This window comes from Diadema setosum, chromosome 3 (genome assembly GCF_964275005.1).
Source record: "Diadema setosum chromosome 3, eeDiaSeto1, whole genome shotgun sequence".
In the NCBI taxonomy this organism is placed as follows: domain Eukaryota; kingdom Metazoa; phylum Echinodermata; class Echinoidea; order Diadematoida; family Diadematidae; genus Diadema; species Diadema setosum.
The window spans coordinates 617672-689760 of record NC_092687.1 but is presented as its reverse complement, the minus strand read 5'-3'; the positions used below and the strand labels follow the sequence as shown (position 1 = coordinate 689760).

General features: G+C 38.5%; 1 pseudogene; it reads left to right on the top strand.

Moving 5' to 3' along the window:
• The first annotated feature begins 37347 nt into the window (after positions 1–37347).
• On the top strand, positions 37348–39916 carry LOC140226642 (uncharacterized; annotated as a pseudogene).
• The last annotated feature ends 32173 nt before the right edge of the window (positions 39917–72089 follow it).

Here is a 72089-nt window from a genome sequence, read left to right as displayed (position 1 = left end):
GGGGAGGGGGGCAGAATGAATTTTTGAACACTGTGTAGGTGATTAATTCCTCGTGGAGTCAACATCTTGGTTTCGAACCAATGTTGGCTCAACCTTTTACATGCACATATTTATGTCGTGCCACGCTGGACTAACCATTCATGTAAACGTCACATCAAGGGATCGATGTTGGCACAATGTTTCACTGAATACTGCCATTGCTTTTAACATCTTTAAACCGTAGATTTTTGATGTTATACAAATGCGATCCTATACACTAACCCTTCACAGACAGCTGTTAACGCCTTCCTAACAGTTGACTAGCAAATTACTATATCATACAGTATCTCAGCTGTTGTTAAACAAAAACAAAAGAACAATCGTATGGATATAATTTATACGGTTTTGTCAAAAATCATAGACTTACATTTTTGTACGTTCACACAAGTATACACATATACACGCACACACACGCACATAAATGGCCCTCGAGATTTTTATATACATGTACCATCACTTATCTAGACGTAAAGATGTATTAATTTATATTGTTTAAAAGTTTTATATAGTTATTATAAATCTGATACATGTTTACACACTTGTGTATGTTAATGCACACCACACCCAACACAACGTTGATTTATACAGATTAATATTTCTTTAATGTTATGTATTTCTGACAATGACATTGACATTGTATTGCTATATATCTCTTGCGTGTTTATCATGTCTATGTATCCATGTTAAACGTGTGCTCTGTATATTGTATATATCGATGTAACTTGTATGCATGCTAACAAAACACATTTCCAGAAACGGACAATAAAATCGAATTGAATTGAATTGAAATGAAATTTCTTTTACCTCACGGCCTATGTACACATCATTATATCAAGCAGCACTATTATCCTACCCCCCCCCCCACACACACAAAAAAAATCAATCGTGGCTTGTCAACGGACACCACCTGACGTTCACTCCACTTTTGAGGCTGCCTCATAAGGCAGCCCATAAATAATCTGAACACAAGTGATCGCTGTCAGTGAAAGTGACCAGTGATTTGTAACTTTGATTGAAAAGGGCACCCTCCCGTGTACCAGGGAGGTGAGAGAATTTTAGTCTCACCTCCCTGCTAATATACCAGCAAGGTGATGGGTCACCTCCCTGCTTTGTACACGATATACCGAGTGCTGAGTTTTGTAAAATGATATACTTGCTAAACGGCTTGCTCATGTGAAACGTCTTCGAATAACGCTCCAATTTACCATGTACGACTTGTGTCCTCACTTCTAATTTTCCTCTGGAACTTCGATTAATGGGAACGTATTACTGTTGGGTGTATACTTGCAGTGCGAACTGAATAATACACCAAAAAACTTGTTTTTAATGATATTCTTTATTAGAATTTTCATCGGTATCAGGCCCATGTTTACAATGAAATTAATTTGAACAAAAATAAGCAGCTGAATTCTTATCTCTTGTGCTTCTAAATCATATTTTTCTTACACACAGTACAAATATAGGCCTATATATACAAACCATGCGTAGCGTATTACTTGACATAGAATTCTGCATGAATATCTCAGAAAAGGCTTTCTGATTATACTTAGTAACTTCAAGCCAGTCCATATCTGCCTTACGCACACACTTGTGCTACTGAATCACCTTCTTTTTTAAACACACACACACACACACGCACACACACACATACGCACACACACACACACACACACACCTACACACAAACCCGTTGTTATGTTTGAAGGGCGTGCCATTCACATTCGAATCTGATTCTGTGTTAGCAGACGACCATGCCACTGGTATAAGTGTGCATACTGTGCGGTACAGTATAGCAGTACAGTATGCATAACGTGAAGTCCAAGCGCATGCGTACAAAACCAGCCAGTACACTGATAGTCTTTGCTCAAGTGACACAATTGGCAATTTCGACGCGTTAGGGTTACGGAAAAAAAAATCGCGGGCCGGAATGTTACTGCAGATCTAATAGGAATAGCGCCACCTTGTGGTCGGATCTTAAAAACGCATATCTCACTAGCTAGTGTAAGGCACTACGTAGAAACAGAAGACAAGACTTGGCTAACAGAACCGGGTGAGGGATGCTTAGATTGTGACCCGGGGGAGGCGCACTATCTTTCAACCTACTTCTTCTGCTTTTCCTACTTTTTGCCACCTTTCTATTTTTCCACCTTTCTACTATAGGCCTACTCTGGTTTGCCAGTAATTACAATCATGCAAAGACGTAGGACATGCAGACATATATATATTTTTTATCGTGTCGACCTTCATTGATGCTCGTGTCTAAATCAAGTGTCCAAGTCGAGTGTAACATTGTTAGAGAGGTAGAGGAGGTAAACGATGCATTAAAGAACACAAATGACAATGCCACGGTGCTTGGTTGTGTCGGATTCGCTGCAATTTTGTGAGTACCGTACCAGACAGAGCAGAACATGTATAGAGCATCTAAACTCCTCAAAAAGGGTTCTGCAAGTCCAATTTGACGTATCATATTTCTCTCAAATCTCTATCATTTCATTCAAATATGACATCATAAGAAAGCCTGATTACTTATCTTCCAAATGACACCTCACTTGATGTGATTGGGCTTTCTTGGAATGTGCAAAACAGCTGAGTATGGGGACAGATCAGAAGTGAAAAGTCGCAACAATTCTGCTATTGATAATGTACAGTTTTGATGAAAAAAGGCCACTGGAACAAGCCATGCTGAAACGACAGTACTTTCAAAAACTCCCAATCCCTAGACATTAGATGACTGTTTGGTCAACCTTTATGTTTAATTTTAATCTGCAGATACTACTGCAGTTTTTAATTCATACATGAAGCCTGAAATCTAATGATAATCTCACTGTGCATTCTTTCCAAGCACATTCCTTCCCCGAAACGACAAAACAAATGGGAATTACACTGTTTGACATAACAGGTTTGCTCTATTTTGCAACATTTCACATTTGGTCTTCCCTCATACTCAGTCATACTGCGCATTCTAGGAATACCCAATCGTAGCAAGTGAGATGTCATTTTAAAGATAAGTAATCAGGCTTCATTATGATGTCACATTTGACTGAAATGATATAGTTTTGAGAAAAATATTTTACGTCAAATTGGACTTGCAGAACTTTTTTGGGGGAGTTTATATGAAGAGTTCGGTTTCAAAAGGTACTCCATCATAATTTCAAGTTCTGAGAAAAGCGCGATTTTTTAAATCATCATATTTAGCAAGCTCAGACTGGAATGATATTTCCCCCTATTATACTGCTAGATGATAGAACACTAGAACCACTCTCTAAGAAAATCCAGGTGCAATCATTCATCTTTTTATGAATCAAACATTTTTATAGTTTTGTGGATGTAGTACCTTTTGCATCCGAAAGTGGATGTAGTACCTTTTCAAACCGAAATTTCACATGCCAGAGATATATTTAGTGTGATGTTAAGACATGTTTCGCGGATTTATTTTTTTTTCTTTCAGCAATGGTGTTGATGGGGATGGGATACGAGGTCAAGGGGGCCTAGGTAATTGACAATGTCCTGCCCTATTTAGCATCTAGAATAACAAACCAATGTGCATCGCTAATGCCCCACCTCTCCCTTGCTGACAAATATTTTGAATGAATGACTGTCATTGGTCATAAGCATGGGGGGGGGTCCATTATGCGTGAACGGTTATAGATGGGGAGGGGTCACAGTATCTCACCAGGTGATTTCTCTTTTCCGTTTTCTCCTTTGTGTATTTCTCTCACGAGCTTTATCTCAATATTTCTTATCTTTTTCCTCTTTGTATTGATTTTTTGGCTATTTTTCTCCCTGTGAATTTTCCCTTCAGGTGTCTCAAGAATACTGTATTCACTATCTTTTCTTCATTTTTTTTTTCAATGTAACTTCTAAGGGAAAAGGTGGAAAAGCAGCATCTCAATGTGCTGTATTTTTTCAACGGTGTAATTGAATTCATTATTACATGAATTTCATTCTTGTATATTCTTTATCAGATAAGATAAATCTTATTATCTAATGGCTGATAGAAATCAAGACCATTGATAAGTAGTATGACCACCTATACTAAACGCACATTTGGTATTACCTTTGTGACATTGTATAAGTACAAGAACGACGAGAGATTGTAATTTGTCATCACTGACAAATTAAGGTGATCCGATTTTTTTTTTAATCACTGATTCGAGTCCTGATCACAATAGGCATAACCATGCAGGTTTCATCTCTGTTCAGAGACATTGGCCGTTTGATGTTTGGATTTTCATTGAGAAAATCGAGTCATATCTGCCATCTTTGGTACCAAATTCTGTATAATATATGTGACCCTGCACCTCAAAACAAACAAAAAGTCGCCAGACATGAATTCCTAGTTAAGAGCATATTCTGAAAGAGCAGACTTTAAGCTTTAAAATGATGTATACCTCTAATCAAATGGACTCTCGTAACCTATCTAAATATTGGAAAGAAAGCACAAACTCAGGAAAAGTGTGAACTGAGAAAAGAGGCTCTGAAGTACAGTGTCTATTCAAGCGCTTAATCGTTACGAAACCGTGCTGGCTGTGCGATGAATGGGACAAAAAACAGAAGTAAACCACCAGAGTAACAACAATGAAGGGATTATCAGATTAAACTGAAATCAAACATGCCTCATTAACACATTCTGTTCATGATTCATGCCAACTTTCAAAGCAGTAGCACTATCCTTTCAAAAGTTATTAGAGTTGAAAGTGAAGAGTGTGGACATGGTTTTTCAGAAATGAAAAAGGGATTCTGAAGACACACCTAATCACACTATTCTACCAAAAATGTTTGAGATAAACTGCTAAAAACTTACACTTTCCTGCCCGTTTTATGGTACCAAATTTTAGCATAATGTAAAAGAAGACTCGCTCTTTCAGAAAATATAGAAAAGTCAAATTCGGCTGGGTTGACCCATTTCACTTATTTTCAGTCCTCACGCAAAATCAGTGTGTGCGACTTTATGTTCGTTCTGAGGTGCACGGTCACATATACACTATAACGAAGATACAGCAACAGGTCCATATGACCTTTCACCTAACTTTACACTCCCAAGATGGCATCTGAGCAAAAAGTAGTTATTTTGTGAAATGATTCTTGCGGCATCGTCTATACGTGTGCAAAATATGGGAAAGATAGGACATGTATTCACCAAGAAACAGGATGAAACATTTACGACCTTTGACCCTACTTTACATACCCAAGATGGTGTCTGATCAAGTAGTTGTTATTTTATGAAATAATGTACGTGACATGAACTAAACATGTGCAAAATATGGGGGTGATAGAGTATTTTTTTTTTTTAGTTATTGGAAAGAAAGTTGCAGAAAGAAAGAAATATCTCAATACATCGAAGATAAACTTTAATTTCAACCACTTTTTTTGACATGATCCCGACAACGTATGAAAAAAGGGGGGCACCCTTGCGATAGCGCAGTCTCAGCTACAACATATTAAAATCTGGGAGAAATTCACCAAAGGGTAAGTGAGCTAGTGCTCGATAAAGACAATCATGTCAATTTTCACATCTAGAAAAATTCCCTCCCATAGAGATAATACGTCATAACAAAGATAAAGAAAGAAGTACATATGACCTCTGACCCCACTTTGCACAGACAAGATGGCATCTGAACAAAAAGTGGTTATTTTGTGAAATGATCCTTGTAACATTGTCTTTACGTGTGCAAAATATGGGAAAGATAGGACATGTATTCACTAAGAAACAGGAGGAAACATTTATGACCTTTGACCCTTATTTACATACCCAAGATGGTGTCTGATCAAGTAGTTGTTATTTTATAAAATAATGTTCGTGACATGAACTAAACATGTGCCAAATATGGGGGTGATAGAGGCTGTTTTTTCCTGGGTTATTGCAAAGAAAGTTGCAGAAAGAAAGAAATATGAAAATACATCGAAGATAAGCTTTCATTTCAACCAAGTTTTTTGACGTGATACTGACGTATGAAAAACTGGAGGGCACAATCACGATAGCCCAAAGTCTCAGCTACAATATATTAAAATCTGGGAGAAATTCAAGAGAAGTTTAGTGAGCTAGGGCTCAATAAAGACAATCACGTCAATTTTCACATCTAGAAAAATTCTCTCCCATAGAGATAACACGTCATAACGATGATACAGAAAGATGTACATATGACCTTTGACCCCAATTTGCACAGACAAGATGGCATCTGAGTAAAATGTGATTATTTTGTGAAATGATCCTTGTAACATGGTCTTTACGTGTGCAAAATATGGGAAAGATAAAACGTGTATTCACCAAGATACAGGATAAAATGTTCGTAACCTTTGACCCTAATTTATATACCCAAGATGGTGTCCGATCAAGTAGTTGTTATTTTATGAAATAATGCACGTGACATGAAATAAACATGTGCAGAATATGGAACTGATAGAGGCTGTTTTTCTTGAGTTATTGCAAAGAAAGTTGCAGAAAGAAAGAAATATCTCAAGACATCGAAGATAAACTTGAATTTCAACCAAGATTTGTGACATGATCGTGACATCGTACGAAAAAACAAAGGGCACATTTTCGGTAGCGTAAGGTCTCAGCTATAACATATTAAAATCTAGGAGAAATTTACCGAAGGGTAAGTGAGCTAGTGCTCGATAAAGATAGTCGTGTCAATTTTCATTTCCAGAAAAAAGTGCATTCCCATTGAGATAACACGTAAACTGGTCGAATTGGAAAAGATTGCATTCAATCCATTTTTACGAGGTGATACCGTTATCCAATCAAAATTTTGTAATATACCATTTGAGATAGAATTAAATAAGCTACAACATAATGAAATCTGGGTGAAAATCGACAAAGGATTAGTGAGATACGCTCGAATGGACTTGAAATGTGATGACGTCATTTTGAAAATTTACTTTTTGTACTTTATCAAGAAATTTGATATCATTCAATCATTTTGCAAGCATTGCCACCCCATGAAATGACATGTGCAACTCATCAGCATTCAAAATATGTAAAGAAAATGGGGGGTTACTGTCCATCCTGACGAGTAAAATCGGATTTAAAATTGGCGGTTTTTGGCATAGTTGCACTGTATATCGCCATTGACGCGGGCGCGGAATTTCAACTTTGACGGGCCCGTATGACGTCATCTTGAGTCGGATTCACTTGAAACTTGGTAGAAATATTCCTTGACATTTCATACATTTGATCCGTGTGAAAAAAATGGGAAATTTCTATTGTATATGAGCTGTGCGTGCGTATATGAGCGCGCACGTACGCGTCCGTCGATTTTTTTTTGAAATACTTTAAATGACCTGAAACGTGTGCAAAACAATTTTGAGCGTGATTGGAGCATGTGAAAATTTCAACGCGCGCGTACGCGCTCGTTTACTATGAACGTGAGTACATTTTACGAAATATATCGATAGAGCTTGACTTGAACTATATGATATATAAATTTCATTGACAAATTCCATTCCGTTAATGAGATATATATGTAAACGTGATTTCAGATAATGACATCATAATGACGTCACGTTTGACTGATCACATTGATGCACTAGATCTGTCGTCCTTATGACATGATACATACATGGTATAAGTTTCAATGTGATAGGCGAAGGACTTCTTGAGTTAACCTCTGCACAACATTTGAGGAGAAATAAAGAAAGAATCAGTACAGATACATAAGGTGATCCGAGAGGATACTCGGATCACCTAAGTATAAATCTAGTGTTCAAAGCTATATGTCACTATGTACTTTCAAGCACTGGGGCCTGGTGCTTGACATCACGCACGTATAGAATAGCACTGCTTGACAGGTAAAGCACTGTTGGTAGGGCTGTCAGAATTTCATGCCCCTGTATACATCTAATAAAGTAACTTTGCTTTCAGACTAGCTGTCAAACACTTATTAGCTGTTAAGCTACCTATGTAAGATATAGACCATACCTACAAAGTGTCTGTACTTTATTCTGGGGACAATTAATGGCTCAAACTCAACATCCTAGCAGTTACGCACGGTACCGGTAACTAACAGTAGATGCAGTATGTGGGACTACATGAGAGTCGCGTAATTTCTCCAGTTTCTCCTTTGCTCTTGTCGAATGCTTTTAATTCACGATCCTTCTCCTGGGATGGTTTGTTTTTTCAATGAGTTCTTCTTCATTTTCCTACATTACTTGATAGAAATGTGATGAGTTTTTCAAAATATTGGTCAGATTTGCGTGGTGATTTTATAACAAAATCTTCTTTTGTTTACGGATTAAGTCAGTAGACAATGGTAGAGGGTCAAGCCAATGCTGCTTTCTGATTGGTCAATTTACCGATGATGTCATTGGAGTGGATGTAGTACCTTTTGCAACCCAACTTAAATTGATGTAGTACCTTTTTCAACCAAACATATTGTTAAATGTAATTTTTCTAATACTTTCTGGTTGGAAATTCAGCTTTTCGTTGGTACAGGTGTACAAAAAGAGGTCCTAAAAACGAGTACATCAAGACCAAAACGTGGATTTTGATGGAAAATTGATGTAGTACCTTTTGCAACTGAGCTCTTCATCTGTGAATTGTGATGACCGATGTGATGACAGATGTGGGACGTGTGAATGGAGGTGGAAGTCGGGATACGGATCGGCGGAAGAGTGGCGTGATTAGAAAGAGCCAACCCAAGAAGCCCGGGTATCATATTGCAACATTATTATAACAGTCAGTAGCACTAACCAGCAGCTGCACACAGCTTTGTTAGATCTTTAAAAGACATATTAATTAACTAAGCGGTCACAACCTAAAAATGACGTCAAAATCACGTCCATTTTCTTTGTTTATTCATGTGAAAAAGCCGTCTTGAAGACGTCTTCCTTGTTTTCTTTACCAATATACGTTAAAAAGTCATGAATTGTCGTGTGAACGACGTGCTCATGACGTTATTCTGACGTTCATCTCGTCTTTGAAATTGTGATGACTCTATTATGATCACCGATGACATCTTTGGGACAACTTCCATTTGTGACCGTGCACCTCAAAACGAACATAAAGTCGCACACACTGATTTTGCGTGAGGACTTAAAATAAGTGAAATGGGTCAACCTAGCCGAACTTGACTTTTTCATATTTTCTGAAAGAGCGGGTCTTCGTTTACATTATGCTAAAATTTGGCATCATAAAACGGGCAGGAAAGTGTGTTTTTTAGCAGTATATCTCAAACATTCTTGGTAGAATAGTGTGATTATGTGTGTCTTTAGAATCCTTTCTTTCATATCTGAAAAACCTTGTCCACTCTCTTCACTTGCAACTCTAGTAACTTTTGAAAGGATAATGCTACTGCTTTGAAAGTTGGCAATAATTATGGACAAAATGTGTTAATGAGGCATGCTCAATTTCATTTTAATCTGATAATCATTTCATTGTTGTTACTCTGGTAGTTTACTTCCTGTTTTTTGTCCCATTCATCGCACAGCCAGCACGGTAAAGATTAAGCGCTTGAATAGACACTGTACTTCAGAGCCTCTTTTCTCAGTTCACACTTTTCCTGAGTTTGTGCTTTCTTTCTAATATTGAGATAGGTTGGGAGAGTCCATTTGATTTGAGTTATACATCATTTTAAAGCTTAAAGTCTGCTCTTTCAGAATAGGGTCTTAACTAAAAATTCATGTCTGGCGACTTTTTGTTTGTTTTGAGGTGCAGGGTCACATTTAAGCAAAAAATACGACATATTGACGTCAGTTTGAAACGTTTATTATGACTGTTATTTTCTTTTTTTAAAAGCTTTTTGACGTCACTTTTTGACGTCAGTCTCATCTTTATATTAGTAATATGCACGTCTTCATGACGTCGTTGTATAATTACCCAGACGTAAGAATGTCGTCACAAATATGACGTCTAGATGTATCTTCCATTTGAGCAGAAATACGACTTTCTGACGTCAGTTTACGTCAAACAGACGACAATACGCCTTTCTGAAGTCTAAATACATGACGTCTTCTTTTTGTCATCTATTTGGGCAAAAATTCGTCGTATATGACATTTTACAAAGTCTTTCTGACGACAGTACTGACGTGAAGTGTTCGTCATTCTGACGACATTATGTCACAAACTGACTTTAATGTTGCGTCTATAATACATAATTATATGCCGTCATAAGTACGTCGCAAAACTGAATACGTTGCTAATACAGCGTGTCCCAGAAAAAACGAAACCGGATTTCCATGCAACTTTTTCTATCAAAATCATACATTTTCTTTATGAGATATACATCAATTGAAACTTTTCTTCTTTCATTTGATGTACACTTAATGTTCATTGTTCATGCATGACTGAGTTAGAATAATGAAAAGTGGTGCTACCAAATTTTCATTTGCACGCGCAAATGATGATACTAAGTTAATTTTTCAGACTTTTAGCGTTACGTTTTCGAAAAACATAGTTCATAACCCAAATATTTATATTTTCTTCTTTCATATGAGACCTTTCACGTCAAATATAGATAACCCAAGCTTGAGAAAAAAAATGTGTTGAAAACATGCTTCATTTCTACCAATTCTACGGATAGTTGAAGAAAACAAGCATTCAGCTCTCGATCACGACTTAGCATTAGAAAATGGGATCATCTGCACCATTGAATTCACACAAAATAACCGCAGTGCTACAGTGTATGTTGTTCGGGGGGTGGGGGTATTTACAGAAAATGCTGTATGAGACGGACAGCCCTTTGTTGTCATTTATTTAGAATAAGCTATGAGACATAACCAATGATTGAAAACTAATATCGTGAATATTTTCATGCTCAGAATATTATCAATGGCTACGGGAAATCAACATTACAACAATGATACACATTTTGATGATTTTATACCTCAAACTTATTTCACTGTTTTTATTCCTCTCTACATTTCCCCCCACGCGTGGTTAGTCCTTCATCACTGACAGGATTTTGAAGTTTTTGAAGGGGGAGACGAAGAAGAAAGAGAGGGTACATCACTGTATTTATCACTGAACTTGCGCTTGTAACATTTCAAAGGTGCAAGTGCAGGGCAGAAAGTCGTCTTTTTTTTTGGGGGGGGAGCTCGGAAGGTTTTTTTCTGTCCGTTGCTCCCACCCCACCTTCCCAAACACTCCGCTGATGAGCACCCTTTGCTCTGTAGTTAGCTGCATGGACAGGCAAACTCATGATCACGTGCTAATTTACGATCCTATTCACAACCGAACCGCCTGTAACATTCCCTTTTACCCCCTCCCTTTATGTTTGTGTAAATTCATTGAAGCATGAAGGTCATTGTTATCTGCAATGTTGGGTAGGTGTCGGGAAAGTTAACTGTCCTTTTTTACTATCTATCTATCTTGGTAAAATGTAAGGATATTTTCAAATTAAGTTTTCTCGAGCAGGCGTTGATCATTTTTTTTTTACGCATAGAATATCATATGAAAGGAAAAAGATTTGATTTGATTTGATTTGATTTGATTTTGATTTTATTTTATTGGTTTCTGCATTATATCATTGCTCATGGAGATACATAAACAAATATCATATACATTAATGGTACCATACATATAAATGGATATACATGAAAATTAGTTGCTAACAAAATTAGTTTTTTTCATTACCTTTAGAATATACAGCAATACACTTCTTCATTGCCTGTACAATGTCCAACAGAACAGTGATGCAATGAATAACGCAGAAGGGCTACAGCTTAAGCATTGCTTGATTTGCATGCAGCCCTCGTACATAATACATAACATATAGGAACATGGGGGAGGGATGACTTGCATAGAGATAGGATAGGAGAAAGTAGAGAGGAGAGGTCTGTCTGCTTTCACTAATACACAAAGTTAGATCACCTGGATCACTGAATGGTAAAGCATGGAAAAGTATTTTCTCACCGAGGTACAGTTACAGGTCGGTTACATAACATTACGCAATAAATTCAGAACAACGATAATTCGACGAGAGAATTTCATATACAATATAATTGCAATGGCATCACATGTATAAGATCACTGATATCCATAGAGCAGCATTGTCTTTACAGCTTTCTTGAAAGAATACATAGACTATAAAGTTCGAATTTCTGAAGGAAGAGAGTTCCAAATACCAGGTCCAGTGTGTCTGATAGATTTCAGAGCCATCACCGTTTTATGATTTTGTAGATGAAATTTATCAGATTGCCTTGTGGGATAAGAATGTATATCCTTGTTTAAATGAAATAATGAGAAAAAAGAAGATGGCAACTGACCGTTATACAAACGAAACGTAAAAAGTGAATTTTGCAAAACAATTAATATCATTTACCTTTAGTGTTTTTAATTCTACGAACAAAGGATCTGAATGGTCCCGATAACCTGAATTAGTGCATATACGTATAGCTTTCTTTTGTAGAAGCAATATACTGTCAATGTGACTTTTTGCAGTTGCCCAAACAATGTTACAATATGAGATATTCGATAATATCAAGGAGATATAAAGTATAAATAAAATATTCTTTGGGACATAGTACCTAAGCTTACAGAGTATACCAACGTTACGAGACACTTTATCTGAGATATATTGCACATGAGCATTCCATTTCAAATTTTCATTGATATATATTCCAAGGAATTTGACACTTTCTTTTTGTTCCGATATTATGCCATCCACATGATATTCAGATGGTGCATTTCATTTTTATGCTTCTTATTGTGAATGTAAATGAAATTTGTCTTTTTTAAGTTGAGGGACAATCTATTGCTCTTAAACCATGTAGATAATTTCGGCAATTCAGTATTAAGAGTTCTTAAAAGCGACTGAAAATCAGAATTGAAACAAAATACATAGGTGTCATCGGCGAACAGAATATATTGTAGTAACTTAGAAGAATTTGTGATATCATTTATATACACTAGAAATAGTAGTGATCCCAATATGGATCCTTGTGGGACGCCACAATGTATAGGTAAAACTTCAGAATTTACCGATTCATAGTATACATATTGCTGTCTATTCGATAAATAATCATCAAACCATTCCAGTGGAATGCCACAAACTCCATAACAATGTAATTTGCGTAAAAGGATAGTGTGGTCAAGAGTGTCGAATGCCTTGCTTACGTCCATGAACACACCAATGACATGTTTTTGTTCAGCTAAGGCAGCCGACACTCTGTCATACAACTGGGCTAGTGCCATATAAGTAGAATGGAATTTCCTGAAGCCATATTGGTCTTGGTTCAGTATATCATTTTGTAACAAAAAATCATACAGTCTGTTATAAACGAGTCTTTCTATGACTTTAGAAAGACTAGGAAGAATAGAGATAGGTCGGTAATTCGAAACAAAAGAAGAGTCATCTTTTTTGTATATTGGAATGACTTTTGCAATTTTACATGCGTTCGGAAATACACCAGTTGACAACCACAAATTACAAATATATACTAAAGGTGTCAATATACTCCCAACAATTTATTTTAAAAAAGACGTGCTCCTTTCATAATGACCACGTGCATGACTTGATTTTAAAGAATGCACAATATCAAGGATCTCACTAAAATCTGTTGGTTTGAAAAATAATGAATTATCCTTTGACGTGCCAAAGTACTGCGAGAAATTTGTCTGTGTATGATCAATCTTAGAAGCTTGACTAGGACCTACATTAACAAAATACTCATTAAAACAACATGCTATATGTTTAGGATTACAAAACGTTTGTCCATTAGTCGTAATTTGAGATGTTGACACCTTCTTTTGATTACCAATGAGTCATTAATAACCTTCCATGTGGCTGACATATTTCCAGTAGCATTTTCAAAAGCTTCCGTATAATATATTCTGCGGGAGAGCCTGATAATCTGTGTAAGTTTATTTTTTTATGATTTATATTAATATTATCATTATCAGGATAACGTAAACTACTTTTATATAAAACATTTCTTTTCTTAATGGAACGTAAAATTCCCTTTGTTATCCACGGATTTTTGATGTTGTTATTGTTTTTCTTTTCGATTGTGGGGATATGTTTGTCAACATAAGAAAGGAATATACTCCAGAAGGTGTCATAAGCAATGTTTGGGTCTGCAGAAAGTAATACATCTTCCCACGTTTCCGTAATTAGATCATCGTTCAGTAATGATACATTTTCTAGTGTGAATTTCCGCTTTTTCTTACGTTGTTTTTGCTGAACATAAGAATTCTGTGTGTCGCCACAAATGAAAAATATAGGTAAATAGTCAGAAATATCACTATACAAAAGACCACATTTCGAATAATCTGAGTCAATATTCGTAAACATATTATCGATCAACGTTGATAAGTTGACCGTAATTCTCGAGGGCTTATCAATTGTAATATTGCAAAAAAAATGTATTTCTAAGAATGTGCCTTTCTCTCAAGAGATCAATGTTAAAATCACCCATAATACATACATCTTTGTTTTCTTGATTAATCAGCTATAATAAGACATCACAATTATCCAAAAATGAATTACTATCTGTATGAGGGGACCTGTATATTACACAAAGTATTATATTTTTTTCTATTATACATATTAATTTCAACACATGTGCAATCAAATTCATTTCCGTTGTACATCAAATCAGGCCTTTCTTTACACAATAACGTGTGTGACAGGAACAGGGCGACTCCGCCTCCTCACCCGCATTTTCTATCAGAACGGACAACAGAATATCTATCAATGTTATATAAAGGGGGAGATTTGTCGTTAAACCATGGTTTAGTCCAGTCAAAATACGACAAAAAGTGGGTTAACCCACAACTAATTGCAACAGAAACGATTCCACTTGCATTTGACCCGGAAGAGCTATTAAAATAACATATTAAAAGTTCCCTAAAATTCGAGTGGTGGATCAGTGTCTAATTTGCATAAATTTAAAATGGCCGCCATACAACCTATTTATGCCTATATCTCGGGATATATAACCCACAGAAAGTAAATTCCGGTGCATAAACCTAGGTTTTTTAGATCAAGGAATACAAATATGTTATCTTTAGTAACTTTCAAGCATCCCTTTATATAGTTTTTGCATATAATTACATGCAAAATGGCCGCCATATTGCCTGTACAAGCCCGTATCTTCATATATCAGTAATGTAGTACACTCAGGAATAAGTCGCTATATATCTGGACATAAAACCCGCAGAAAATAGATTCTGGTGTCTAAACCTTTGTTTTTTTTATAGGTCAAGGAATACAATATCACATAAGCAGTAACTTTCAAGCTTCCCTTTATACATTTTCTGCATATATTTACATTCAATTAAATGCAAAACGGCCGCCACAATGCCTCTCTAGGCTTATATCTCTATCTGTAAAAGGTACCCAGTGATGGTGTTTGTGGTCTTAATTTTACTGCTGAGAATCACTGATGTAGAATACGTTCCACTCAGGAATAGTTACCTATATTTCACTAAAAATTTGCATAATATGTTTATATATAAATCTATTCAAATTAAGAGTAGCTTATATCCATAAGCTACTCTACAAAAGTTTTATGAGTTTGGACATTAGATGACGATCCTGTCATATCAGGGTACCATGTCACTCACTCACTTTCTGAATAAAAAAAAAAAAAAAAGAAAACAGGGGTCAAGCCCTCATCCGAGTATCTCAAGTTCCCCTTCCTTGCATGTTTACAGACTATTACTTGGGAGAAAGGAAATTGGAAGACTTTGGGAACCTGTAAGGCCATATACCTGGAAGACTTTAGGGACCTCCAGGGCCCAGGGAGGCATGATGTCCATATGTGACCCTGCACCTCAAAACACACAAAAAGTCGCCAAACATGAATTTTTAGTTAAGACCATATTCTGAAAGAACAGACTTTAAGCTTTAAAATGATGTATAACTCAAATCAAATGGACTCTCCTAACCTATCTAAATATTGGAAAGAAAGCACATACTCAGGAAAAGTGTGAACTGAGAAAAGAGGCTCTGAAGTACAGTGTCTATTCAAGCGCTTAATCTTTACCAAACCGTGCTGGCTGTGTGATGAATGGGACAAGAAACAGGAAGTAAACCGCCAGAGTAACAACAATGAAGAGATTATCAGATTAAACTGAAATTAAGCATGCCTCGTTAACACATTCTGTCCATAATTAATGCCAACTTTCAAAGCAGTAGCATTATCCTTTCAAAAGTTATTGCAGTTAAAAGTGAAGAGTGTGGACAAGGTTTTTCAGAAATGAAAAGGGGATTCTAAAGACACACCTAATCACACTATTCTACCAAAAATGTTCGAGATAAACTGCTAAAAAGCACACTTTCCTGCCCGTTTTATGATACCAAATTTTAGCATAATGTAAAAGAAGACCCGCTCTTTCAGAAAATATGAAAAAGTGAAGTTCGGCAATGTTGACCCATTTCACTTATTTTCAGTCCTCACGCCAAATTAGTGTGTGCGACTTTATGTTCGATTTGAGGTGCACGGTCACATATATGCATGACACTAGCGATAAATGCACGTACAGTACTAACTTGCTGTTGTTTTTTTGTAAATTTAACCATCTGTTTTCAAAAGGAGGATCAAAAATCAAAAGTGGCCTCCAATAATTTGGTCCCAGCCTAAAGGCTGCCGCACCTAGATCAGATTTAAGGTGCCTTTGGGTATCCTGTGGCGGGGGGGGGGGGGGTCCCATTTTACCAGTATTCTACCAGCCAAATTTGATAACAAATTGAACAGTTTTTTTTTTTTTCTGAAGATGAAAGAGTGAAAATTGGTCCCTGTTTGGCACTAGCCCCAAGGAGGTCGCCCCTGCATCTGCCACAATAATCTTGAAAGTATGGTAATACACTCACTGATGTATTTACTCAATGCTCTTCTGGTTTTATAAAAGCAGCAACTCTAGATAGAGAGGGGGACATTAGTGCCCACACGTAAAAAAAAAAAAAAAAAAAAAATATATATATATATATATATATATATATATACATATATGTAATGAGGAAGTAGGCTGGTAATGCATTTCAGTCCAACAGTGCTATTTATTGAGACCAACTTTTCGACGAATACATAGTTTGTCTTCCTGAAGGTCGACAATGGCAATTCTGAAGAAAGACAAATGAATTCGTCGACAATTTGTGACCGGCGACAACGGTTTCAGGCAAAAGTCGGGAATTTTGAAAATTCATTTTTTAACCGAATCACATTGCCCATTTCCTAAGCTTTGCATTGATATAAAACACCTGTATTCTTCGGCACCATAAGTGGGCATAGAAAGAGAAATAAAATGCACTTTTTAAGTTGTTAGCCTTACAAAATTGCGAGAAAACAGGCTTTGAAGATTCACCTCTTTCTCAAAGACAATGTCCGAGCGGCGATGCGAGGGGAGAATCACCCATCCGTACGATGGTGCCAATTGATGTTAAGCTCCGCCTCTAGCAACCACATCGCCTTCTGATTGGCTCACTGAGAGAGTCAAATTTCCCGGGCACCTTCCTCGGAGCTCAGCGTATGAGCCAAAACACAATGCGTTTCGCTCGGGTTTGTTTACCAGTACGTCTTTCAAGATGGCGAATACAATAATTACACGTATGGTGTACATGTACACTGTGTATGGTGCACGCATTTCGCAATGGCATCCTGTTACGGGTCCGACCACTTCTCGAACACATTAGAACGAAACTTGTATATAAAATACAACCATCTCCAGATATGAACGCCACTTATTGTAGGAAAACGATCACCATCCCGTTGGTCACACGTCCGCATCCATCTTGCTTCAGAGTATGGAATGCCATATAACACCCACATAACACCTCCCTCCTAAAGAGAGAGAGATCCGTAACAATTATATTGTAGAGAAGGATCTCGTGTCTAAACTACATAACAACCTACACGAACTACAGTGTACATGTATAATAAAAAACATGACATCAAATCTTCTGGCACTTACATCTCCTTGTTACAGTCTGTTTATTTCTAGCTCTAGATTGTGTATATATGCAACTTGTAAGACATATGTGATGTAAACTTGACCGTGTACAGTATCATGCATATAGTTTGAACACATAAAATATATTGAACCTGCCTGTAATCAACTCCTTCTCAATCCTGTACATGCATACAGTCACAAAAATTCTGAAAGGATAAATGCTATGCAATTTACAACAGTGGCACAACAACACGTGTGCCTATAAAGAGGCACAAACAATCGAAAGCTTTTAGCAGCACTGCTGTCTAACAAATTATGTACATGCAGCATATTCTGTGTCTACAGTCTTGCATGTGACTTCACATGATCAGATAGTCTTCACACTGTACAGCGGTACTGATAGCTGGATAATATTCCCGAAATTGAAACCATAAATTTGAGTAAAAGTTTGAGTTGTCTTTTTAACCCTTGACAACAGTAACATTCTGGAGCTCGTCAAAGCAATCATATAATCTGCACTCAATAGAATACAATAGGTATACAATGTACATGCACTTGACATTTTTTTTTTTTGATAAAGCAGATTAACACAACCGTTTCAACTCTCATCTTTATCACTGTTTGTACAGAATGTACTCAACGTGCGTTTTGTGAAACTATCCATACATCATTCGTACACTGTATCTTTGTTTCTTTTCGTTTTGTTTTGTTTTTTCCAACAAAAAGAATGTTACACATAACCATGATGCAACCTGTGCTTTACGACAGGAGCTAGGTAGCTCAACAACCAAAATACTGTTTTGATTACATTTGTATTACCCGCTCACAAAATGCTTGCTTCACAATACACATACTAAAGCTGTAATCAAGAAGCTTAACCTCTCAAAAAATACTTTTGCAAAGTGCTTCACTATGTACATACATGTATGTATATAACATCGTGCTGGCTTGGTTCCGACCACCCTGGTTCTATTAACCAGTAAACAAATTAACACACAGAATACTCCAATCTTAACATGTGTGCATTTACACTGTAAGTCATATTAAAGCACAAACGTTTTCTATACGGCTAAACCTTATATTTTGTGAACCACTATCACAAAGTTATAGCATAAACATGCATATAGCATGCATGAAAGCTTGACCACAATCATTATTTTGAAAACTGTATAACCAAACACTTAGGAATGCGCTTCTTTCTTTTCTTTTCTGTTTTTTTTTTAAGATAAAGATCCCATTGCATTATCAAATGCTTTTGTCCTTTTTGTGTTTGTATAAATTATGCTTTATACAATGTGCCAAGGCTTTGAACAGAACAATTTTCCATAATGGTGGTACAGAACATGAATTTGATCACTCACATATGTCACGTGAAACAATAAAACAACAAAATAAATGTGTTAAATTCCACACAAGGTATCTACATGCGATTCAGTTAAAGAGCACATTTCAAAGTTCCTCATAGAGTTCAATCAGTTTTTCGTGCATTTACTGTTCTCATGAAAACTTGAATGGCTCCTTTAGAGTTCAAACTCGTTCATGAACTTCAAAGTTGTAATTTTAACGCGAAATTAGCATGTGTTCATGGTGTCACATTTCACACAAAGATTTTCCTTTGTCACCAAAGCGTTCATTTATTGATGTCGCTCCTCGGGTCATATTTCACACAAAGACATGCCTTTGCCAGCAAAGCGTTCTTTCATCGCTTTCAACATTCAAAATATAAGTCATCTACAAAGTTCACACGCGAGATAAGGCATCTGCAACAAGGTTGTCTTTTCCTGGCACATGACGAATGTCCAAATTGTACTCCTGGAGTAGCAAGCTCCAACGCGTCAGTCTCTGATTCTTATTTATCATCTTGTGCAGGAAAGTCAGAGGGTTATGGTCTGTGAACACAGTTATTTGGGCACCACTCACATACACATCAACATGTTGCAGTGCCAGGACCAACGCAAGTGTTTCTTTCTCGACAGTCGAGTAGTTGCGTTGCGTTCGCGAGAACTTCTTGGAGAAATAGGATACCGGTTTATTGAGTCCATCGGTATCCCGCTGAGTCAGCACAGCACCTGCACCAATGTCGCTGGCATCCACCATGAAGGTGAACGGCTGGTTGAAGTCTGGCGCCCTCAGTACCGGACTGGTAGACAGAAGAGCTTTCGCCTGGTTGAAAGCGTCCTCACAGTCGCTGGACCAGATGAACTTCACCTATTTGCGCAGTAGGTTCGTCAGGGGGGCGACAACATCAGAAAAATTCTGACAGAACCGCCGATAGTATCCAGCCATCCCTAGAAACTGCATCAGCTCCCTTCGGTTGGTCGGAGTAGGGAAGTTTACCACTGCTTCCACTTTCGCCGAAATTGGTCGAACTTGACCATGACCAACGACGTGACCAAGAAACTGCACTTCACCATACCCAAACTCACTTTTCACCAGATTAACTGTGAGACTTGCTGCTGACAACCGCTTGAACAATTCTCTCACCGTTTTCACATGGTCATCCCAAGAATCGCTGTAAATCACCACATCATCGAGGTACACCTCACAGCCATCGAATCCACGAATCAACTCATTCATCATTCGTTGGAATATAGCCGGGGCATTCTTCATGCCGAACGGCATCACGGCATACTGGAAAAGGCCCTGTGGATTTACAAATGCAGAATCTCCTTTGCTCTCTGTGTTAAAGGTATCTGCCAATAACCTTTCAGCAGGTCAAACTTGCTTACATACTTCGCTTTGCCTATTCTATCGATGCAGTCATCGATGCGTGGGATCGGATATGAGTCGGTTTTTGTGCAAGAGTTTATCTTTCTGTAATCTGTGCAGAAACGGTATGTTTGGTCTTGTTTTGGTACCAGAATACATGGGGACGACCATGCACTAGTACTTTGCTCTATGATGTCATTGCGCAGCATGTATTCTATCTCATTGTCCATGTGTTTCATTTTTGTGGGATTTGTTCGATATGGTGGTTGTTTGATTGGATCAGTGTCTCCAACATCAACATCATGTTTCACCACATCAGTTCGAGAGGGAACGTCAGAAAACAACTGAGGATATTCATCCAATACTCCTATCACATCATCCCTCTGAGTCTCACTCAAATGATTCAGTTTGTCATGTATGTGAACAAGAACATTTGAATTCTTCAACTTCACACATGGATCTTGTTTTTCGATTTCACAGATTTCTTCTGCCTCCTCACACTGCGAGTCACATGATTCCACAACACTCAACACGGATTGTGCTGCAACCCCATTCTCCCTCCGAACATATGCTTTCAGCATGTTCACATGGCAAGTGCGTTTCTTTTTGTGTCTATCTGGAGTTTGCACCACATAGTCTACCTCTCCTACTTTCTCAGCAATGGTATACGGCCCAGAGAATCTAGACTGCAGAGAATGACCAACGACTGGTAGCAAGACTAGCACTTCATCACCTGCCTTGAAATGTCTTTCTTTGGACTTTCTGTCATACCATGTCTTCATTCTATCCTGAGAATCCAACAAATTGTGTCTTGCAAAATTCCATGCCTTGTGTAGTCTTTCTCTGAAAGTGCACACATATTCCAACACATTTGTTTGTGTGTCATCAGACACCAGTCTCTCCTTCAACAACTTCAATGGTCCACGCACTGCATGACCATAGACTAGCTCAAATGAACTAAATCCAAGTGATTCATGTACTGAATCTCTCACAGCAAACAACAACATGGGAACTCCTTCATCCCACTGATTCTCTGTTTCCATGCAATATGTCTTCAACATATTCTTCAATGTTTGGTGGAATCTCTCTAGTGCTCCCTGGGACTCTGGATGGTATGCACTAGAAGTCACATGCTTTATACCTAGTTCTTGCAGTACCTGTTTGAACACCTTAGACATAAAGTTCGATCCCTGATTTGACTGTACTATTTTCGGCAGTCCTACAGTGGTGAAAAATTTCACCAATGCTTGTGTTACACTACGCGCAGTAATGTTTCTCAGTGGAATTGCTTCTACGTATCTTGTCGCAGCGCACATTATTGTCAACAAGTATTCATGCCCTGTTTTAGTCCGTGGCAAAGGACCTACACAATCCACTATGATCCTTGAAAAAGGTTCGTCGAAAGCTGGTATTGGCTTCAATGGAGCTGATGGGATTTTCTGGTTTGGTTTGCCTACAACCTGACATGCATGGCAGCTTCTACAAAATTTTGCAACGTCACTCTGCACTCCCGGCCAAAAGAAATGGGAAAGAATTTTCTCCTGAGTTTTGTGAACTCCCAAATGGCCTGAAAGTGGGGCTTCATGAGCAAGACTGATAATGTCCCGTCTATACACCGCAGGAACTACAATCTGATGGACTTCTTTCCATACTTCATCCGCCTGAACATCTGGTGGCCTCCACTTTCTCATCAGAACACCTGATTTCCTGTAGTAGCACACAGGCATAGTCAGTGCCTCCTCCTCAGATACAGCTCTCTCACTCAATGATATCAACTGAGGATCTTTCTGTTGTTCCTCCAACAACCTGGTCTTATTCAAAGTCACTGGTTCAGATTTAACATCCGCACTAAGATTATGCACAGCCTCATTCTTACTAGAAACAGGTTCATCATCAACCAAGCGACAAAAGAATGAGTCTCCTAGATCAATGTCCAACTCAGTAGTCTTCTCCTTAGACTCCGCATTCCTTGCCATAGAACGCGTTACAGCACATGCTGGGAACACATGAGGAAATTCCTCAACCAAGCGATTTGTTTCATCACTTGCACACGGACGTTCAGTCACGACTGGGGAAGACACAACTCTCTCCCCAGCAAGATCATTGCCCAAGATGACTGAAACATCTTTCACAGGAAGAGACGGTCGAACACCCACTTTCACTTTACCAGAAACGAGGTCTGATTTCAAATCTACTTCATGAAGATGAGCATTCACATATCCACCTTCAACACCATGGAGCAGAACACTTACACCAACTGAAGACTCATCACAGAAAGACAGCACGCTTTCTAAAATCAAGGACTGAGACGCTCCAGTATCTCCGAGCACTTTCACTTTCCTTGCCTCATCACTACCTGGTAAAGATACATATCCAAACGATACAAATGGTTCATACTGTTTTTGTACTTTTTCCATGTCAGCAGGTTGAATTTTCTCTTTTTGTGATTGTGTCACATTTTTCACAAGTGCGTTTGGGTGAGCACCTGAGTCATGTTTCTTTTGTTGGAGCAGTGGACATTTTGGTTTGATGTGCCCTGGTTTCTTACAGTTGTAACACACGATAAGCCTTTTTGTGCTAGTATCGCCCTGTTGTGATTGTTTGACATGTGCACTGTCATCTTTTTTTTTTTTTGCTTTTTGCTTGCTTTTGTGCGTGAGTGCATAATCATCAGCAATTCTTGCCGCTTCCTCCAATGTATCTACGCGCTGTTCTTCGAGATGCACGCGCACCTCCTGGCGCACACTGCGCTTGAACTCTTCCAGTAAGATAATTTCACGCAACTGAGCATAACTCTCCGCCTGAACAGACAAACACCACCTGTCAAACAACTGCTCTTTCTCTTTAGCAAACTCAGAGTGTGTCTGTGATTCATGTTTGCGTGTACCGGTACTACGGATCCGTTGGCGATACGCTTCGGGCACGAGTTGATACGCCTTCAGCACTACCTTCTTCACCTTATCATAATTACCAACATCACTCAACGACATAGCTAAGTAAGCGTCCCTCGCTTTACCAACTAGCTTACACTGTACCAAGGAAGACCACTTCTCCATAGGCCAACCCATGCTTTGGGCTACCTTCTCAAAATGTGGGAAATACTTCTCCACTCCATCCTCTTCGAAAGAAGGAACCATCCTTGCAAATTTTGCAACATCGAAATACCTCTCATTCTCTAGTGGTCACTTCGATTCACATTCATAGCAGCTATCCTCTCAATCTCAAGGTCTATCCTAGCTTTTTCTAACTCCAGCTCTTTAATCCTCACCTCATTGTCTGACACTCTACATTCTCCAGCCTGAGAATCTTGACCAGGGGACTTACATGTAGATCGAGGAGTTACAGAGATTTCCTTAGCTGCCTCAGGAGGAAGGACTTCCTCCTCCACCAGAAATTCTACAATGTCACGCAAAATCTCTGATTTGCGCATATAGCGCTTTACACTTGGCACTTTGTAGTGACATGCAACCTGAACTAGTTCATCCTTCTTGCACAGGAGTAATTTCTCTATTGCTGGATCTCCTATAAATTCTCTTAGCGAAAATTCATCACCTTCCATAATTACAACAAACTCATTCACTGCAGACACTAAATTGTAAGGTTAGAACCTATTCAGAGGACTTAATCATGTTAATACTCTACCACTAACAGTTTAGACTCTAATTACCACATGTGCCACTACCAGTCCAATCCCTGCACACGTTTGATGCAGCAAACCACGGGTACGAATCAAGTTCCACCCGCTAACTCGCAGATTTATTGATACTCAACAAACCGCGCACCCCGTGTAATAGTATACACGTTCATTCGCGTTCAGTATCTACAATACCTATGCAATACATATACGCAGCGTATGCAGCACTGCATGCATACATGCTCTACCGATAATACACGGTAAACGAAGCTGTCGCGCTTTACTTGCACGACCATGACCAAACGGTGTGACATTTCCTTACCAAACCAATTTTCCTGGTTTCTTTGTCCATATCGTCGGTCGCATTACGAACCGGCGAATGTTCGAATTTGGGTCAATTTTTCAAAATTCACTTTTTTCCATTTTTTGAATGTCCATACCAAACTCTATCTATCCCCAAAATATCAAATCTCAAAATTCACGAAAACATGTATTTTTGGTAGTGACGAATTTTCAAAATGTCCAAATGCTGCAATTTGTGACATTACGAACCGGCAAATGTTCGTATTCGCCGGTTCGTAAAATCCCTGTTCAGACGGAACACACGTGAGGTATGTGGGGCGAATCGAGGAGCTTGCGAGGCCGCGAGCGAGGGCTCGTCATCACCATCAGTCCCATGCACTCGGAATTGTGCTGGTATGTAACTACTAGGTGCATTTTGTTGCTCATTTGTTATTTAATCTTCTGTTTAAAAACAAAAGTAATGATAATCGGGGCAGGTTAATGTGTAATCATAAAATATTACATCAGAGAAGTAGAATTGCTCGACATTATCATGTAAAAGTAGCTTTCCTGTGTATTTCATTTCCTTGTACTAGTAGATCCTACACAGTCGTACCTTAGCCACCATTTTGTCGAAGGGGGTCCTTGATTATTCTTGGTCAGAGATAAAGCAATCCTCCCATACAACCCGGATGCATTTTTTTTTAAACTAAAGCATAGTATCTATAAACTGAAAAAAAATATATCGTGTAGCAATTGCATATACCCAGGTAGAACTGAAAATAGGCCCAAAGTAATAGGTACCCTAAATGATTATCATTGTTTTCAAAGATTCATGTTGTTGTATTTAAAAAAAAATGTATTTAGGCCCTAAGTAAGAATGAAATTGCATGATGAGACTGTTTAGCGTCAGTGTTAAGTCAGTTATAGTTACATACAGCTTCCTTAAGCATGCAAAAATAGCTATTCTGGCCTTTACTGTCTAACTAAAATCCTGCATAAACAGTAAATTTATAGGCTAGATCGAGGTTGTATTCACCGGTACGTTACCGAAGGTACTTATTTTGATTACCGGGACAGATATCAATGAACTTTCAGAAAAATTAAACGAAGTTGATTACCGGTACCGGTACGGTACTCACATTTTTCTTTTTCTTTTTAACACTCATGTACAAATAAGCATCTATCCAGGGATTTTTATTCTATATAAGTTAACGCGGTATCCTATTTGTGCCCTGATAACACTGACATGATTTTCCTTATTTACATCTTGGGGATAATTCTAGGAGCAGCAGGCCACTACAAGCAGGAGCCGAGTCCCCACAAACAAAGGCAGTACCACTATCATTACAACTGTAGCAGCTAGCATCCCAGGAACATCAGCAGCACCTCTCGGCGCAGGAGCAGCATTAGCAGAGCCTGTAAAGTGCAACTGTAGCAGCTGAACTTCTCCATACAATTGTAGTCGCGAAGCCTCTATGTACTACAGTAGGCCTACCGACAGTACTATTGCAACAGAGCGTCTACGTATGCTACCGTAAAACTCTACATTTGTAGCAGCATGATCCTAACTTACAACTGTAGCAGCTGAGCCTTTCAGACTGTAGCAGCAGAGCCTCTACAACCGCAGAGAGTAGTGGTGATGAGGATGTTTTTCCTTCTGCCTATAATGGTAAGTTTGATTCGTAACAAGTGATTATGGTACCGGTACTTGTGGACCATAAAGTGTACCGGGAACCAGGTATTCACAAACATTTCTCAGTTTACGGTGAATGGGATAGGTCATTTATTACTTTCAGTGGAATAGGTGATTGAACAATACGATGTCATTTGACAGAAATCACTGTTTTGATATCTGGAATGTAATGTAGTCATACCTTTCCTGTAATGTCGATCTTATCTAACTCTACTGTCAAGTATCTTATGCAGATATTAACCTGGTGAGGACAGGCTCATGTTGATATTACAAGCTCTTCCCTAGGCACCTGCTTGAGCATGCTTGGGGCAAGTTTCTAACGGCCTTAGTGTACTTATTTCATACATGTATATCAATGTTGACTGCTACTCAATGTATTAAAAGAGAAAAAAAAAACAAGCACTAACACTTCTGTGTATAAGATTGTTAGGTTTTTATGTGAAAGACATCACATTTCTAATCTAAGAATGTGTAGCAGTTATCATTATTTACCTTTGCCAACCCCAAGGTGTAAAAGCTCGACCAATAGCACCTGAATTACTATGCCCTGAATTCAGAGATCAGCAGACTTTGATGACAATTTATTTTGCATTTCAAATAGGTATGCTGGCTATAGCTATTTTCATTTTGTCTCACAAAATGTCGTATAGGTGATTGCCTGTAAAGAATTTCCTTATGTTACTTTGTTTTTTCTTCTGAAATTGTGCTTTAGCTCTAAGAAATACTCTTCTTCACATTTTTCAAACCTGCAGGTACTTGTAATGTTTTATCACATAGTGTATGACACAACTGTCAAATTTCTCACTGAAATTGTCCATACAATTTTTTTGTGTGTGTTTTTGAACCACCGTAGGCATAGATGTTCTTGTCAAGTGGAAGAGGGATGGTTCTATGAATCCTGTCAGCTCAAGTGACCTCTATCATGCTCAACGGACCAAACAGAAACAAGGTTCCTGCGTACATATGAGAAGTGAAAATGGCTGGTGGAAAGGGAGGGTGCTTCAAGTCTTCAACATGCCCATGGATGGACGTAGGATGTCAGATGACGAGGGCATTCCTCTTTCTGCCTGAGGTAATTTGAATAGTTACTCATTTGTTCTACATCAATAAGTTTATCAAGATATATTATGTCTTTTTTCATTTTAAAATGATGTAGAGATTTTTATGCATAGTATCATGTAGGTACAATGTACTTTCATTGCATTACCATTTCAATATAAATGTTCAATTCTGTGTAATGAATAAAACAAATGTCATAATTGCAGTTTGTAATGACTGTAGGATGCTGAAGACTGTTAGCTTTCCACTTCCTTTCTTTAAAAGTCTGATATTGATTATTACTTACAATTTATTATATCAACGTCTCTTCTCAGTCCCAAAACAAAATCAATTACTGATACTTTGCTTTATGTGCATGTAATACACTGTAGATTCTAGTGTCCATGATAGATGTTTGCAAGTATATCTAGTATAAATCTTGTTGATTCTACCCTCAGGATGGTCACATAATTTGTTTCATTGATGCAGTGTTTACAACTTCCCCAGCAGTATCGTTACTTGCGACAGCAGTAGCAGAACCTCAACGTCGATTTGTAACAGCTGAATCCCCAGAAACATCAGCAGCACCGCTTGAAGCAGCAGCAGCAGCAGCAGTGGAGCCTGTACATACAGCCCTAGCAGCTGAGCCTCTAAGTACGACAGCAGTGGTAGAGCCTCTACTTACAACTGTAGCAACTGAGCCTCTACTTGCAACTTTAGCATCTGCACTTCCAGGAACATTAGCAACACTGCTGGAAGCAGCAGCAGCAACAGAAGCAGAACCGCTACAAACAACTGTGGTGTCCGCATTCTAAGAAACAACGCAGCAATGTTACCTTTGAAACTGAAGGTAATTCAACTGGAGTTGAGAAGTTCAGGGCATTGTATAACTGTTGTTTGTATTTCTTGCATTATCTGTCTGTGTGGTGCAAATTCCTAAAAAAGCAATTATGAGCCAAAACTTCATTTTCCAATAACAAATGTAAAATAATTTAAACATGTGATAAATACTTTGATTATCTTTTTTTTTTTCTTTTATCCTTCACTCTTGTAGGAAAAAGTTTGTGGCAGGCAACCTGTAAAATTTTTAAGAAAAAAAAAGTTAATGAAGTAACAATTATTCAACCAGACTTGGCAGTTTCATCAAATTATGTATTTTTTTCCTTGCATTAGGTGTACCTGATTTCAATTTGAAAGCAGACTATTCCTAAATCCACTCTTATTTCAGATTACAAAGAATACTGAACCTTGCTTGATGATGGAAAACTGTTAAATCTCGAGAAAGCAATGTCCCTGTCAGACATTGAAGAACCGATTTTGATGGTAACCGGACACAGGAAAGCGATAGAAAACCGTTTGTGAAGTGTAATGGAAGTACAGCATATTCATATGCTGTATGTATTCTATACTGCCCTCTATCTAGTCTTGTTGGTATACATCTGGTTGTATTTACATTATTATATGTAGTGCACTAACTGTTGACCAACTTTCCTAAAATAAAGACCATTTAGGCAAACTATTGTACATGTTTCTTGTAAGGAAAGGAAAGGGAATTATTTGTGAATTTCTTGCTCATAATGCCTTGTACAAATATAGACTTGATGCATGATCAAGTTTGTAATACTTTCTGGTAATTATTTTATCTTCATTGTTACATATTTGCTACATGCTTTCAATAATTTCAACACAGTTTCACACAAATCAACCAATTTTTATCACTTCGGGAGGACCTTATTCAAATATAAAAGAAACAATAGAAATAAAGTGTAGTGTTCCAGTATGTATTCCATTTATTGTCTCTTCGTTGCAAATTTGGAAACTACTGCTGCCATTGAGGCTTTTGAGGGAGTGGAAGATAGATGTCAGTGCAAAGCCAGAAGATTTTCATGTGGAAGAATATGTAGGTACTGACATCAGTTCTATTCCTGATAGATCTTCAGTTGTCATGAAAAAATTCATGGAATCTAAAACAGAATTGTCAAAAAAAAAAGCTGAACAGTGGGGAAGCCTACAAAAAGTCAGAAATATTTGTAGATGGTAGAATACATTTTAACCATCAAAGATGTGATTTAACACGTCACCATAAATCTTTTGGCTATGATTGTCTCAGTGAAAATGGCAAAATGTCTATCAGACAATATTATCATGCCTTGAAAATTCTGGTCCTAGAAAGAGAATGGCTAGACAGACATGTTATTAACATGTTGTCCCCCATCCTAAGGACAGCAAAAAGAGACAAATGACGTACACTACTCTCCTCCCAGCAGTCCAGTAGTTGGCAGACTGTTAAAGTTTTGTAGACTCGTGTTTATAAACACATTGGGTATCACTTTCATCAATTCAACCCTGGGCAAAATTACCTTGTGAAGTGTGAGGAGAATGGTACACTTGATCATGTTATTGCACTATTTGTGACTAACACGCGTACTACAGTAATACATTAAAGTCAAGGAAATGCAGAACTTGTCACCAATTTACAGGTCAGATTACCTCGTGAAGTGTTGGGAGAATTTTGTATTTTGTACATGCTATTGCACCACTTTTATAGTGGTCAGAACACAATTCTGAAATGCAACAAATGCCTAACTTCTCATTCCAAGTGAGATTACATAGTGAAGTATCATGGAGAATGTAAAATTTATTTTGTATCAATTGTAATATAATGTATTGTTATAATAGTGTGCAATGTAATTATTGTGAGCTGTCGAAAATGCAAAAAAAAAAATAAAATCACTCTCTGAATTTACAGGTTATATCTGGAAGTTTGAGGAGAATGCTTTGTTTTGTAGTTACTGTATGTAATTATGAACACACATGTGGAATGGTGCATTTTGAATTAATAAAATGCAGAATTCTTCACAAACTTGGGGACTGGTGAATAGAAAACAAAAAAAAAGAAAAGAATAGAAAAAAGAGGAGTGAGAGAGACACAGATACCTAGAATTGGGAGAACAAGGTGATTATGACTGCTTTGTAAGAGGGTATGTGTGTGTGTGTGTGTTTGTTCGAGTGTGTGTACTGGTATGTGCATGTACAGTGTGTGTTTGTGTATGTTTGTGTTTGCATGGGTGTAATTTTATACAGAAAGCCCACACACACAGACCAATATCTGGCCTTCAGCTCACACCACCCTACCTCCGCTAAACGAGGAGTGATCAGATGCCTCTACGATCGAGCAAACAAGATCATAACCAAGCCCTCTGGCACAGCAACCGAGAAATGACATTTGCGATCAGCATTGTCGGCCAATGGCTATCCCAGGTGTTTCATCAACAAGGCACGAACAGCAAGAGTTCAACCTGAACAGGACAAGGAGGAATACAAGTCCACGGTTGTCCTCCCCTATGTGGAGTCAATTGCTCCCGTTCTTAGACGCCGGCTGGCGAAACACAATATCCGAGTCGTCTACAAAGCCGACGCCACTATCAGAAATCATCTGGTTCGAGCCAAAGACCCGGTACCTCCCCTCAGGAAAGACGGAGTGATCTACCGTATACCCTGCAGAGACTGTGGGATGAGCTACATCGGAGAAACCGGCAGACCGGTAGGGGAAAGGTTATCTGAACACCGCCGAGACGTCACTAACTGCAAAACAGAGGCATCTGCAGTAGCAGAACATGCATGGAATGCCCAACATCAACCACACTGGGAAGGCGTGAAGTGCATGGACACAGCACGACACTAGTACACTCGTAGAGTAAAGGAAGCCATCCATATACGACTCAGTAAGGATAACCTAAACAGGGACGTCAGCATAGAGTTACCCGAGTCATGGATGCGTTGCATTCGCATGCACCAACACACTATACACAAACCAAAGCCGCCGAATCGTGAAGGCAGTCAACGGACGCAGGATGACACACTACCCGGCCCGCCCCGGGGGACGACGTGCTGCCAACTAGGTCCGTATAGACGTTGTAAACAGCGGCCACAGGATGGCGCACTGCCCGCCCCGCTGGGGGAGGCAACGTGCTGCCAACTAGATCCGCATGAACGCAGCAAACAGCGGATACGGTGTGGCGCTCTGCCCGACCTGGCTCCGGCGGCCGCGTGCTCACTACCACGTCCGCATACACGCTATAACTTGCGTGCACGCACCAACGGACTTATGGTACCTGACGAAGCTCAGCAGTAGCGAGCGAAACGTCGTACACCTTTCTACGATCTTCTTCCCCTTACGAAAAAGTCCTGTGGTACTCCTGTGGTAATTACCACAGGACGGTACCACAGGACAGTACCACAGGACAGTAACGGGTACCACAGGACAGTACCACAGGACAGTACCACAGGAATTGTCCTGTGGTATTTTGGGACATACCACAGGACAGTACCACAGGAATTCCTGTGGTATTTTGGGACGTACCACAGGGCAGTACCACAGGAAAGTACCACAGGACCGGTACCACAGAGCAGTACCACAGGACAGTACCACAGAAATTCCTGTGGTATTTTGGGACGTACCACAGGGCAGTACCACAGGACTAGTACCACAGAACAGTACCACAGGAACTGTCCTGTGGTATTTTGGGACAGTACCACAGGACAGTACCACAGGTCGATCATTACCACACATCATTACCACAGGGCAGTACCACACAGCATTTCCATGGTACCACAGGAGAGTACCACACAGGATAGATCGAAAAAAAAAAATCTGGGAGAATTTTAGCCACATATCAAGGAATATTCCTGATAGGTGAGTGATGGATTTCAGGACAAACATGGCCCTACTTATTAACCTGTCCTACTCCTAACATATAACCTCAAACGAGAGTCTACTGGCCAAGTGCCATTCTAGTCCTATAATAGGTCTATATAGTCATATTCTATTCCTAGGTAGCCATCGACTGTATCAGTACATATATATATGGCCGTCTATCCATAAAGCATTAAGGCATGGTTACTAACTCGATTATACTTTATTATCAAGATATGAAATTACACTTTCATAACAATATCTATGATATTGGGAATAACATAACACAATTAGACAATCTTTCATAAAGTTCAAAGTAAGTCCCATCATTAATACTTTGACTTTTTAAGTCATATATGTATTTTCTAAAATCTAGAGTGCTTTTTATGAATATTCATGAGCTATGTAAAAAAATTGTACCACAGGAGTACCACAGGAGTACCACAGGAGTACCACAGAAGTCCTTATGAAATTTCTCATGCTTTACATCAGCACTTTCACTAAATAGGTTATAGTGTAGGAGTATAGGACAGGATAAGTAATGGCAAATCAATTGCTATAATTCACAGCATAACTCATCTATCAATTAATTGAGGAATATTAATATGTGCTTTTTTGTTTATATTTTTGTTACAAATTTCAGTTGATTCTGCCTTACAATTTTCCTGTGTGGTACTCCTGTGTGGTACTGCTGTTTGATATTCTCCTGATGTGATAGTCCTCTGGTATAAAATGTTAAGAAAAAAAAAAGAAGAATATCGTGTAGCATTTTTCTGTGGTACTTACGCATTTAATTTGCTGTGTGGTACGTCTGTGTGGAATAGCACCATATTATGATCTTCCTGTGGGATTTTGGACAGTTCCTGTGGTACTCTCCTGTGGTATACATCGAAAATTACCACAGGAATTCCTGTCGTACTGTCCTGTGGTACGTCCCAAAATTCCACAGGACAATTCGTGTGGTACTGTCCTGTGGTACGTCCCAAAATACCACAGGACAAGTCGTGTGGTACTGTCCTGTGGTACTATCCTGTGGTACTTTCCTGTGGTACTGTCCTGTGGTACTGCCCTGTGGTACTATCCTGTGGTACGTCCCAAAATACTACAGGACAAGTCATGTGGTACTGTCCTGTGGTACTATCCTGTGGTACTGCCCTGTGGTACTGTCCTGTGGTACGTCCAAAAATACCACAGGACAATTCCTGTGGTACTGTCCTGTGGTACTGTCCTGTGGTATGTCCCAAAATACCACAGGACAAGTCGTGTGGTGCTGTCCTGTGGTACTATCCTGTGGTACTGTCCTGTGGTACTGCCCTGTGGTACGTCCCAAAATACCACAGGACAAGTCATGTGGTACTGTCCTGTGGTACTGCCTTGTGGTATTGTCCAGTGGTACTGCCCTGTGGTACTGTCCTGTGGTACTGCCCTGTGGTACTATCCTGTGGTACATCCCAAAATACGACAGGACAAGTCGTGTGGTACTGTCCTGTGGTACTATCCTGTGGTACTGCCCTGTGGTACTGTCCTGTGGTACGTCCCAAAATACCACAGGACAATTCCTGTGGTACTGTCCTGTGGTATGTCCAAAAATACCACAGGACAAGTCGTGTGGTACTGTCCTGTGGTACTATCCTGTGGTACTGTCCTGTGGTACTGCCCTGTGGTACGTCCCAAAATACCACAGGACAAGTCGTGTGGTACTGTCCTGTGGTACTGCCCTGTGGTATTGTCCTGTGGTACTGCCCTGTGGTACTGTCCTGTGGTACTATCCTGTGGTACTGTCCTGTGGTACTGTCCTGTGGTACTGCCCTGTGGTACTGTCCTGTGGTACGTCCCAAAATACCACAGGACAAGTCGTGTGGTACTGTCCTGTGGTACTATCCTGTGGTACTTTCCTGTGGTACTGTCCTGTGGTACTGCCCTGTGGTACTGTCCTGTGGTACGTCCCAAAATACCACAGGACAAGTCGTGATGTACGGTACTGTCCTGTGGTACTATCCTGTGGTACTGTCCTGTGGTACTGTCCTGTTGTACTCTCCTGTGGTACTTCCCAAAATACCACAAGACAATTTGTGTGTATACTGTCTTGTGGTACTGTCCTGGTACTTTCCTGTGGTAATGTCCTGTGGTACTGCCCTGTGGTATATCCCAGAGTACCACACGAGCCTGTGACACAGTACCACACAGTTCCTGTGTTAACATATATTTGTGTGGTACATTGTGTGGTACTAAGCAGGACCACAGGGAGTACCACATGAGCCTTTAAAACAGTACCACACAGTTCCTGTGGGAACATTTATTTATGTGGTACATTGTGTGGTACTGACAAGTACCACAGGGAGTACCACAGGACTTTTTTGTTAGGGTCGCGAGACAAGTGAATAATTGTTTCCCTATCGTCATATTATACAGTACTTTAGAAAATTTAATCTTCATAAAATTTCCGGAAGTTTTCATTGCTATCATTAGGTTACAACATGGTGGGACACTACCTCCTTTCATGTAAGATCGCTCAAAATGATAATCAGTCAAATTTTCTAGTTTTGATACATTTCCTGGAACATTCCATGGTCCAAATATCCATGAAAGGGTGTAAACGTTTTGAAAAATGCCAATATATAAAATAAAGGCAAAATTAAAGTTTACCCATTCATAAGTGTAAAACTGTTGGATTCTGTATTGGAGGCAATGTGTACCTGAAGATCTTGGAGAGAATAAAACAGGTTTGGCATTAAAAATTATGATAACATTGCAATTAACTTCCAATATCAGAGAATCTGAGCAAACCTGACTCAACTTATGCACAATTTTCATTTGGCTGGTATGAGTTTTAGAAAACCGATTTTGTACTCACACCTACATTGTACTGACCTTTCTACATGAACATTCTGTTTCAGTATTAATAAAAGTTACATTTTTTTTTGTCCAGAGTGGAGAAACAAATTTTAATTGTAGTCATTCAGTTTTATGAAAAAAACACACCTAGGAAAACATCTTTGCTCTTAGAATAATTCAACCCTAATCAAATCATAATAGTTGGCAGAAATGTTTGCTACAGGGCGAACAATCACATACTGAGGCAAGGAGTCAAAACATGTTGCATAAACATTGGCATTCAAAATACAGGAAACAATTTGTATTACAAAGACATTTTATCATGCACAACTTTGGTAAGATGTCAATTCTTGAATATTAATCACATTGACCAAAACATTGGTGCATATACAGTACATTCTGTTGTTTCTGAACTTTGCACTGAAGTTCTTTGTGTATGTGTGTGAATGTTTCAGTAGTGAATATATGTTGCTTAATTTTATCATGGACAATTTATAGTAACATGGCAATGTTTTCATGCTTCAATATTAATCATATTGACCTATTTCCCTTGGCAAGTAATGAGCAGGATGACTCTGTTGCAAATGGTGCATTTCACAGGCAACACAGCAGAACCTGAAGAGCTTCCAGAAGAAAATAGTGATCTTGATGTGAGCGTCGAAACAGATGCTCCTGCTGACAGACCAGGCTCCTCCTTCAGCTTTCGTTTCCTAGCGAGATTCAGGCGTTTGCTATCTATAAATCTCTTGTAGCACGTTTCATGGAATCCTATTTAATACGATGGAGAAATGAATAGCAATGATTAGCCGTTGGATTTTGTTAGGGGGGAAAAGGGCTAAACGCAAGGGTGCACGTCACGAGACCGACACCCACGAGTCATACAGCCCACAAGTTATACAGCTCACAAGTCATACAGCCCACGAGTCATACAGCTCACAAGTCATACAGCCCACCAGTTATACAGCCCACGAATTCGACACTGAGTAAATGAAGCCTACGAGTTCGACATCAAGTAAAACAAGCCCAGGAGTTATACGGCTCACGAGACCGACACTACGCACAAAAGGCTCATGAGACCGACAGTAAGCAAACAAAGCCCACGAGACCGACACTACACTTAAAAGGTCCACGAGACCGACGCTACACATACAAGGCTCACGAGACCGACATTACGCAATAGAGGTTCACGAGACCGACACTAAGCAAAGAAGGCCCACGAGACCGACAGGATGAACAACGCCACCTAAAGACCAATAAATTGTATAGGATGTCCTGAAAATAGCATAGGAAGATATGAGAAATGGAAAAGAAGAGTTGCCATCTCCGGCAGGGTGTTACCCCATCAGTTGCCCCCCCCCCCCTCCACCCACCCCCCCCCCCCCCGAAATGATCAGGATCTTTAATTGTGTTTACATGGGTGTGTGTTTGTGAAAAAAGAAAATGAACAAAATACAGTAAAAGTGTGTAACAGATCTTTCCACAGTAAACCTGTGAGGGTGTTGATTTAGTATTGATAAAAAAAAAAAAATAACGTAATCGTCCATTAAGGTAGCGTTAGGGTTTCGGAAAAACCAGACGCATCCATGAAAACAGCTATTTTATTTCCCGAAAAAAGTACTATTTTGAGGAGAAAAACACAAGCCACAAAGTGAGATGAATCCTTGCGATATAAAACGTTTTAATCAGTAGAATTACGTTATAGTTAGGCCCTACAGAGAAAATTGCAAATAGATCTTACTGCAAAACGTTCAAGCGGGAGGGTAGAACTTCTACAATAGAATAAGTAACTAGTGAATCGAGAAAGAGAAGAGGTAAAATTATATCCTGTCCATATTCTAGCTAAAATCTGGGAAAGCCTATTAAAGAATAGCACGATGGCATTATTAAAGGGAAGGTCCAGTTTTGGTTGATGATGGCACGTCGGGATGAAATTTTTTGCAAGATAATGAGAAACTACTTATGAAATATGAAAGAGCATTGAAATTTATGGAGAATTCAAAGTTTGTTTGACAAAAATTGGTCTAGAAATGGCTGAGAAATGCAAAAATACGTCGTCCGATTAAAAGTGTGGGTCCCACACTTTCCCTGTTATACGACCTTACCTCCCTCTACCGTTTGAATTTGACTACATTGGGCTTGGGGCTTTTTCAACCGTTATCTTCCGCACACGCGAGCGATGTGTACCGCACGGCTTGGTTTGGGAGGTTGACCTTTTCACCTCCGTGAATTTGGGAGAGAGACGGTGCGTAGTGGGAATATTGCGTAATCATGGGGGTTCATGGCACATTTGCAGAACTGTATGCACGTCGTGTGTGTGTGTGTGTGTGTGGAGTTCTGTGATCTCACTGCGCTATATCAGCCGTCGCGTCGTTCCGTTTGTTTACTTGAGGGCACATAGTCTCTTCCTCGGTGTGATGCTCCGTATAGAGCTCTACGGATTCCGATTCGAGAGCGACTAAAACAATTAGGTTTTGCAAGACGAGGTATACATACGTCTCAGACCCAGAAATCTCGCAAAAGAATATAGATTCTTTCAAAATGAGGCGTAGGGGACAACGGAGGGATCGCGATTATTGAAACTGTACAAGATGCCTTCATCCCGTAGAAATGAACCGACGCGACACCTGTGATCTACCGACCCCAGCTCGCGATGTCCTGAGTGAAAAAGTGAGTATACAGGCATTGAGTGTAGAAGTTAGTCAGTCCGACATGATGTGAGAGCTTGAAGTTTATCTCGTGAAGAATATCCTGTGCCTGCTAGAAAAGATGTATGTAGGATGACCCACAAATGACTTGATTACTTTATTTTTTCACCTTGATTTTCAAGGTTTTATGCGTGTAAAAAGTTCAGAAAAATAGATTTCAGAATAATGAATTTCGCAAGGGGTAGTCGGCCAACTTATTCTGAAGCGTCCATAGTATTCTCAAGATTATGTGTATCGATCCGAAAACGAAATAAGGCTCGTTATTTCAAAGGAGATTCGTTAGTCAAAAATGAAGGATTGTTCGTTATTAATTCTAAAAGTGAATGATATGTGCCCAAAGAGAATGGGGGAGGGGGTGATCATAATTTCTGTCGAGTATAGTTTACATGAGATATTTGGAAGGGGATGATCTACAGTGTACTACTAATACGTAATAGGTAGTATCAGAAACAGGGGAACACAATGGCGCGGCAGCATTACACCCTCGTCGTTACACCTTTGAGTAGCCCCTATTTATAATAACCGTTTCTACATCATATTACATAGCTCATCCTTATGATGTAATTAATCTGTCTTGTCATAATCATAAAAATGAAGTATACAATACCTGCAACATAAACGACTAACGCTGGCCGTTTGGCGGAGGTTCAGTGGTCCGATGCATCATGATTATGTGCGTGTGTTTGCGTATCATTTTCATTCAATTTTCTCTGCGTAGTATCCTATATACATGTACTTTTTATATGTATTTTGATTTGTATTTTGATTTGTTTGCTTTTGTTTTCAAAGCTCTTCAATTACTCTTTGTTATTATTAAATTGACTGGGACTTTATATGCCGTAGAAGACTGTAGGTTGTTCATTCACTGCGTCAGTTTTGTCCATCTATGTAGATCGTACATATCGTACATAGCTCCATCATGATGAACTGCTGTTTGCTTTGATGCACCCTTTTCTTTGAAGTGTGCTGAATAATTATGAAAGTTATAAAAACTGGAAATATGAAATAGATTTTGTGATTTGACAAGCTATAAGATGATTTGCAGGTTGCATAATTCCATTTCCATTTCATAATTTGTTATGACAGTCAGTGAGAACAGCTTGATGTCAGGTTCTAAAATTTTTTAGGATGTTATGATTATGTTACCCGGATGAATCCTTTCTGATAAAAAAAAAAAAATAATCTTCAGATGTATTTTTTTTTTCTCGAAAGGGATTCATCGTGGGAACAATGCGTGTATAAATTTTCGTATAGATTGTCGGTTATGAATGCAACCAATGTCTTTTCCTTTTACACTTTCATCATAATAAGAAGTAGGCTATGGATACTCTACATCTCAAATTTTAGTGGTTTCTCGGGACCTCTAAAAATGAAATCAGACCACCAAACTTCTAAACAATTTATATCTTGACGGTTCCATCGGAGAACTGTGTCGAAAAAATTAATGTTTCCTTTCATTGGTAGGCCACGATACATTTCTTTTTTCGGGCCATCAAATTTTGAATTGAACGTTTTTGTAAGCGATCCAAACAGGACGCCAAAAATAAATAAATAAATAAAACTCAAGTTTCTCTCAGAATTCACTTGTGAAAACTCAATTGATTCCATTAACAGCAACTGCGATGAATCATGGGAGTCAATGAGATGTATGACCCGACGTTACTCTTTCAATATACGTTCACGCGTGAAAAAAGAATGAATCTTTAATTCCACTGTATCAATTTTTTTAGAGATCTCAGGAGCAATCGAGAAAAGACAGGAATGCGCATTGGAAGCCAGTCACCAAAGGTAATGTTATTGTAGTAAATATATAAACAAACGTGACCTGTTCTTTTTCGCATTGTGTGTGTGTGTGTGTGTGTGTGCATATGTATTTGTGTTTTTGTTTTATTTGTTTGTTTTGTTGGGTTTTTTATTGTCTGTAGAATGTGAAAACATGTAAGGCCTATATCGGCCTATAATGACGCTTATTTTTATTCCGCAAATTTCTTCTTAGAATGTAAGGCATTGTGTGAATATAGTTTTACTCAGGTACATAAACTACGGGATGTGCAATTGAATCGTATATTAGTTGAAGAAAATGTCTACTCATGGAACTATGGTAACGATACAATGATTATGAAAATGTTTATGTTTTGTTTTCATTACACAGGCAGATGTGCTCAACAACAACAACAACAACAACAAATCAAAAACACCAAAAAAAAAAAAAAAAAATGGAGAGGTTCGGACATGCCGATTACCGAAGTATCGCCAGAGACAAGTCGCTTTATCCATCTGTCTTTCTCCCGAAAAGTTTCTTCCTCCACCTCTCCGAAGTTCGGCTGAGCCCCTTCACAGCCTGAACGTTCATGGCGACAACCATGCCCAGCCAGAGGCATGTCATTCCATCCGGCCCGCTGCTACCACTGCCCACCTGTCTGAAGAGTTGAACATTGGGGAACGACGTTGATGGCATCACAGCGAGTATTCACGGTGGTTGTTCAAACTGTGTGAACAGTTTCTTTGGTAACCTACTCTGCTGTGGAATCGGCAGTAGACTAGATCATGGTTTAGGCCTACTATTAGGCCGTATTTTTTTTTAATAGTGTACTGTACATTGTTCTAAGTTTTGCACACAACTATATCCCCACAAACACAAGAGCCACTATTAGGGTTCGCGAGTATGCCAAAAAGCGGGATACAAATTTCGAGATTTACATGGCCATCGTAATCTCGAGATTTTTGCACATGTGCACAGAAAATCCCACTAATTTGCGTGATCAGCATCGCGACGGTACCCCCAACAAATCTTGCACTTGATTTCTTAAATAGTGTGCTGATTTGCTCCCGGTGACCGCGTAAACGGCTGACCGAAAATACTTTATGTACTAATCTCCTGATTTTATATTCCATCATTCAAGCGAGCATCACAATAACGGGTAAATGACAACATCACACTACTGTGTGGCAGCTGCGTAAATATTGTCGGTACATGCAAACGCGTGAAGAGGGGGGAAATCTCGAGATTTGGAGTTCAGTCGTCATCCTGGGTCGTCATCCCGCTATGTTGTTATACGTGTGGATCCGGCTAATGGCGTGTAGATATTCTACATAATGGAAAGATAGTACACACAGTATCAAGACATGCATGATAATAAATGCGAACGATCCGGGTGAACAAGCGCATTTTGTATTATTGTACTGATAGGGTATTATGAAGGAAATTGTACGTATAAGGCCTACGAGTGTTACTTAGTAGCCGCGTTTGTACGTACCATATAGCGGGTTACCAAGCTCCCCGAAACTCGAGTTTTTATTTTGTTTTGTTTCGTTTTCTTTTCTTTGTTTTTATTGAAACCGTTAAATGACACGCTCCAAATTAATTGATTAGTAGAGTATACTATGCGCTCCGAAACTAGAGTTTGTTGGGCTTTTCGTCTGTTTCTTTTATTTTGTCTATTTTTATTTTTGCAGCCTTTCTCCCTTACAGAAATACTAGTAACCCGCTAATTGCCTATCGATAAATTGATAAAACTACAAGCATTGTTCTTGAACCTCACATACATTGTCGAGTGCACGCTGTTGTGGCGTGCGCTATGAATGATGGGATATGAAAGATTCGAGTTTTTGTGGTCGACCGTTCACACGTATCTGCGGGGCAAAGATTAGCGCGCTAATAACAGCAAGATTTCTTGGGTTTAGCATTGCGCTGTTGACCGCGCTTATTTTGTTGGGTTTTTTTCCACTCGTGCGAAGAACTCAGTTTACTATAGCGGGTTACAAATTTCTCGTTTTGTGACCCAGTAATTTCTATACGTGTGAATCCCCCTAATAGGCGTGTATAGATGAGTAATGAATGCCAGCGCGTTTTCACTTTACTTAGGCTGTATGTTTGTTTATTATTGCCCTTGTCTTATTCAACAAAACAACAAATTACGATACAAAATGATTATACTCAGAATACATTACGCAACAGTGACTCCAAAGATATTACTGTGAATGCCCATCCCCCGTCACATGGATGTAGGGCCTAATTTACACTGTACTGTGACGTTCAAACAGTAAAAACATTGACTCAACGATCAATCATTAGTTCACACATTGTACATGTATACACACAACATGTTTGAATGTATGCTGGTTAATTAATTTCTTTGGTAGTGCAATACGCTGTACAGGCCTGTTGGTAAATTCCCACAAGATGTTCGTAATCTGTCCTTTTTAGTACCTCGGATAAGCTTGATTTTCAGACATTTCCTTTTTTTTATGTCGAAGGTTTATTTAGTCTCTTCCTTTTCTCATATTATCCCTGTGAATTATCCCTGTATGAATTTTCTTTGCAAATATGTAGCTCGACCGTAAGTTTCTTATAAATAATCTATTACATCGGTAAGTATGTAAATTTTGCTAGTAACAAATAGGCAATGTTCGCACCTCTTTAAAATAATGGCAGAGAGAAGTTTAAATCTGCGCTTTCCAGCACAGCGATGTATCCTTGACGTGGAATTATTATAGGTGATAACTATTGAATACAACTGGGAAGAACACTGTCGAACCGAAGATAATGATAATTCACATGTTACTGCTCAGTATTATCAGTGTAATTCATTTTAGTACAATATTCACAGTTCACATTATTAGTATTATATCTCGCCATCGTTGTTGTTCCTGTTACTGGCCATTGGTGTTTTTTTGTTTTTGTTTTGTTTTGTATGTGTGCTATATGCCTATATCTCGCGAATCGTGAAGAGGCTAATGACTGGGAGCCAAATGATATCAGATAATTATTGTCGATAGCATTAGCACTATAATAAACTGGAACGGATTCCACGTACTCTGACGTTATGAGCATCGTCAAAATAATCTTGACAAAACATATTTTCTCCTCAAACAAAACAGAGGTTCTCAGGAGGTTTGTAATGACAACTTATACAGAGAATGAAATTATTTTGTGATGATGATAATTGTAGTATCACACAGTATTCATGATAATCATTACAATGGTATAAAAAACGGTAACAACAAAGGCAACAATTTCAAGCGGCAATATACCAATTCCAGGAGTTAGCTGTTTTGTTTAGCAATAGCCTCGATTTTTTTTTATACATGTACCACGAACTGCGTGTTTGTGATTGATGAAAAAAAAAGGAGTTAAGTGCATTAATTACTTCACGCAACCACGTTGGCCTCATTAGCTGTTATACGAGTTGATAAGAATAATCCCAGAAATATTCATTTCCAAAAGTGATTGACACTTCGTCTTGTAATAATGTACTTACATTTCCCTGGAATTGTTGGTATGTACGGTCCGATATCACCATCTCCGGTTCTGTCCGAGGTCATAATGTGCAGTAATCGTGAATACTGATTAGCTCGGTTAGCTTCAAGAGGGTTCTGATTTTAAAGCGAGATGCCGATCCAGAGAACTTGCAAGATAAACTTTATACACTGATGAGAAACTAACTGTAAACAATCGAGGGAACTTGATTAACCACAATTGAAATGCTCTTCCAGGGAATATAAAGCATATGAACATGTGTATAATAGGGTTCACCTTCAAGATCAACTCTTCTTGTTTTATTCTAATTTATTTATTGTGTTATTCAATTATTTTTTAGTGTCTTTTTATTGCACTTCATTGTACTGGAATGATGGCGAATAAAACTAGACTGAACTATAAACTAGAACCGAGTTTGTAATCCTTTACAAGATCAACCTTGTTTCGTTATGTTCGTCAAGTTCACAGCTTTGTCGACCTCATGTTTCAGCAAGGAACTGTGAATGGAAAGATATCCCCTCCCTCTCTCTCTCTCTCTCTCTTTCTGACCTTAGTTTCAGGCTAACCGTGTTGTTTTGTTTCAGTTTTTAAATCAGAATTGTCGGAAAAGATTTGAATGTAATCCATGGTCGGGGAGGTGTACTGCCACACATTTTCAGCCCTCGTCTTACTGCATCCGATTGATAAATTGCCTTTTATACATCGACATGTCCATGTAAGAAGGTATAGACCCTTCTCTCATACATCCATGTATGACGGTGTGTGTTTGCCAGCAAGGATGCGGGATGTGGCGTTACAATCTTCCTTCATTTTCACAGTTTTGACCGACGATTTGTCTTTTGTTTGTCTCAATTGTTTCCGTATGAATACGTTATGAGTTATTTTTTCTCCCTCAAAATTGCTCTGAAAGAGTCAAAGGAAGTGGAAGTGCTGCTATCTGCATATTAATATTCCCATTAAAAAAAAAAAAAAAAAACTACGCAGTCATTCCATAATGCTACCGATGTTATGATGGTGAAAAACTTATAGGCCTATACAGATGCGGAACTTTGTTTTTGGTTGTTGTTGTTGTTGTTTTTTTTCAGAAGCATGATGTCATATGAATAGTGTGTTTTTTTTCGAGTTTTTTTTTTTCTGTAATACTCAAACATAGCAAGGATCACATGTGATCTGACAAAATTGTGATATGAATAATGTAGATGATATGCAATTCCAAATTGTTATATCTACATGACTAGTATAGCTCAAGTTTGATTGGCCATATTTATTCAATATCAATATCAGTTCTTGCCCGGTGGAAAAAAAAAAATATGTGGTGTGGTTTACGTAGGTACATGTATACAAGTATACAGATATATATATTATATATATGTATATACAATGTATATATATATATATATATATATATATATATATATATGTGTGTGTGTGTGTGTGTGTGTGTGTGTGTAAAACTGTCTCGAAATTACTCAAATTTCCAGTTCTATTCTGAAGAATGAGAAAAGACACGCGAACAAGCGGTGTTCAAAATTTACAACAAATACACAATAGTACACATACGTTTTATATCTCTGTATGAACACTGTCAAACACTGTACAGTTTGTGATATGATGGTCACTGCATGATACAGATTTTGCTTGTGGAGATAGATTGACAAGAGTTTTCGCTTGACGGCTAGCATCGTCTTCCATACGGTTACAGCTCGTTATTCCGAAGGTTCGTTATTCCGGAGGCTCGTTATTCCGAAGGCTCTTCAGTCCGAAGTTTCGTTATTCCAAAGGTTCGTTATTCCGAATTTCATTTTCGGATTAACAAAATCTTCGGAATAGAGAACCTTCTGAATAACGCTACAAAAAATGTTCGGATTAACGAACCCTTTTTCATTTTCAGATTAACCAACCTCTAGGTATAGGGAATTTGTGTTTTTCGGATTAAGGAACCTTCGGAATAACGAACCTTCGGAATAAAGAACCTTCGGAATAACGAACAGCACCCTTCCATATACAGCCAAGATTTCAACCTGCAGATGAGCCAAGACACCTTTGTTTTATACGTGAGTATATATATAGGTATCATAAAAAGCTATCATTGATTTGAAATTGTAAGACGACATTTCCATGCTAATGGAATAATGTAAACCTAAATAATTATAGAATCATATAAAATGTCTTTCAGGGTGTCTTACCAAAAATTGTTTGATTAAAACATTGTTGATTTCTCCGTATATACCGAAACTTTTATGGATCATCACATCGCCTCCAATGTATACGTTGTTTATAACAATAAAATATGTAACGCTCAGCAAGATTAGTGTAATATGAACCATGACTCCATTCTCTCAATATATATATATATATTTTTAGTGGAATTTCGCTGTGGGTTGTTTGAGAGATGTACATCATGATAACCGCTAGGGAGTTGAATGTTCCAGCATGATCCTGTCGAATTTACTTGTATAGGTATACATCGGAGCTCTATTGTAGCTCGATCCACTAAACATGGGCAAGTCAGTTTGCATGCTATATGCACAGTGAAATCAGTGAAATTTCGGCCACTATAATTATGCTGAACAAAACATACAATCCCATCGCTGACAAAAAAACCTGACAATTGATATTATGATATAGCATTCAGTTCTAACTTGAAGTTTGCATGAAGTATGATACAACATAAATATGTAACGAACCAAGTCACTGCCAGGGGGTCTTACCAAAAATAATTCTGATTAAAATATTTTGATTCAATTCATTCATCACATCGCGTTCGGTACGTGTTTACTTATTTTGTTTACACGCGCTAAGCAGAATAAAACAGAATGAACCATTTGTCAAGCAGGTAAGTCATGACGTGATTGACAATACAGACTTTGCCACAATAGTTCCGTAACAGTAAATTAACACAAAATCTATAATCATCGTTTGATGACAAGAAACCGAGTGTTGTCTTTATTATACATGATGAATACTTCACGTATAAAACGTTGTAATAACTACGTACGATACCTGCCCGTAATATGGATCATTCACGTAAACAAATTCCCGCTCTTATTTATTTTTTTTTCGGCAGTTGTAACGGGGAAGTGACTGTAATGTATCAGACACAGCTATAAAAAAAAGTGATTTCATTCATACAAACGTGTATTATTACTATTTTGTCGCATGATTTCGGACATGAATTTCTTACAGTTCAGAAGCAGCAGTGATGAGATTGAAATATTAACCCGTTCCATACTGAATTCTGAAATTCCCATAGACTTAATACACAGGCTGCCAGGTTCCCGTAGGAAACGGGTTAACATACCTATAGAGATGACCCTTGGTTGCTAAACATATCGATTTGGCAGTCAAAATCAAGGAACCAGCCAATAAATGGTACAAACTTTCCTTCTCTAATTCAATTCAATATACAATTTTTTTTATTTCCATCTTTAAAAAGACCTCGTCTACACAGCTCTAACACTAATTGATAATAATCATTGAGTAAACTATTTGATTCATTTAGAAAGGTGATTGATTCTTCATCTTGTTATGTACAGTACTAGTTTCCTCTAACACTTGACAATAATAATTCAGTAAACAATTCATTTTGAAAGGTGATTGATTATTCATCTTGTTATGTATTGTACTCACATTTCCCCTGTATGTATGTTCGGTCCGATACCTCCATCTCCGGAACTGTCCGAGGTCACACTGTGTGCATCCATCGATGGTGATCGAATATTGATGAACTTGGATAGGGCAATTACTACTACAGCTATATAACAAACATGCAGAGATCACGGTCTATAGTGCGCATGCAAAGCAACCTTTATACACTGATGAAAAACAAACAATCGACTGAACTTGAGTAACGAGAACCGAGCTTATAATCCCTCACAAGATCAATCGTGTTACGAAATGATCACGGTAGTTTTGCCGTCGGAAATGTACACATAGGCCTACAGGAATATTCACCAAGTTCACAGTCACAACCTTGACGTATTGTTCTGCAAAGAGGTGGGAATCATCGATAATTATCTTTTTCTTCATCCCTTTCTCTTTCTCTCTCCCTCTATCTCTCTCTCTCTCTCTCTCTCTCTCTTACCTGTTTGATTTTAGTCTTCGTTCACTTTTTTCTTTGTTCGTTTGACCGAGGAGGTAAAGGGCTGCTGTCATCTCTAAACAGTTCTTCATTTGTGTCACGATCGTTGTGCCGTGTGAGATAGCGTCGTCGTCACTATGCTCATTATGACTTCCTTTCAATCTTTCAATGTTTATAATGTCACACTGTCTGTCCATGTAAGAAGGTATAGACCCTTCTCTCATACATCCATGTATGACGGTGTGTGTTTGCCAGCAAGGATGCGGGATGTGGCGTTACAATCTTCCTTCATTTTCACAGTTTTGACCGACGATTTGTCTTTTGTTTGTCGCAATTGTTTCCGTATGAATACGTTATGAGTTATTTTTTCTCCCTCAAAATTGCTCTGAAAGAGTCAAAGGAAGTGGAAGTGCTGCTATCTGCATATTAATTTTCCCATAAAAAAAAACAAACTACGCAGTCATTCCATAATGCTACCGATGTTATGATGGTGAAAAACTTATAGGCCTATACAGAACTTTGTTTTTGGTTGTTGTTGTTTTTTTTTCAGAAGCATGATGTCATATGAATAGTGTGTTTTTTTTTTCGAGTTTTTTTTTTTTTTTTCTGTAATATAACATAGCAAGGATCACGTGTGATCTGACAAATCAGCTATGGTTCCACCGGGCAAGAACTGATATTGATATTGAATAAATATGGCCAATCAAACTTGAGCTATACTAGTCATGTAGATGTAACAATTTGGAATTGCATACCATCTACATTATTCATATCACAAAATCGCCATGAACAATGCAAAAGCTTACCATAAATCATATTTTGATGTAGGGGCCTAATACATAGTTTTAGAACTGAATAATTGGGCCTATACAGAATTCATTATTTTTTCCACCTGGTTTTCTGTAGGCCTATATATGGCAAACAACAATAACGTTGGCAGGGACGGATCCAGGAATTCTGTAAAGTTGCGCAACTCTTTTTCTGGTGCCACTTTCGAGTTTCATTTCATATTTTTCTTTTTATTCCCATTGTTTTTTTAACGAAAAATAAACGGGGGGGGGGGGGGGCATCGTGCGCCGGTTGTGCCACCCTCTGGATCCGACACTGATTGGGGCCTGCTTATTATCATTGCATGTTATAATTTCATCATTATAATATCCACATCGAGATTCAACATTCGGTTAGTGATCTAATACATGCGCTGCCGGCGAAACCCGGGGTGCATTATGTTGTACATATAGCTAAACCATCTGAAGAGTTTGTTCGCAAAAACCGATAAGTCCATTTTTGAAGATTTTGAAGTATGGTCTCTGTCATAAAGTACAAAATAATACACTTCATCTTCTCTGCCATCATTTCGACTTCGGTATTCAAAATTGTAATCAAATAAATTAAACAGATGCCAAATTTGTGAAATTCCAATAATCCAGCTTGAATTCAGACTCATTGCAGCGCGCTGTTTCATAATAACAGTTGTAATTTGTCGAAAGCGAAAATTATACATTAGGCGTTGTCTCCATTTCACATGGGAGTGTGAATAAATAGGCCTACATGTAGATCATTCGGACTTACGTGTGATTATAAATGTTTTGACGATTTTCGACTAAATCGTTATCTCAGTTTGCACACAATTATTAATTCTCAAAGCATTGTTGTATGATTAAATGATGATAGATATGACCTAATATTGATTACATTTTTAAAAATATGATGCTTTATATACTGGGGTTTCTGTTATTCACATATTGAGATTATAACAACACGATAATATTGCAAAACAAAGATAACGGGAAAAACGAAGAAAAGACAATTCCTGTGCTACATGTACAATGATAAAATTGATTCGGTAGAAAAGGGATTCTAAATCATAATTATGAAGAGTGTAATACTAGTATTCCAAAGGTTGTATTGATGAATATGTAAAAAAAAAAAAAATAATAATCGTTGGTCCCAGTCAGCTCCCAGTCTGTTCTGGTACAATACTCGACGTACGAGTGAATCTACGATCTGTAGTATGCATACAGTGCCATGAACATTGCATTCGTCCTTCAGCCTCGTGACTGAAAAGAGCACCCAGGAGGGTGTTTCATAAAGCTGTTCGTAAAGTTACGAACAGCTTCTTGTGCTGAATTATGGAAATTCTGATATGTATAGCACATCAGAACTGATCACCAGTCGCTCGTAAGTTGTTCGTAACTTTACGAACAGCTTTATGAAACGGGGCCCAGGTCGTGTGTCATGTCAGGGAGGTGACCCTGGTCATGTGCAGTACAGTACTCTCCGCATAATCGGGTAGGCTCGGGCAGAGCGTTTCTTACCCGATTAAGCGGAGTACCCGATTAACAGAAGAACACATATTATTCATAATTGACACACACAATGTGTATGTACATGCATTGTACACTGCACCAAACACCTTCACTGTATGCTTAACACGCGTGCTTGCACGGCACATTATACATACCTTACACTTGCTCAGTCACGAGCAATAATTTACACTCTTTTTATGAATAAATATGTCTTCAGAAAAATTTGTTGTTTGACTCTAGACTCCTCGCTAACACGCAGGCGTTTTCCGAAATGGACACGTCTATTTGCCTGCACTATAGTCACGTAGAACGTCGGGTTACTTTTCGAGAAGTGACTGGGGAAAAGCAAAATTATGGAGGTGCATGGTGCATGACCTGATTTTTGTCGCAAACTTCTCGTATTGTGAATGTTGTTGCGGAGCAAGGGAGGAGCGTAAGTGTGTTTAACTCCCGTCTGTCTATTCAATTGTGAGTGCCAGCTACGTGTGCAATGTTCGTTTACGTGTGGCAAGTCGGTACTGGTACATGTGTTTTCATGTTAAATCACTCCCCAAATGATCGGTCTTCTTTGCAAATTAAGCAGAGAATGCGATTAGCCGAGGAGAATTAGACATTATGATTTCTTAAAGTGTTATATCTGCGATAAAATGTGGGTAGAAATTAGACTACAAGAAATTATTTACCCATTTATGCGGAGAGGCAACCCGATTATCAGGTAATTTTAATGTGCATTGGAACTGATTTTTACATTACTACCCAATTAAGCGGAGTACCCGTTTAAGCGATACCCGATTACGCGGAGAGTACTGTACTTGCATAATATGCATGCACGGAACAGGCAGGGAGGAAGGCTGGGAGGCGTTCGGATTACACGTTGCATGGCCGTATGAAGCATGTGGCCCTGCACATCGGTGTGTGTCTGTGTTAGAAGCTGCTTGGTCCTGTGGTGTGTGTATCGCGCACCACGGGTGAGAATGGGGAGAGGAGGAGAGAGATTCTGCGGCAGGTCCTTGGGGAGTGATAAGAAAGGTGCGCGCTGGATAAAAATAGAATCGTTTCGGTCAAGGGGTCAAACAGTCAGGAAAGCCTGTCGCTGGTGGAAAGGAAGGTGGCTAGAATTGGGCTCGCAAGACGCAAAGACAGGGATCGTATTGCATGGAAACAACAGGTGGCGCTCTCTAAATACCGGTCATCACGGCAGATCTTTGAAAGATTTTCCCTTCTTGCTGCAAATTAGTATGTACTAAATTCGTAATTTTCTCATCTATTTTAGACTGAATTGTGAAACTAACCACCGTGGATGTTCATACTATCCTTCCTTAACACAATGTTACCAAGTATTCTGCAAATACTACCAAATAACAGTCTGATACGCCACACAAACAGGAACTGGTCCTCCCCTTTAAAGCTCTAAAATCAATCCATACATCGTTCTTGTCCTCTTTTTAATTCATTTGTGTTTTTTGTCCTTTTTTGGGGGGATGAAGAATACTAATTCTTCTTTTTTTTGAGGGGGGGGGGGAGGCGGGGGCATGAAGAATACAATTCTATTTTTCTACTTGACAACAATGTCTCTCCCTAACACACTTGCCCCCCCCCCCCCCAAGTATGTAGAAACACATATTTGATGTCGTCCATAATTATGTAGAGGGTCACCATCTTTCAATTGATAGCGTGACGAAATTACACCCGCCAGTATGTTATTTTTCCGTTCATGGAACACCCTGTACATGTGATTGACATGTAGATGGCGCCGTTTATCCTGTCGGTCTCGCGGGCCTTCTTTGCCTACTGTCGGTCTCGTGGGCTTTCTTTGCTTAGTGTCGGTCTCGTGAGCCTTTTTAGCTTAGTGTCGGTCTCGTGGGCCTGTTTTGCCTACTGTCGGTCTCGTGGGCTTTCTTTGCTTAGTGTCGGTCTCATGAGCCTTTATTGCTTAGTGTCGGTCTCGTGGGCTATGTTTGCTTAGTGTCGGTCTCATGAGCCTTTTGTGCGTAGTGTCGAACTCATGGGCTGTATGACTCCAGAGCCGTATAACTCGTGGGCTGTATGACTCATGGACCTATTATTGATGTCGGTCTCGTGGACCGTATGACTCGTGGGTGTCGGTCTCGTGGGATGCCCCCAAACGCAAGGGGGAGGGGTTGAACATTACACTCAATATATTATTAAATGTACGGTAGACTATTGACTGCCAATATTTGAATCTTGTAATTACCAATAGGCCCTAGTACTATGCCAGGTATCAGATTAACCATAGCAAATTAATCATTAACAACTCATGATCATTGTCATCAACTACTTCAACTTGTACTTGTAGTGCAATTACTGATTTTAAATTACATCTTCAGCTTTCAGCACCTGATCACAATATCAATTATCATAATTATGAATACAACTGCCTTATCATCATTAATACTAGTAATCCTTGGCCTAGTTCACTATCACCACCACCCACTGCTTTATAATTTGACACAACATAATCGTAATCATAATATGTTTTAGGGAGTTTAATTGTTAAAATTATGTTATTGTCATTGTTGGTTTTTTAGACCTACATGTATTTATATCAAATGTTAATAAGTCAATTTAATGAGATGCTAAATGTGTGTTTTGAGGGGAGATTCGCCAATTTCGGGGTGAGAGAGACAGGATGGATTTTTATTATTAATACTCCATGGCCATGATTATGAAAATATAAATTTACCTGCAGTTTAGACATTTTTCAATCCAGTCCTGTGTGTCAAGATTTTCACAAAACAATATCACATGATCAGCTACATCAACCTAACCTGGGCTGTACATAGAACAACATGTAAAATTACATCTAGGCTACAATATAACGGCGCTATGCCATGCCAAGGTGAAATTCAAGATCTAAAATGTAACAGACACGCTAACGGCTAAGCTACTGCATTAGCGCCCATTATAACATACATGTACACAAGTAACGTTCATAACATAGCTAACGTTGTAGTCATCATGGTCATTATTATTACCCATATATATGAGAGAAACTGCACTGCAGTGTCGACTGCTACGACTGTACGCACGTAAACTAAACCTGCAAATTATCCTATATGTATAGGTTGCAGTCAGTCCCCCGGCCTGAGCAGCTGAATCACTTCGTTCTGGTCTGCGATTTCACGGTCTCCCCCACTCAATTAGATCCACTCTTTGGCACACAAAATATGTTTCGTCTATCTTAGGTTTGTCATAGCTGTGAAATCTTCAAACTTCATCGATGTCACATGCATAATAACGCATCTTAAAAGTTTCGGCAGAGCAGACGACGTAGACGCGTTGACAGGCTCGCAGAGGGCGGCCATTTTGACTCGTAAACAATAATTCTCGATTCGGATTGGATAACATACATCACATGATCGTTCGCGAATGAATATCGTACACGGCAAAGTGTACATATTCAGCTCCTCAGTGACAAACAAGTTCACTGTTTCCCCCTAAATTACCAAAATACTACAGGAGGGTTTGTGTCGAACTTTTTCCTGTAGCCTCTTTGGTTATTTGTTTACACGTAGCTGTGGAGAAATTCTAGTGCCGCAGTTGTCGGAACGAAACAAGCGAAAAAACCGGCTCACCCCATGGCCTACACAGTCAGTCCGCAGCACCCGATAATTCGCTCGTATTTATTCAAGTCGTATGCAAGCCCGCTCTAGGCTTGCATACGTAATAAGCTGCGTAAGGGGATTTTGTCCTTGGGCTTTCGGCAACAAAAATACACCTTATGTTCACAAATTTGGTATCAAATTCAAGGAAAATATGTAATCTATCGTCACATGTTACTCAAATTATTGTAAATGAAAAATATCATAGCGTAATTTGAGCTTGAAAAATTATGAAAAAAAAGTAACTCGTGCAGTACACGTTCAAGACGTCAAAAAAATATCAAATTCACCTTGCGTCTCAATGAAAATGCTTTATTTGGTAGTCCATCTCGTAATCTTTGTATCCATGTAAATATATTGACAATTTGTTGCTTAATCCGGTCAGGAACCAGTAAAATATACATCGATGTCAGTGCTGATCAGCTTGAAACCGTGTAATCTCAAGAGTAAGCTCTCTCATTGGACAGCGCTTGCACTCAGCGCTTGCATTACGTCATTACGCTGCTTCATAACGGTTTCATGCCACTTGCGGTTTCTTGGCACGCGTGTAGTTCGAGCGCTGAATGCAAGCACTGTCCAATCAGAGAGCTCTTATCGCGCCACTGTTGACTTTGTGTGGAGCGTACTTCCGGCTTAGGAGTGAATTTTACAGACATTTCAAAACGGAAAAACTAGTATAAATCATGCTTTCGTCTCCTTGACTCCAATATATGATGAGCATCTAAGTTTCCTCTCTATACGAAAAAGCCAAAATCAGAAACAACAGTTTCTTAATCCGGTCAGGAACCAAAAAAGAACTTTAGACGACAAAATCTTCCGTGAAAAGCAGGTAAAATTTACGCAAATTCAACTGCTTATTTAGTCATGATAAGATCCGATGTTATACCCAAATTTAGTATCAAAATAAAGATCTAAGACTTGAGAACAATTTACCTTGACTTATAGCCATGACAAATGTATGTACAAGTCGCTTCACTGTGAAAACCATAGCCCTATCAAAGTCTCGCAAAATATCGCACGACGAGACACCTTTCGAACGCAAAGATCGTCAACGAGAGTGCTGAATAAATCTTGCTGGATCGGCTCGTTAGCATACGTGCTGCGGACTGACTGTACAAACATCACATTGCATCAACATTGCAGCGACTCTTTTTGCCATTCCGATATTCTGAGTACACTGCGCACATCCTGCTTGTATTCAAAATGCCAACCAGGAATCACGCTGAATCACAATCTTTTTCGTCTCTAATTATATGGTTAAAAGAAATCTTAGAAAAATATCAAATATCGTTTTTTCTTGATCATCCTTTCATGTCGATTTCAAAAGCAATTTACTAACCCTTGAATTACCATTTTCGTATTTTTTTCTTTTTTTTCTTTTCTTTTTTACCAGCGGATTGAAGGGGGGGGGGGCACGTGCCCCCCATGCCCCCCGTAGTTACGCCACTGTCAGTGGCGTATCTTATACACTCTAAGAAAAAAAGGTTCTCAAATGGTTTTCGTCGGCTCCAAAATGGTTCTCATCAGATGGTTCTCGCAAAATGGTTCCGATGAGCACCTATAAATGGTTCCCAATCGAAATGGTTCCGTTCGTCACCATTTGCTAGTATGCGACCCAGTTCCCGAGTGTTATTTGTAGTACTCTTGCAGGTCAAACAATATCTCTAGGTCCACTTTCATTTTTTTTCCCTTGCTGTATATTCGAATGCCAGATGTAAGAATCACCAAAAAATGTGGTATTGGTACAAAAACATTGTATAAGTTTCTACTGCTGTGATGATAAAAAGTATATATTGTTTTTATCGTTGACTAATGATACACACCAATTATGATTGGTTAACTATTCTTATCCTACTTAATATTAACGAGGCTTGCCTTGGTGCCGTGTGTATTTTCTGCGTCAAATTTGTACGCAAATTTGTCAAAGAATATAAAGCAACAACAACGACAAAAGTACACATCCCTGAACGAGTGGATAAAGGCGGCTCGCTCCGCTCGCCGGCCAACAGGTTTTTGGGGTAAACGCGCTATACGGGGGCACGCAGAGCGAGTCGCCTTGTTTAAAGGCTACGTGCCAACTGACAGCTGCCAACATCCAATTTTAGCGCTCGATCAGATATGCGTACGCGTAAACGTACTGCACTGCATATTGCACCACCGTATGGTACATTGATCGTGCCGCGCCAGCAGTTACACACACAAGATTTATGGATGCCTATGAATGGGATACCAGGGAATATTGCACGAGTTAGGGCCAATATTGCACGAATCGAAGATGAGTGCAATATTGACTCTAACGAGTGCAATATTCCCCGGTATTCCATGAATCAAGGCCATCCAATATAATTATTATCATCTATACAATCAAGTAGAGCAACCATGAACTGCACAAAATTACCCGGCTTCTACTCGTCTTTGAAGTTGACTCGGCAGTCCCGTCCCAGCGCTGAAAAGGGGAAGCCCCTAAAACTGCGTATTGAAACAAAGTAACAACCAAAGACGCTTAACTAATAAGACACGAAAGTGCGCGCTAATCCTGTACAAAACAAATGGACAGCGCGCGGTCTTCAAGCGTATACGCACATCACCTGAGACGCGCTGCCTTGACGCTTGATAAACAACAGCAGCGGCTTCAGGGACAGCGCGTCTCAGGTGATGTGTGTCTTTGCCTGAGACGCGCTGTCTACATCACCTGAGACGCGCTGTCTTTGAAGATGTTGTTGTTTATCAAGCGTTTTGATTGTGAGATCATGTTGTTGCCAAATTTTTACCTCCACGAAATAACCCTTATTACTCTAAAATCTCGTTCTTCAAAATAATCCCCTTAATCGAAAAAAAGCTACGACTATAATTTTTAAATCTTTTTAAGATAATAAAGATACCACTACCTTTGGAAATGAATGATGTTCCTAGGTGTACTGAGTTTGTACTTAGCTCTCTTTTGTATCGTCATGTAGGGTAGCCATTTTGTGTCCATTGTTATCGCGCGCCTTCATATCTTATATCTCTACTATCTTTGGTAACAACTAGCAAGATGTTTGCGCGCGTGTGAAAAATGTAACAAAATGACGCGCACTTAGTCGCAAGCATTTGCGCATTCAGCAAGCGCTCACGCAATAAACGAGACAGAATTGAATATCGTGTGATCTTGAACGGCAATTAACAACGGTAGCCTATGGGGAATTAATACGTTGGTCTATGCGATTCGTTCAATATGCTCCGATATTGAACGGTAAAAATTGAGCGGACTACAATACGCCTTTTTAATGCGCCGCTAAAACGTCCTATATAGATGATAATAAACCATGTTGTGTGTGTACCGGCGCGGCACGCGCCGCGGCTATGTAGCCCTGTGCTGTCAGGTGCCTGCCTGTGCAAGCCTATGGATGCAAACCTACCACCACAGCGGACAGAGTGCCAATGCAAATACCGTGCATGGGATGCTAGCAGCATACATGCTGCAACAGACGGCGAGTGTAGACAAGACACGACTGCACAGTAGGCCTACATGCATCACACCCATAACGATCGGCACCGGCCCGTCTAAGTTAGACATTAATTTTGTCAAAGTGGACTGGAAAGGTGTCACTGTCAATTCCATTTTCGCCATGGCAGTCATCACAATTTAGGAGAATAGGTAAGATTTTTAGTTTCAATGTGGTTTTATATCATTTTTAGATGACATTCGTTGGTACAAAATCAAGTTAGATTCATCACTCAGTTGTTTTTTTTTTCAGTCAGTGATTAATCTGTAGTATAAGTTAAATCGGTTATATCCTAATGTTAGATCTAATTTGATCGAAGCTGCTATCTTGTGTAATGTTTACCAGGTACAGTAGATCCAGATCTAACAATAATATGTTAGGCCTAACACTTACAATTAGAAATTTGGCATAGCAATGGGTAGCCCGAACAGACTGTCACGTTTTTACAGCAACTGGGCCGGGCTAAGTTACTTAGCCAGGCCTGCACACTGCCCCCCCCCCCCCCCCCAACGGAAGAAAGCAGTAACAGTTACTGCATAACTGCTGAGCTGAGATAAATGCGATTTTGTGTTTTTTGCAGATTCTTTAAAAACACAGAAACATTCTAAAATAATTTTGTGGTATGATTATGCACCATACCTAGTTGACCGAAAGATCGGTCTGTATCTGTCCGTCGGGGAATGTTCCGGGACAGCGTTAATGGCAAAATATAAAAGAGTCCTCCGGACAGACGGATCTTTCTGTCTACATACCTAGTTGTCTAACAATACCTAGGACAAAAATATGTTTCCATTTTTTTTTAATGTTATTTAGAAAAATGCAGTTACTGCGGTGGCTCACCCTTGTTTCTGGGTAGTTTCCCCACGGAAAAAAGCAGTAACTGCAGACGGCCAGGTGTCTGCTGTTTTCCCCATGGAAAAAAAAGCAGTAACTGCACATGTCACATGACCATAGGAGGAGAATTGTTACCACCACCAGGTTATAAAGTTCTTCTACTTTCTGGTTAGTCTAGATCTATAAGATCTAGGACCTAACGCTAGACCTAGACTAGGTCTTGTCGATTGAATGGCATTCTGTGTAAAAATAAGGTACATGTAGGCCTACCCTACTTGAACTTTGAAGTGCCCGGCCTTGCCCCTGACACATGACCCTGGACTAGACAATAAACTATCAAGTCTCTTCGTCTTAGATCCTAGTCAAACTCTGACATTACACTTAAGCTAGATTACAGATCTATGCCCAATGTTAGCGCTAGACCTAGATCTAGATTAGATTAGATTAGGCCTACTGACATTTTGTCTAACACTAAACAGTTAACAATAGATCTACTCTGTAACGTTAGATCTGGTACGCGGTAGACCTATAGGGCCCACATTTAACGTTAGACTAACCTTAGCGTATTAACCCGTTTAGGACGTGTCCCGAGTATACTCGGGCTGACGTTTTCCAGGCTGTGGACTGGTCCCGAGTATACTCGGGCTGAGAGAGTGAAATGAACACGCATTTTTAAACTTAGAATTTCACCAACAATACGATGCCTATGTTGAAAATGATTTATATTTTGTGGGACTACATACATCAAAGTTGCCATCTGTGAACATTTTGTGATGATTGGTCATATCTTATGTCTATAAAAAAGCAAAATATTGACAAACATGAGTGCAATTTTCACGACATTCAGACCTTCGCAACGGTCTGGAAACTGACCAATGACGAGCGACCAGCCGCACGCTCTGGCGATCTCATTTGCATCGGTATGCAAATTGTCACACTCAAGTGAAAAGCGTGCGTGCGGCGGTCAAGACCGTTACGTGCACGCACCTACCTTACTAGCACACATTTACATGATAAAGTATTGTAGCATACTACTTATATCAGTAATGCAATGTCGTACTTATGGATTTTCTATGAAAGCCATCTCGGCATGACAACCTCTTACCATTATTGGCATGAAATGTTGGCCTTCTTCTTCCGCTGCCGAGTCCTGGGATTTATCAAAACTCGGCGAATTGAATAGATTCAAAAGTAAATCTTTTGCGTGTCCCTGCATGCATGTGATGTGTGTCTTTTTGTTATAATGACAGCGATGTTACTTGTAGTTGTTTGAAGAGTTTTACCGTCATGAATAATATTCTGATTATGTTATAAAATCGTTTAAAAAAAGAAACCACTTGGCCAGGAACAAACCGAGTGGGGGATGTACTGCATACAAACAACGCAGTCTATTGTGCTACTTCATCGAAGTCGTAAATTCATCATGGCGTAACACAGCGTCACATGTGCATGTGTTATGGGCAAGAATATTTTAAATAAACCAGCTGGCAAGAGTATCAGGTTACATTGTATATTTATGAATAAACAGGATGCAGATACAAAAACACTCCTAGATAGACCCTCTCGTAGACGCAACCTAAAAGGGCAGGGGATTATGAGCATAATAGAGAAGGTCAAAGGTCGATTACTGACAGTCTTTTCGTTTCTGTACCGGTCCATATAGAATGGATGTTAGCGATGTGCTTCGTATGTATATGTAACCATAACTTTATGGTTGTTGGGAATTGAATGTGCAAGTTCTCATGTGCATGTTCCAAACATCAATTTATTATAGAACACGATTAAAGTGCAACAACGAAATGCGCTGCAAAAAAGCGAATAAAGAAGACACATGGCACAAGTTTTCTCTCATACGTATATAGCATTAGCGAGAAATAATCTATGAAAAAAAAAAAAAAACGATCAGTGTTTGGGATTTGCAGCAGTTCAAAAAAGTATATTAGATAAAATTATATCCCATATTACGTTCATAGTGACAATGGTGATTTCGACTGTTTAGTCTATATTTCTATTTTTTGTATGGATTCTTTGTAATATGCTTATTTTCGGATGCACTCGCTATATAAATTATTTAAACGTTTAGAAATCTGGGTTTTTATTCCATTTCTTTCGAAAGTTCATAAGTCAAAATAATTTTGCTATCATTGAGTTGCAAGGATTTCAGCCAAACGCCACTGGTTATACAATCCATGTTCAGTCATTCGGATATGACAACTCATGCCAAAAAAAAAAAAAAAAATCATTCAAATTACACTGTAGTAGAAAACGCTACAAATTTGCGAAGCGTTCATTCAATTCTGCGAAAGACGGAGATGTGATTATGGAGCGCTTCAATTGTAGCACTCGCCTTTTTGGGAGTAAGCTATTTCGAGCAATAAAAGTACGAAATGCTTTTCTCTTTATTTGATGTAATTAATGTTTTAATGCTATCACCAAAGTTGTTTAAGCTCTAATTGTGTATGTGTGTTCTCTCTATCTACCTCTGCATTTAGGTACATACTTTCAATCGAATTAAAGACTTTATGAGATCGCGTTGCAGCATTTTCATATTCATAAACGATTGCAGCAAATGCTTGTTTTATCATTATGCACATTGAATGAGAAAAGTACTTTATTTTCCGTCTTTTATAGGGGGATGATTGGTATACACAATGAAATAAATATTAATTTACACTCTTGACAGAAGAGAAGATCATTTCAGGGGAATTAGCCCTCTGCTATGAGAGATCGAAGAATGTCGGGAGAAATGGTGTAATTTCAACAAACATGTTGTCTTTTCCTTATTTTTTGAAGTGATGTAACGATGTTAGGCCTTCAAGCCTGTGTGGCGTGTGCTCGCCATTCTTCCATGGTCATGACGACTTCTTCAGCTTCCAGGTGGCCAACCTTTTGTTGCTAAATTGAATGAACTTTTCCGACGAACTCGGAAATGCTACCTGCGACTCTCTTTGAAAAAAAAAAACAAACAAACAAAAACAAAAACTCTCACATAGAGACGAATGTGAGTTCTCGATCGGCATTCTAAATTGAAGTGTGTTCATGCTACATTTTTGAAGTGATAGGATATAGCGAAAGGAAAACAAAGCTGAATGATCATCTTCATGGAACTATATTTTTTGTTACCGATTATGAATTACCTAACTATGAATTGAAAGACAAACATGCGCAAAAAACGACTGCAAAATCTTCGCATTATGCACCATTTTGTAAACTGAAGTTTGCCATTTTGCTTTTCCTTTATGATACATTATTTGCTTCGATTAGTGCTCCTTCATTCTATCTTATTACATTTCATCACTTTCCTTTCCAGCTATCCACTACATTCCCGTCTACAAACGTATAGATTGGTTATTATCATTGATGGTGGCGGTCACTTCTCCAATACACACACACACACACACACACACACATATATATATATATATATATATATGAAGAGTTTGTTCGCAAAAACCGATAAGTCCATATTTGCCAAATGGAGATATTTGCGATTAAAGGACAAGAAAAATAAAGAGAATAATAAGAAAATTTTTGCTTCTTTTAACCATAACTTCAAAAATGTACCTTTATATGTAGTGACCAATATATCATTTAAAAGGTATTATTTTGTACTTTATGACAGAGACCTTACTTCAAAATATTCATAAATGGACTTATCGGTTTTTGCGAACAAACTCTTCATATATATATATATATATATATATATATATATATAATCTAAAAAGATATTACCATAACACAGACATGCAAACCTAGCCGTGTGTAACATTACATTTCGATTACAGTGTGATCGGATTACCATCCACCAAACAAAATTTAGAAGACCACCATATTTCCCCCCCCCCCCTTTCCATCTCTCTCCCTCTCTTTCCCGGAATCCAATTCTTCATTATCATCTACAAATGTGTGGATTGAATATTGTCATTGATGGTGACGATCACTTCTCGAAGATATTTTGCCTGTATTATGAATACATATATATATATATATATATATATATATATATATATACAATCTAAAAAGATGTTACCATAACACATATTTTATAGGCAAACCAAGCTGTGTATAATATTACATTTCGTTTGCAAAAGAGTGTTCGTAAACATAATTTAGAAGACCAGCCTATTTGTTTTTTCTCTCTATCTCTCAATCTTTCTTCTTATCGCATAGACTCCAATGTTTCGCCTGAAGATCGGAAGACCTCATAAATGTTATATCAAATATACATATTCATCAAAACAATCAGCTTTCCTGTTAGTGATTACTTTTTATCATATGATGAATAACTTATGCCTTATCACTTTGTGAAATCTTATTTCATGTGATTCGTAATGAGCAATATCTTCCCCGCAGTACGATAGAGTTATAAGTCAATCGTAAGATTGCACTAGTAAAATTGGCAGCATTTAAACCCCAACAGTAAAATCACAAATGCGCTCGTTGATATCTTTTATTTATCCCAGTTAAACCTAAGTTATATCTTTAGGCAGTCATGATGGATAATTTCAGAAAGCAAACTTCTTTATACACACAAACTTCAGTGTGGATGGCAGGTACCGCAAGAGCATGGATTTTTTCAGATTTAGTCATCATTAGTTGTCAAAAACAGCCAGAAAGATGCAGTGATATATTTGAATATTGAAGATCCCATCAGGCTCTTGTCAATATTATGCAAAAATAATTGCTGAAACAAAACCAAGAAACAAACTCAAATGAAAAATTGGTCTGCAAAACTCAACTTTGATGATGCTTGAAGTTTTTTTTTTTCTGTCATACTTATGTATGACAACCTGATTATGCTATAAGATCGTTCAAAAAATCTACTCGGCCAAAGAACCAAATAGAGGATTTACTGTATAATATTCATACAACGCACGAGCCGATATTGTCACTATGGGTTCCTATGTATTCATCATGGTAAAACACAGCCTAACATATGTGCGTGTTTTACACAAGAATACTTTGAATAGACCAGGTGGCCAGGGTATCAGGTTACATTGTACCTCCTTGAATAGACAGGATGTTGATACAAAAACATTCCTAAGACGCACTCGCAGACGCCATCTGAAAAGTCGGGGATTATGAGCATAATAGAGAAGTTCAAAGGCCGATTACAGACAGTCTCTTTTTTCTGCACCGGTCCATAGAATGCATTATAGTGATGTGCTTCGTATGTATTACGTAACCACTTTTACGGATCCCAATGATTTTATGGTTGTTGGGAAGCGAATGTGAAAGTTCTCATGTGGTTGTAACTAACATATGTATAGAATTTAAACTTCGACAACGAAATACGCTGCAATAAAGCGAGTAAACAAGACATATGGCATTTTTTTTCTCTCATACGCTTAGCATTCGCCAAACAATTTATGATGTTAGGTATTTGATGTTTACAGCAAGGTATTTCGGACAATAAAAACATGAAATTAATGTTCTTGTCTTATCTCATGTTTATCGATGTAATCAATTTTTTTTTTATGTTGCTATTGAAGTAATCGATGCACTTATCGTGCCTGTGTATTTTTTTTTATAATAATTGCATTATACATCTCCGTATTTAGGTAGACCTACTTGCATTCATTCCTTTAGACTTCGTGAAATCGCATTGAAGCATTTTCATATTCATAAACAATTGCAGCAAATGCTCGTTTCCTTTATATAATATTTTTTTTTCAATTCAATTCATTTTATTTTCATACTTCTCATTTATGAACATTATAACAGAAACCAGACAAGTTCTTTTACCTTGTGAACAATGTGCAGAAAACAATATACATGGTGATAACACAGTAATTACATGTAATGATAACTGGTCAAAATCGAAATCAAAATGGGGTTGATCAAAGAGAAGTATGACGGGACCTACATGAAAGCTAGCTTGTTTGGCTGTAAGCCCCGAGTAATCAGTGTTTGTGAAAAAGAAACGGAGAACGGATAGAAGACCAGAATGATGATGTAAGGTTGCCAAATTTTATGTAATAAAAAAGAAGAAAAAGAAGTAGAAGAAAAACAAACAAACTATACATTAATATGAACTTACTGTGACCGAGCCATCATTATTATACAGCCTACTTTGGTGTATATACTATAAACTATTGTTGCATTAAAACTTTCACCAGGGTATGATCAGTAAGACACAAAAAGTAACATGTACAACTATTAAGCCATTTGGTGCCTGCCGTCAAGCTCTGCATAGAAGGTTAGAGAGGGGCAGAGGGAAAGAGGAAGAGAGGGAAACGAAGTAGAGTGTGGAATTGCTAATGATGAATTCAGAGAGCCCGATGGCAAGACCCTAAATGGAATCTGTAACGTGTTGACAAAATGTTTGATTGGACAATAACATACCACAGTATTACATAAGACATTACGACTGTTCAGTGTCTGCAAAATATGCACTCAATAAAAACTCTTTTAATTTACGTTTAAAGGAATATAAAGACGAGCAGCTTGTTATTTCGGGGGAGAGGTCATTCCAGTATCTAGGGCCCGTATACATTATCGTTTTCTTAGCGAAAATTGTTCGAGTACGTGGAAGGTGAAATGCGTCACTTTGGCGGGTAGGATAATTATGAATCAAATAGTTTTTTCTGAACATGCTAGTAAAAACATCCGGTAACTCGTTGGCAGAAAATTTGTACATAAATATGCCGACGTTGTAACTAAACAGATCTGATATTTTCAGTATTTTATTTTTCAAAAATAAATCATTCGTGTGGGACAAATATCCGACATGGTTGATATTTCTGATGGCACGTTTTTGAATACGGAACAGTATATCAAGAAGATTTCTAGTTGCATTCCCCCACACAAGAATACCATAATTAAGGTACGGAATAATCAAAGTAGAATAAAGATTAAGCAGAATTTGACTTGGAAAAACACTCTTAAGTTTATTAAGAACACCCGTATTTTTAGAAAGAATATTACTTAAATAACTAACATGGGATTTCCAAGATAAATCACTATCAATAAAAAGCCCTAAAAATTTTATACTACTGACTTGATGTAATTCAGTTTCATTAAACTTAATATGAAAAGGAAGGGTTTTAAGACTATTGCTAAAAAGCATACAATGAGTTTTATCAATATTAAGTGACAATTTGTTGGCGTATATCCAAGATTGCACAGATTTAAGTTCCTTATTCACTGTGCTAACAAGAGTATAAGGATCTCTGTGTGTAAAAAACAGATTGGAGTCGTCAGCAAAACATATAAAGGAAAGAATTGGCGAGGAACTAGGAAGATCGTTAATGTACAAAATGAACAATAGTGGGCCTAGTAAGGAGCCCTGTGGAACACCACATGAAATTAACTTTAACTGAGAATCACGGCCATTTATACTCACAAATTGTTTTCTGTTTGATAAATAATCTCGAAACCAGTCCAAAGCCTTCCCACGTATACCATAATGTCGTAGCTTGTAAATCAATATATCGTGGTCAATTGTGTCGAAGGCCTTCGAAAAATCAAGAAAAACTCCAATAGTGTGGGAGACATCATCTATAGCATGAGCAACTTTATGGATAAAAGTGAGTAAGGCATGGGTCGTACTGTGGTTTTTCCTAAAACCAAACTGGGAGTTACAAAAAACTTCACACTTTTCGAGAAATTTGTGTGTGCGCGTATATACCAACCTTTCAAGAAGTTTTGAAAATGAAGTTAACCCGTTCCTTCCGCAATTCTCTGAGTACCTTTTTATGCCCTCAAACGAGATTCTTTTTGCCCGTCGCCAAAGGGGCAGACAGGTTGGTAATCCACCTGTGTGAAGGCAGTCAAGCGGTTCATTGTGTCCCCCTTTCCACGGTCAACTACATGTGCCAGTGAACAATGGAAATATCGATCGGGTGCGAGGTATGAATAGAGCGTGCGCTGATGAGCTCTCAGAATCTTTTGTTCTACACAAATCCAGGTACCTGAATGAGATGACTGGGGTCAGCGAACCCGCATTTCTAACTGATCTCAGCCTTAATCGCTATGTACATGTTCGTACGAGTTTACAGCAGAACAAGCAAAAAATTAAATCACGAAAAGGTACATAATACTGTAAAACACGCTTTTTCCAAACAGAAGGAGAACAAATCCTGATAGAGTAAACTCCGATCTTTTAATCAAACCCACTTTTCTGAGCATTTTAACACAAAGAAACATGAATTTAGGCCACTGAAACAGGCACCCTTGTCTTCATTTTGGGAACCTGGTAAACCAGGTTCCCGTATATCAGTTGCTCCCACGGGAACCTGGTAAACCAGGTTCCCGTAAGAAACGGGTTAACAAAGATATAGGGCGATAATTTGTCACAGATTCTTTTTGTCCTTTTTTAAAAATTGGTACTACTTTAGCTATTTTCATTTTTTGTGGAACTATGCCAGTAGATAACGATAAATTAAAAATGTGTGTTAATGGTATAACTATTTCATTAATGATGTTTTTAAGGAGAAAATTGGTGATTCCATCACATCCAGAGCTTTTCTTAGTGTTCAAATTTTGCACGATATCTTTGATTTCTTCTTCAATGACAGGTTCAAAAAAAAGAGACTGCTGATTCTGGTCTTTTAGAAAGTGATAGAAATCAGTATTTGAATGCGGAATACTGCTGGCAAGATTAGGTCCTATGCTTACAAAGTATTCATTGAATACTTCTGCCACATCAGCTTCATCTTCAATGTACTTATCATTATTAATAATATGCCTAGGTGGTTCGATGTTATTTTTAGTGTTCAGCGCTTCATTTATCACCTTCCACGTACTCTTGATGTCATTTTTATGCTTGATAAATTGCTTTGAAAAATGCATTCGTTTGGCTAAACGTATGGATGATATAAGAACGTTGCGATAATGCACATACCGAGACCGAGTTCGACTGTTAGGATCACTTCGGTATTTGTAGAAAAGAGCATTTTTACGGTTAATAGACCTCAGGAGAGATTTCGTAATCCATGGTTTCTTTGGAACCTTTTTACGATTTAAACGAGTAAATGGCTTAACGGGTATAATGGAATTGAATGCGGATGATAATATTTGTGAAAAGTGTTCAAAAGCTAAATTTGCATCACTTTGGTTATTAACAATTGACCAATTAACGGATCCTAGTCTCTCCCTAAGTCTATTAAGATTAGTTTCTGACATTTCTCGAAAACCAGAATTAGGCGAATAAAAAGAGGCATTACTTATGTTAACATTGGGCAGAACAGCGAAAATCGGAAAATGATCGGATACATCAGACACTATTACACCAAGCGTGATATTGGAAAGAGAACTATTACCAAAGATGTTGTCAATTAGAGTTGCTGTGACATCTGAAATTCGAGTGGGCTTCTTTATAAGAGGTGAAAAGGACTCGGATAACATCACATTGAGGAAATCTTGGCATGCGGAGTTGGTATGACAATCTAAAAGGTTGAAATTGAAGTCACCCATGATGAAACAACTTTTATTCTCCAAATATTTATCAGCTAAAAGTACGGATAAAGATTCAATAAATTCAGTGGGGCTTGTATTTGGAGGTCTGTATATTTCACCGACAATACTTTTTCTATTTGGAACCCTAATTTCAATGAAAATACTCTCAATAACTTCAGACATTAAACTGAATTCGTCTAAGAGTTCATAATTCAAATTCTGAGTGACGTAAAGCCCAACTCCGCCGCCTTTTTTACCTACCCTGTTGTTTGTCAAAAGTGTGAAGCCATCAATGGTAAATAGCGAAGAAGGTGATGTTTCGATTAACCAGGTTTCACTGATTCCGATAACCTGACTATCAAATTTAACTTGATTCACGAACATATTGCATTGATCAAAGTTTTTGTTTATACTCCTTATGTTAAAGTGCGAAATAAAAAACTGGTTTGGATTAGAATGAGATAATGAAATTATGTCGTCTTCAATGTGGTATTCTGTAGGTGGTGTTTGACGACTGGTGTCGTTTACATCAGAATCAAGTATCAGTTCGTGAGCTTGTGAGTTCAGAAAACTAATTATATCAGGGTTCTTACCCTCTTCGCTATTTGTGGCATGTACGGGTACATCCTCTTTGTCTTGTGCATAAGCAGACATAACAACGATTCCATTATTCATATCATTCACACTATTTGACTCAGCCATTGTGAAAAAGTTTCAGAACAGTGGGTATTACATAAACTTGTTGACACAAAACTCTGCTTTTGAACTTGTTTGCTGCTTGCTGTTTAGGGAGAGGACGACATTCACCTGTCTTGAGTTATATAAGATGCTTGAGTAGCTGGCAAAGGAATGTCTATAAACAAAACATGAGCAAGCATTATGCGTAAACCAAGCTTGAAGTGCGAGTACAATTTTTGTCTTGAGGTAGGGATTTCACGGGATGATTTACAAAGAAAAATACCTGTGTTTGTCAGTACAAGCAGCAAGAAAACTGTATAAAAAGCAGGGAGAGACACTGGAATGACTATTTTCCCCTTTGAAGAAATGTGACACATTTGAGTAGCTACGTACGTACAGACGTTGACAGCAAAAATGTCGGTTGTACGGTTACAACCAGAAAATAAGAAACAATTGAAACATGTTAACAGCTTGTGTTCACTGGGTGTGGAATAATGACAGGGGGTGTGAATTTGGCTACTGGAGTATCTGCATACCAGAAAAAGAAGGGACAAGTTCATGTGGTCACAAATAAGAATTGTGTCGATACATTTTGTGCTATTATCATAGGCATTTAAAAGTGCACGCTTGGCACACATATAAAAGAAATTAAAAATCTTTGTGGAGCTTGCGTTTGGCATTTCAACATAGATATACCTTCTATAAAAAACAGAAGGAATAAATGACGTTGAACATAATGTGCATAGATCAAAACTTACTATATCAAACAAGGTAAACGCAACTCTCTCAACCTCTGAGAACAGAAGCAGGAATACCATTAACACGAAAACGGAATTATACATTTTTTTAACCGACTCCAATAGAGACAATTTGTGGTCACCCCTCCCTTCCTATACATGTGAACAGAATGACGAGAAGAGGTGACATTTTCTTTTTTCCTCTTGTCAACCCTTTTCTATTGTAAACAAGGAAAAAAAGTATCATTATGATACAGATTCTGAATGACATATTACTGGTACAATGTACCCAATGTCATTACTTTTTGGTTGCTGTTGGAGAAAAAAAAAACAACAGCAATAAAGTTGGAGGTAATGTATTAAAATCATTCATATTGGGTTTAATATAACCTGCAGTTGAATGCAACAAGATTCATGTCAAGCCATTTACGTACATACCAATGCACAATCCGTGAAATTGTGTAGAAAAACAAATATTACATTATTTCACAGCATTAGGCGAGTCGTTGAACATAATTTGATAAGGGTAAAATAAATGACAATTATCCGGTTACAACGACTGCCTTGGTAATAAGACAACAGTGGGCTACAGCACAAAACACACTGCTCAAGTATTGTTGCAAACTGATTGTAATGGTGTGGCTACGTATTTCGAACTGAGTATGATTAAGGTGTGAAATACGAATTACCTGCGAGACCTATTAAGGACGACGTTCGTTCGTGTCAAAATCAGTTAAAATTACATATTTCAGATGGATTTTGATAATGTGAAACGATTTTACTGGGAAGCATGCTATGGACGACATCCGTTCATGTCCAAACCAGTTGTGAATTACAAATTAAATTTGGTTAACAAGCTGGTTGGAAAACGTACTGTAGACGGTGTTCGTACGTAACAAGATCGACTAGTTTGGTATACACAGCGTTTAAATACAGAGTCACAGGTTGCATCAGCACCTTTCAGATCAAGTTCATTCTTCTCGTAAAAGTGATAACAATGTAAATCAGTATCAAAGCTCAGTTGTGTAGTAAATGAGGTTTAGAAGGGCACGTACATTTTATGTGGACTTCTTCAAAATAAATGTGGAATGGTGAACTAACCAGATAAGTTGCGCTAAGAGTTTGCGATAGGGGATTCGTCGCTTACCGTAAACGCTGTAGTTTTGTGCTGATAAATCCTTGGGTCACATGGAGATGTTTAGAGGGAAAAAAGCAGAAAACTAACGAACGCAGTAGATGACTTAGCCGAAGATTGGAATGAAGATTTAATCTTTGTATTGGTTCCACACTGCTGTGCCTCTTTCCTTCCAGTAGAGCAGCACTCTGGTACCAGCCACTGATATTTTGGTGGAAACATTTCTTTCCTTCCTCATGTTGTACGCGATTTTCGCGAGGGAACTTCTCGTAGCTTTAAGGGCGGGTGGGAGATCCGTGCGAACGGTTATTCTGCGGGTTTCCTGCAGGTCAGTGGCAGCTGAGGCGTTGGCTGACCGTGGCTGGCGCTGGCGTTGGCGCTCATCAAACGCAGCGAGGACTTTATTTCTGTCCTTCATGTAGACAAATTTTGCGATGATGGCGCGAGGGGCTGGGGCTTGGGGAGAGCTCTCGTTGGGTTGGGTATGCTTCTTGAATGAGAATAGTACTTCATTTTCTGTCTTTTATCGGGCGATGACTGGTATACACAATAAAATAAAATAATATTGATTTACACTCATGACATAAGAGAAGATCATTTCAGCAAAATCAACCGTCTGTTATGATAGATCGAAGAATGTCGGGAGAAATGTTTATTTCAACAAACATATAATCTTTTCGTTATTTTCTGAAGTGATGTAATGATTTTAGACCTTCATGCTTGTGTGACATGTGCTCGCCGTTCTCCCATGGTCATGTCGTCTTCTTCTATCAGCTGCCGGGTGGTCAACCTTTTTGTTTCTTATATGAATGAACTTCTCCGACGAACTCGGAAATGCTCACCTGCGACCCTGTTTGAAAAGACACTCTCTCAAATTGATGCAAATCTGAATTCTCGATGGGAATTCTAATTTGAATTGTGCTAATGCTACATTTTTTGAAGTGATAGGACATAGTAAAAGGCAAACGAGGTTGAATGAACATCTTCATGGCGCTATCTTTTTTTTCTTTTGTTTTGTTGGCTATTTTGAATGACGTAACTACAAAATTGGAAGGCAAACATACACAAAAAATGACTGCAAAATCTTTGCATAATGTTGTACCCTTTTGCCCTTTTTTTGCCGTTTTGCTCTTCCTTTGTAATGCATTTGTCTCAATTAGTGCTCCTTCATTTTATCTCATTACATCTCATCACTTTCCTTTCCAGCTATCCACTTCTTCATTCCCATATACAAACGTCTAGATTGAATGTTATCATTGATGGTGATGATCTCTTCTCCAAGATACTCTGCCCATAAAATTTATATATATATATATATATATATATATATATATATATATATATGTATATATATGTATTATATAAAACGTAGAAAGATGTTACCAAAACACAGGTTGTAGGCAAACCTCATCTTGTATAATTTTACATTACGTTTGAAAAATCTTTTCAGATTATCTACCGTCAATCAAACAAAATTTAGATGACCAGCCTATTTTTCTCTCCTTTTTTTTCTTCTCATCATATAGACTCCCTGTTTCACCTGACGAGCTCATACATGTTCTGTCAACTGGCTTAAACAGGACCGGTGTTTTATTCTTATTTTTTTTTTCTATGTAAGAAACAACGATACTCATTTAGGTTGGTGATTACTTTTTTATAATAATTAAATATATGTCTTGTATCACTGTGTGAAATCTCATTTCACTTGATACATAGTGAATAATCATTTTCTTCCCGACATTACGTCGAAGTTGTAAAGGAATTGTAAGATCGCGCAGAAAAATAGCAGCATCAAACCCCGATAATAAACTCACAAATCCACTCGGTGATATCTTGTATGCATCCAATGAAAACCTATTATAAGTCGCATGATCGAAATTTGTAGGTAGTCACGATTGATAATTTCAGGAAGCAAACTTCTTTATACAGACTTCTTCAGGGGATGGCAGGTATCGCGGAAGCGTGGATTATGCATTTTTATTCGTCTCAAAGAAAGTTAGAACGATGCAAAGATTTGTTTGAATATTGAACATATTCCAGGCTCTTGTCAATTTCATGGGAATTACTGAAACAGAACCAAGAAATAAACTCAAGTGGACGTTATTCTATTACGAAATTCGACTTTGATAAATCAGTATCACCAATTCTACTTGTAATATTACATCGTTGATGGTTTGCCTAGTGTTGAAATAAAGCCACGTGTTTCTGTTACAGACACGCGAGCTTTGTATTGGGATACAAGTAGCGGGGACAAACAAGGTGTAACAGATTTTCAAATGTTGTATACAATGAATAAACTTCCTTCTCTTTCCAAAATTCATTGACTAGCTATGGTAAGGAATTTTGTGAACAACAGGAAGTCAAGAGTGGGTTCGTGTGCCTTTGATATCGCCACAATACGAGATTTACTTGGCGTGTCTTACAGTCGTGTAAATGGAAATACGCAAGCCTGTACACAATCCTCCGATCGATCGCTTTTCATTGAAAGACTTTGAAGGCTTGTGATCAACGGATTACAGTTTCCATAACAGATTTCCTCCATGAATCAGTAAATTCAAGACAATTATGTAGTAGAAATTTGCGACACCCTCGACATAGCCTGGTGCCCAATAATAAAAGACGCTATCCATTTGAGTTGACGAGGGAACGTAAATTGACAAACGTACAGTACGTGAAGTTCAAACCGCGCGCGTGAAGGGAAGCGACATTATTATTCATGAGCGGTCGTTATTCATCCAATCAGAAAGCGGATTCCTACACCGCATACACGGCAATTTGATGATTGGGTAAAGCGGGACCGTAAGTCACACCCCCTTAGTAACCCTCGGTTCGGGCTCGATTTTGGAAAACCTGTCCGTCTGTGGGGGTGTTCGCTCGCCAAAGCAAACCGTCCTAAACGTTTTAATACTAGTGCTCATCTCCCTTCAATATATTTTCAGCTCACCTAGATTTTCTGGTTCTGGCCAAAGCCATGGCTACCATGACTTTTCCTCTGCAATTCATGATGGATTTACAGGCATGCCTGGACCGCAGAAACTGTGTGACAGCATGGTTAGCACTGGCATGATCACTCAGACTGTACCA